The 72,089-nt window shown below is 36.9% G+C and overlaps 5 protein-coding genes across 8 annotated transcripts in view; 4 read left to right on the top strand and 1 right to left on the bottom strand.

Moving 5' to 3' along the window:
* The window catches only part of LOC131945037 (adenosine deaminase AGSA), a 13,669-nt gene extending 5,235 nt beyond the window's left edge, over positions 1–8,434 (top strand). The window contains exons 3-11 of the mRNA XM_059306015.1: positions 1–129; positions 689–755; positions 1,383–1,476; positions 2,204–2,317; positions 2,777–2,904; positions 3,335–3,540; positions 4,598–4,755; positions 6,179–6,381; positions 8,067–8,434. The exon at positions 1–129 is cut by the window's left edge and continues 18 nt beyond it. Coding sequence (XP_059161998.1) covers positions 1–129; positions 689–755; positions 1,383–1,476; positions 2,204–2,317; positions 2,777–2,904; positions 3,335–3,540; positions 4,598–4,755; positions 6,179–6,381; positions 8,067–8,178 — 1,211 coding nt within the window. The 3' untranslated portion in view covers positions 8,179–8,434. The remainder of the gene's footprint in view (positions 130–688; positions 756–1,382; positions 1,477–2,203; positions 2,318–2,776; positions 2,905–3,334; positions 3,541–4,597; positions 4,756–6,178; positions 6,382–8,066) is intronic.
* A 1,553-nt stretch (positions 8,435–9,987) lies between these two features.
* Positions 9,988–20,065, bottom strand: LOC131945035 (uncharacterized). Its single transcript, XM_059306014.1, has 13 exons — positions 19,899–20,065; positions 18,664–18,685; positions 17,490–17,570; positions 16,821–16,951; positions 16,603–16,705; positions 15,816–15,931; positions 14,439–14,511; positions 13,408–13,569; positions 12,644–12,863; positions 11,935–12,068; positions 11,737–11,821; positions 11,066–11,186; positions 9,988–10,724 (listed from the first exon to the last, which is right to left on the bottom strand). The coding sequence occupies exons 1-13, from the start codon at positions 19,958–19,960 to the stop codon at positions 10,418–10,420; spliced, it is 1,617 nt and encodes a 538-aa protein (XP_059161997.1). The 5' UTR covers positions 19,961–20,065; the 3' UTR covers positions 9,988–10,417.
* Positions 20,066–28,767: 8,702 nt separating this feature from the next.
* LOC131945038 (adenosine deaminase AGSA) lies at positions 28,768–46,157 on the top strand. Of its 4 annotated transcripts, none has more exons than XM_059306018.1 (12): positions 28,768–28,797; positions 33,884–34,123; positions 34,498–34,627; positions 35,154–35,300; positions 35,475–35,538; positions 40,675–40,771; positions 41,702–41,815; positions 41,923–42,050; positions 42,264–42,469; positions 42,851–43,008; positions 43,188–43,390; positions 43,958–46,157. In XM_059306018.1, exons 2-12 carry the CDS (start codon positions 33,941–33,943, stop codon positions 44,055–44,057), a joined length of 1,530 nt encoding a protein of 509 aa, XP_059162001.1. In that variant the 5' UTR covers positions 28,768–28,797; positions 33,884–33,940; the 3' UTR covers positions 44,058–46,157. The 4 variants fall into 4 exon arrangements, with proteins under 4 accessions (XP_059162001.1, XP_059162000.1, XP_059161999.1 ...); XM_059306017.1 differs by lacking the exon at positions 28,768–28,797 and adding an exon at positions 28,857–28,910; XM_059306016.1 differs by lacking the exon at positions 28,768–28,797 and adding an exon at positions 28,863–28,941.
* A 1,264-nt stretch (positions 46,158–47,421) lies between these two features.
* On the top strand, positions 47,422–52,741 carry LOC131945015 (adenosine deaminase AGSA-like). The gene is made up of 11 exons (XM_059305959.1): positions 47,422–47,618; positions 48,155–48,284; positions 48,549–48,692; positions 48,917–48,983; positions 49,373–49,469; positions 49,735–49,851; positions 50,276–50,403; positions 50,532–50,737; positions 51,127–51,284; positions 52,049–52,251; positions 52,596–52,741. Exons 1-11 carry the CDS (start codon positions 47,457–47,459, stop codon positions 52,687–52,689), a joined length of 1,506 nt encoding a protein of 501 aa, XP_059161942.1. The 5' UTR covers positions 47,422–47,456; the 3' UTR covers positions 52,690–52,741.
* Positions 52,742–55,056: 2,315 nt separating this feature from the next.
* LOC131945013 (adenosine deaminase AGSA) lies at positions 55,057–64,317 on the top strand. Its single transcript, XM_059305958.1, has 13 exons — positions 55,057–55,182; positions 56,192–56,397; positions 56,872–57,001; positions 57,301–57,444; positions 57,682–57,748; positions 57,869–57,965; positions 58,293–58,406; positions 60,312–60,439; positions 60,657–60,686; positions 61,012–61,217; positions 61,416–61,573; positions 63,573–63,775; positions 64,050–64,317. The coding sequence occupies exons 2-13, from the start codon at positions 56,203–56,205 to the stop codon at positions 64,141–64,143; spliced, it is 1,566 nt and encodes a 521-aa protein (XP_059161941.1). The 5' UTR covers positions 55,057–55,182; positions 56,192–56,202; the 3' UTR covers positions 64,144–64,317.
* The last annotated feature ends 7,772 nt before the right edge of the window (positions 64,318–72,089 follow it).

Below are 72,089 nucleotides of genomic sequence, written 5' to 3'. Positions count from 1 at the left end.
ACGACATATCGTCAGTTGGCGCAGAGTGGTTGATCACAAACGTCACATACAGGGATGACATATACATGTGCGTCACTGAAGCGGGGGACATACGATATCAAGCCTTTTTGGACCCGCCCAGTCAATTAGGTGGGTATGATTTCATAGAGACAAAAACTTATTACATATCAAGTTGCGCCTGAATTTACGTACACTAAAGTTACAGCTTTTAACCCGGATGTCGATGTTGTTTTAACATGAACACATAGCTGTTTGTTTTCATTTTTTTTAATGTAATTTTTTTCCCCGTATTAAATACTTTGTTTAAAAATTTTTGAGTTAGATAAAAAACATAGATAACATTAACCTGCAAATTATTTGCTTATATTTCTATTTTTAAAATTAGAAAATGACGTTGTTATTCTATAATTGTCACACTCTAACGCGTTTATATATTGTTGTGACGTCGTGACTGCTCAAATTTCTAAGTAACGCGTCACAGGTAATGTCAGCAGTTCTATATGGCTTCCATCCTACCATCCTAATGAAATCGATCGTTCACCATCTTAACATCTAATAATATAGGCCATTCACTAAGTCCCCTACCATCCTATCACCCAAAATTAATCGGTCGTTCACTAAGTTCCCTACCATCCTACCATCTTAATTTAATCGGTCGTTCATCAAGTCCCCTACCATCCTAATGTAGACTGCCAGTGGAAATCTGTACAGGCTGAAAGATGGTCATCTCCAGATGTTACACAGTTCGATGAGAAGTAAGTCATTTTATCGTTCTCATAGGTTTTATCAAGGTCACTTTGTTGGAGCAGTAAGATACATCATTCTCATAGGTTTTATCAAGGTCACTTTGTTGGAGCAGTAAGATACATCATTCTCATGGGTTTTAACAAGGTCACTATATATATATTTATAAACAGTTCTCATGTGTTTTATGAGGGTGACTTAGTTGGAGCAGACTAATACTCCAGTTGTAGCGAACACAGTAGTACTAGATGAGCTTTTAAAGCAACTAGTTGAAGGAACTAGTCAACCCATTCATATGTTTGAAGCAACTAGTCAACCCATTCATATAGTTGAAGCAACTAGTCAACCCATTCATATAGTTGAAGGAACTAGTCAACCCATTCATATAGTTTAAACAACTACTCAACCCATTCATATAGTCGAGGAAACTAGACAACCCATTCATATAGTTGAAAGAACTTGTCAACCCATTTATATAGTTGAAGCAACTAGTCAACACATTCACATTATATCGTGTACTACTAATTTTAAAACCAGAACAACCTAACCAGCCATTTAATGTATATTTGAACATATAAATCAGCCGTCTATACCTTTTCAACCAGATCAATTAAGTTAGTCTTTGTTCTTCTGACCAGATTAATCAACAATATTGTGCCGAAACTCAACAACTTCTGCTCAGACAAAACAGACGAGCTTCCCATAGGGTCAATAGCGAGGTATTTGGCTCAGGTAAGTCAACATACCAGAGTTTCTTCCAGGAATCTCTCCAGGGAGGGGGGGGGGGGATCTGCCCTCCCCCTCCCCAACAACGTCTACCGAACCCCGAACGAAATATAATTTATATAGAAAATATATAATTTTACCAGGGTCCATCAAAAGATTGATTTATTACCCGAAAATGTATTAAAACTTACAATATTTTTTTTTACAAAAACTTGTATTCAGTTGAAATTTGTACCATCACAGAAAACAATACATTCATGTCTGATATGTAACTAGCACTCTGCCCGCAGCTTTAGGGGGTCGTCCATAAATGACGTCACACTCGTGGGGGGGAGGGGGGGGTCCGTAATTTGTATGGTGTGTGATGAGGGGGAGGGGGGGGGGGTTCAGATGGTGTGACGTCACACTTTTGCATTATAAAAAAGCAATGTTAGAAAACGAATTTTAGACGTTATTTCGCGTTTTAGAAAACTGTTTTAATAAAGTGTAATAGGAATTGATCAAAATACTCTATTTTTACAGAATACAGACAAGATTTAGAAAAATATCGATGTTTTAAAAAAAAATTCAACTGCATTTTTGAGGGGGGTTGTAGGCTGAGGTGGGGGTCTGGCTTTTTGTGACGACGTGTGACGGAGGGGAAAGGGGGAGGTAAAAATCGTCATAATTAGCGTGACATCATTTATGGATGACGCCTTATGTAATACCATAATACCATGTTGTGTGTCACCAGGCGCTGCCATTGATCACCTACCTGCCGGTGTTTATGGATTACTACAGAAAGACTTTGGAGGATTTAAGATCAGATAATGTCCAATACCTGGAGCTGCGATCTTCAATAAGTCAGGTACGTATTGTATTAAAAAAAAGAACAGACAATTTTTTTAAATAAACTAGCGTATTGTATTAAAGAAAACATCAATTTTTTATACATAAACTAGCGTATTGTATTAAAGAAAACATCAGACAATTTTTTTTAATAAACTAGCGTATTGTATTAACCACTTTTACATTTGCCCCAAAGGTTTACGAATTTTACATTTGCCTCAAAAGTTTACAACTTTTACATTTGCCCCAAAAGTTTACGACTTTTACATTTGCCGCAAAAAGTTTACGACTTTTACATTTGCCGCAAAAAGTTTACGACTTTTACATTTGCCGCAAAAGTTTACGACATTTACATTTGCCCCAAAGGTTTACGACTTTTACATTTGCCCCAAAAGCTTGCAACATTTACATTTGCTCCAAAGGTTTACGACTTTTACATTTGCCCCAAAGGTTTACGACTTTTACATTTGCCCCAAAGGTTTACGACATCGACGGAAAAATCTACGACAAGGAGCAGATTGTCATCATCCTCAAACGGTTGACGGAAGAATTTGTAAACAGATACGATGGCTTTATCGGCGCTAAAATTATTATCACAGGAGACAGGTTTGTTTGTGTTAATATAGAAAGTGTTTGTCTACGTTATAGTTTTCAAGCATGTATTTTGTAATAAAATAAAGCAATTAATTACACCAGACTGTTACTTACAGAAAACACATACAAGCTGTGTGTAGATATGTGGATATGGAAGGGGAAATGGAGTTCCATGAATACACTTAACTTTTATATGCCAACAAGAGTTTAGCACCAATGTGCCAAACTAACTATCAAGAGATAGTTTGGAGTTCACGCTATCAAATAATACTAACAGCTGATCTACGTGTCTTGATCATTACTGTAAACGTGGTTTGAAATGATTAAGCTTAAAAACGTAACAGTTTTCCACGCTTTAGAAAAACATCGCATTTGTTTAATACATATGCCGGTCTAGCTTAATTTAATTCCCCTTTATATAAGCATGTAATATATTCCACAGAACAGCAAGTAAAGAACAAATGTTGGCAGACGTCAAGTCCGCTCTAGATTTACACCAGAGATACCCCGACTTCGTGGCCGGCTTTGACCTCGCCGCGTCCAGCGGTAACTACAACCCTGTGGTGTATTACATGGACGCTCTGCTGTACCCCACCAACCTTGACCCCCCGGCCACCCTCCCGTACTTCCTACACGCTGGAGAGACGAGTAAGTCAAGGCTGGGTCGACTCAACTCATTAGTGCATAATTAATTACTACCAGAACAGCGTTTGTAATACGGGTCTACTCCCCCCCCCCCAAAAAAAAAGTCACTGTTTTATCTGTTTCAACTCTTAAAATAAAACGAAATGATAAAGGAATTTTTTCCTCCGAAAATTAAGCATAGAATTATCTGTAACAAAGACATTTGTCACCTTTCTGAACGATGTTTAAAGTCTATATTGGTAGTTAGCAGCCTACTATTCTTAAGTCTCCTAATGACCAATTGTGGCTTGTTATTTTATTTAAAATTTACCTAGGAAAAAAATCGTTGCAATTACCATACAACATCTGGTTTGGGGTAGTTTTTACATATTAAGTCAAGAGAGGCCAAACTAAATTTCAGTATGTTTTCTTTACATCAAGTGAAAAACGTTGTCAGCCTATGCACGATATTAACAAAGTTAAATTGAATTGTATTTAATTGATGGAGTCAACTTACTGCCATTCCAATATTTTTCCACATTAAAGAATTGCATTGTGTGGTATAAGTTTTGTGTTCTTCTACCAGAATTTTATGGTACGAGCCGACCCGCGGCGTATCATACGCCGCTATTTAGTTGTTTTATTTTCTACTTTTTAGTAATTTATAATTTGTGAATTCAACAGTACCAATGCTGCCATTGAAAATATTTGCTTTAAAACACTAAAACCCTCCTTTCCCCCAACCCCTACCCCCCCACCCCCACCCCCACCCACGCGTGAAAGCAGCCTCCACTTAGTTACTTCCCCTAAGTATAAAATAGTTTTAAACTAAATTATCTGCCCCCAATAGCCGTCACTAAACCCGGCTCTACGATGTAAACATTTAGCGTGAGCGACAGCTCACCAGACCATGTGGGTGTGGTTGCGATATGCCTAGAGAGGAAAAGAGGGGACTGCTCGGCGTGCTTACAGCTTGTTTTCTAACGTCTCCCAGAAGAGAATTATATATATATATATATATATAGATAATTTCTGTTCCCCCTACCAGAATTTTATGGTATAATTTGTGTTCTCCTACCAGAATGGTTTGGTGTAGAACTTGACCAGGATATTCTCGATGTTTTGCTGTTGAACACAACACGTGTAGGACACGGGTTTACCTTGTCAAAACATCCAGAGTACGTCGATATCATTAGAGACAGCAACATTGCTGTAGAGGTTAACCCTATATCCAACCAGGTGAGATGATCCAATAGACGCTGTAGAGGTTAACCCTATATCCAACCAGGTGAGATGAGCCAGTAGATAGACATTGGAGATTTTAAAAAAAATACCATTCAAATTATTTGAATATTGCCATGTCATGCTAGTGGGACGACAATGTCGAGTGTTAGAGCACTAAACTGCTAGCCATCGGGTCTCGAGTTTGAAACATGGTCGGGGATTTGAGACAACCCTGAGTCCACCCGGTTCTGATGGGTACCTAACTCACGTTAGGGAAAGTAAAGGCGGCTGGGCATAATCTTGACCACACCATCCCTACATATGCCAATGTAAAGAAACATCGACTCTACTTTATCTGCCCTATAGTAAGGGAAACTTAATTTTTTTATTATCAAGCCAGAAATAAAATTTCACTTAACTAACTTAACCCTAGTGCAAACGCTAAAGAAAATCATTCGGTCTTTTGTGTTTGAATAATAGAATTTTTAAATTATCAATAGAAAACGGTCAATAGAGAATATTTCTGCATTTGAAAGAAAGCTGTTTTTTGTTCAATATATTTTCATACAGAACTTTAATACTTACGTACCAATTTATACACTGTTAAATAGCTACCCTTGATAGTTGTGTTTTTCATAAGTACTAGACAAAAGTCCTTTTTTACTAAGTTAATAAAGGCGATGATTTATTATAAAATTTACATTGTAATATGAAGTAGCCTAGTCCCAAACGAGAATATTATTCGTTATCGCTTTTTAATAGAAACAGAAAACATTATACTTTTTTAAGGTTGTTAATTGCAATGTGTCTGATCCTTGTCTGATTTTTGTCTGATCTTTGCTAGATTTTGTCTGATTTTTGCCAGATTTTGTCTAATCTTTGTCTGATCTTTGCCAGATTGTGTATAATTTTTAATTTTTGCCATATTTTGTCTAATCTTTGTTTGATCTTTGCCAGGTTGTGTATGATCTTCGTCTGATCTTTGCCAGATTGTGTATAATTTTTAATTTTTGCCATATTTTGTCTAATATTTGCCATATTTTGTCTAATATTTGCCATATTTTGTCTAATCTTTGCCAGATTTTGTCTAATAGTTGCTACATTTTGTCTAATAGTTGCCAGATTTTGTGTAATATTTGCCAGATTTCGTCTAATATTTGCCATATTTTGTCTAATCTTTGCCAGATTTTGTCTAATAGTTGCTACATTTTGTCTAATAGTTGCCAGATTTTGTGTAATATTTGCCAGATTTTGTCTAATATTTGCCATATTTTGTCTAATCTTTGCCAGATTTTGTCTAATAGTTGCTACATTTTGTCTAATAGTTGCCAGATTTTGTGTAATATTTGCCAGATTTTGTCTAATATTTGCCAGATTTTGTCTAATCTTTATCTGATCTATGCCAGATTTTGTCTAACCTTTATCTGATCTACGCCAGATTTTGTGTCTGGTATCTGACCTCCGCAGCCACCCCATGGTCGGGCTGATGGCAGACAACCTCCCTGTCGTCATCAGCTCGGATGACCCTGGCATCTTCCGCACTGACCCCCTGTCACATGACTTCTACATGGCATTCATGGCCATGGCACCAAAATCTGGAGACTTGGCGTTCCTCAAACAGCTGGCCATCAACTCCATACAGTGAGTACTTGTACAAGGCAGAGGTCTGGGTTATTGTTAGAAGTAAGAGCGGGGGGGGGGGGAGGTCGAGGTCAGATTAGTAAAACGAAAGTCGCTCGGACCCCCCCCCCCCCCACCCACCGTGGCAGAATAGGCTCGTTAGCTGGGAACATCAACCCCTCTTGGAGAGAAAACTCTAAAAATTAAACAACTGTTGCCTTGTAGATTGTTCTTGGATGGACAAAGGCTATGGAAAGAAATCCTTAAAAAAATGCGGGATGTAGTCTCAGACAACGAACGTGTTGCGTTACGGCGCGGTAGCATGTTATTAACAAGAAATAACTTGATTATATTGGAGGAAATCCTATTTAATGTTACAATAAAAAATAAAACAAAACATGGCTACTTCAAGTCTCTAAGCTGCACACCACCTTACACACTACTTACTTAATCCCGTGGACATTCAGAGGAATAAAGGGTTGTAGGCCTATAGACCTTGCGTATCCTACTCAGATTCACTTCAGTTTGTAAAAAAAAACTATTGCAGTGAATAGCTTCCTCTTGTACAACTGTGTTTTAAGAAATACCGTCCCCTTAATGAGCGTCAGTGAAACATCTGTTACATGCTCGGCTCGTGATGCTAATTGTGACTGACGCACATGCAGCCAAGGTGTGTTGTTGCTACACAAAAGTAATGTTACAAATGTCTCACTTTGTGTGCAGCTCTTTGTTTCAATAACAACATTCTCACTTTGTGTGCAGCTCTTTGTTACAAACAGCATTCTCACTTTGTGTGCAGCTCTTAGTTACAAACAACATTCTCACTTTGTGTGCAGCTCTTTGTTACAAACAGCAGTCTCACTATGTGTGCAGCTCTTTGTTACAAACAGCAGTCTCACTTTGTGTGCAGCTCTTTGTTACAAACAACATTCTCACTTTGTGTGCAGCTCTTTGTTACAAACAACATTCTCACTTTGTGTGCAGCTCTTTGTTACAAACAGTAGTCTCACTTTATTTGCAGCTCTTTGTTACAAACAGCATTCTCACTTTGTGTGCAGCTCTTTGTTACAAACAGCAGTCTCACTTTATTTGCAGCTCTTTGTTACAAACAACATTCTCACTTTGTGTGCAGCGCTTTGTTACAAACAACATTCTCACTTTATTTGCAGCTCTTTGTTACAAACAGCATTCTCACTTTGTGTGCAGCTCTTTGTTACAAACAGCAGTCTCACTTTATTTGCAGCTCTTTGTTACAAACAACATTCTCACTTTGTGTGCAGCTCTTTGTTACAAACAACATTCTCACTTTGTGTGCAGCTCTTTGTTACAAACAGCAGTCTTACTTTATTGGCAGCTCTTTGTTACAAACAACATTCTCACTTTGTGTGCAGCGCTTTGTTACAAACAACATTCTCACTTTATTTGCAGCTCTTTGTAAAAATGCCAGTCTCACTGTGTGGAGGTCTTTAATGAAACGAATAAGTTTAAACACTTATTTAATGCTTTCAGCTCTACCAACGTTGTCTATTTCTCGATACATTCCTGGTGTGTAGATAAAAAACATTCCCCAAGTCAAAATCAATATAGAATCTTTTTTATTGTTGCAAATATATATATTTGTTTAATCAAAGAAATATAGCATTAACCCATTGCATCATGTATCAGTGACAGGTACATTTTAGAACGTTCATGTTTTTTATGTAAAGGTACAGTGCTATGTCTGCAAGAGAAAAGGAAGCCGCCTTTGTCCAATGGACTTCCAGTTGGGATATATTTATACAGAGTGTTGTCAAGGAAATATCTCAAGCTCCGCAATGAATAATCAAACTTTACCTTCTATCAAACGCTATGCATTTTGTAAATAATTCTTTCTAGAAAACTAGTACTTTTTAATGGTAAGAACTTTCAATAAATAAATAAAATCGGACTGTTTATTTTGTTGCATGTAGTAATTGGAGCATATGTGTTTTATATTACAAAATGTAATCGACAGCGGGGAAATATTGCACTAGGCCCTATCAGTGGCGTAGCGAGGTCGGGTGTCACCCGGTGCGGCACTTAATGGTGTCACCCCTCCCCCCCCCCCCAGAGGCATAGAGACCATTCCCGGGGACAAACTTTCAAATTTTCGATTTGCACCCCTCCCCTCAAACTTTCGATTTGCACCCCCCCCGCTCAAACCTTCGATTTGCATTCCCCTCGAGTTTTTCTCTATATATTTTGCTATTTTTTGCCTTGGTGTCACCCCCCCCCCCCCTAAATGGTGTCACCCGGTGCGGTCCGTACCCCCCTCGCTACGCCCCTGGGCCCTATATGACAATGAGTATTTTGTTACATTCTTGTATAAAAATATATTAATGCTTTGTTGGAATGGTTTCTTTAATATCTGTGATTTTTATTCTTTGGTTAATATTTTAAAAAATGATTTTTGTTTTTACGTATACCTTTCCATAAAGTTTGCTAATTAGGATTTTGGTAATTAGATAAAAACCTGATGACTGATGTTTTATTTTTGGGCTTTAACTTAACTACTATGAATTAAATCATTCATTTAACTGCTTTAATTCCATAAATTATGCTAATTCGGTTATTTGACAAAAAGCTCAAGATTTAATTACTTGGTTGTAATTTAATTGCTCTAAATTTAACAATTTATTTGAATTTTTGTTATGTAAAAAAAAAAAAAAAAAAAAAAAAAAAAAAAACAACCAACAAAACAATCAATGAAACTAACATTGCTTAGACTGTTAGAATAATGCACTGTTTAGCTATTCAAATTTCAATGTTTCATCAATGGTACACATGATTTTGAGTCGTTCATAAATGACTACACGAAAATTTGAGGGTATTTTTCGTTGGAATTATATTTAGTGGGTGGGGGGGGGGGCTTTTTATGACAACTTTGAACACGAACTACACTCCCCCCCCCCCCCCACACACACACATTCCAGCCATATTGAAGTAAATTGTGTTGATGCTTTTAACAAGCTGTCGACATGATAGCATCTGACAGTTAATTGTTCATGTGCCTGCATCTTCCCATTTGTTCTAATTTATTCACGTCACGTGCCTTTTAAAGGAGGATTAAATAGAATACATTTGAAAATATATTTTTGTTGTTCGTTTTTATTTTGTATTTGTAAAAAAACCAACCATAACCAATTTTTCAAACATGGGTAGGTTGCCCAGATAAAGCTCCACATACGCCTTTACTTAAGTCAAACAATTATGTTGTATTTTGCTTTCGTTTTTAAAAATAATGTTATCTTTTTGTTTGATAGCCGTGGAATTAAACTTTTTAAAAGCTATAATATACGCTGCTTATTTACATTTTTTTCGCTAATAAAATTACCTCGTTTCTATTTGCATTTTCAAAATGCGCATACAGCACTCGCACGCTACATTTTATGCTTATTATACTTTTACATTTAACAGCTGGTTCTATCGTGAACGGGCAGTAAACTTAGCTGTAAACGAATTGAAAATATTAGCAAAGGCACTACACATCAAATGTTGCGTGATCCGTGGGAATATCTAATTGCTCAATGACTTCAATACAAAATAATTTACTAAAGACAGATAAAAGTAAACCTCGTAATTAAATCGTTTTTTATAATATATATTTTCATTGAGAGAGTTCTCTAATTAATTAAAATAATGTAATTGATTCGATTGTGAAAGTCTTTCATAACTGATGGACGTCCAATAAAACTGGCTACTTATGGTGCTCGCGTAAATTATAGGTAGATGAAGGTCAAAACTCTAGCATTATAATTTCTTGAAATGGCGTCACAAGGCGGGGTGTGTGGGGTGTACCGCATCAGGTGACACCATAGAAGGGGCGACACCAATACATAACATCTGCTTTGTTCAGTTAATCTACCAACGTTGGTACATCTTGAGACATACAGGATGACACAATCCTGTATTTGGGTGACACCAAATCGTCTAAGGATTTTGTACATTAAGTATTTTGTTGTTGAGTGTGACACCCTGAGTGACCGTACCAGGAGTGGCGCCACGAAATTCTTGTTTAATACCAACACAGTAATTCATTTCACAAGCTATTTTCCTGAGAATCTATACAGTCTTCTTCAAAGATTTCATTGAGTTTGGTTTTCTTCAAACATCGGAAACTAAATTTATTTTTGTCTTTCGCTTTCCCTCCACGTGAAAAAGATTTCCGGGATTTTCCTTTTGGTGTGTAGCGTAGCAGGTAGCCCGGATGTAAGCGATGGACAGGGGACATAGTGGTGTTTTCCATCTGACACATCAGTCGGCCTCGTTCTGAGTTTTCAAATGCTGTGGTGTTAACTATCACGTGATAACCAGATCGTTTGTTGACTTTGCTCCATCCCCGATACCTGTATGTAGACCATCGGACGGATTAAAAGAAAATAGTTAAGATAATTAAAAAGTTTCACAGGACTGTGTTTCCGATAAAAAATTGAAAAAAAAATGATAAAACATCACTCATCGAACACGGCCATCAATATGTAATGCTTATTCCACACAAAAACAGATTTACAGATCAAACTTTAGTCAGAGAAACAAGATATAATATTATGCTTTACTAAAAAACCTTAGCATACCTTCACTATTTAACACATATTTGGCCAAAAAGAAAAACAAACCAAGTACACCAAACACCGTACACCTCCACACATCATGCTCCACCTTACAACAACAACATATAACAACCAACCTGGCATCACATACACTGTCATGGGACTCAGCTATGTGGTTGCTAGGATACGCTAAATGTTTAATAATACCAGAAGTCCAGTGCTGGGGTTTTCGTATAGGCTCCGGTGTCGGAGGTCTAACTGGCAATAAAAATAAAGTTTATCTGGTCACGTCGTTTGATTTTTAAAACATCTTAGGTAAAGCAATGGACCCACATAAACCAAGCTTTAATTTAGTAATAGACATTTTATTAATACTTAATTGTTGAGATTTATTGAGATTTAAAATGCCAAGTCGTAGTGTAAAACTAATTACTAGTGATAATTAAACATGAGAACACCTGTGTAAGAAGTGTTCTGACATCAGGACCCAGCTTGAATCGCTGGGGGACAAGTGATTTCTACACTTGGCCGATTTTTTAGCCTTATTTCGACCAAATTTATCTGGCACAGAGACTTGATACCAGATCGTGTCTCATGCCACATTAGCTGCAGGAACCAGCAGCTGTCCCAGACGAACCTAACATGGATGGCGCTGGTTATTTGCCTTAGAAGTGATCACGTTTAATGCGTAAGAGGCTTGATTTTAGTCATTTACACTCAGAAGTACTTACAGATAACAGGAGTGACGATTCGGTCATTTACACTCAGAAGTACTTACAGTTAACAGGCGTGTGATTTGGTCATTTACCTTCAGCGACAGGTTTAGGTTTGTTCTTGTACCCAGGTAAATAAAAGTCCATCTCTTCCTCAACTTGTAGCGTACACCTGCAGTCCTGTAGGAATCAAACATCAAAATTGTACTCAATCGCCACAGCGGGCACTACAGCTGACCTACTTCCTACCCAACTATCCCCAACGACCAATGGTGCGATATGTCAAAACTTACCAAAGTTGTTATATCAAAGTTGAGCTCTTCTATTTTTGTTTGCAGCTCTTCTATATCTGCAGGGGTGACCACACGGGGTGTGAAGGCCCTTTTATGTCTGACAAAATTTGGGCGATCCGAAAAGTTGTTTTGTTCTATCAAGACAAAATTTTTTAGTCAAACATAATTTAAATTCAAATCGATAGCAGGGATCGCAGAGTTTAAAAGTTATTTTAAAAATAGAAATAAGTATGCCTTATGAATGCGCATGTTACTAGCATTATTTTATATTATAATACCCGAAATATCTGAGATTATTCTAGTAAAAGCTTTGTACACCCTAAACAAGCAGGTATTTAAAACGGCAGGTAACTAATTACCATACCAGAGGCACCATCATATAAGTTACACGTATGTCTAAATAGAATGAAATTCCAGTATCAGAAGCGGACAATTACGCGAGGTCTGTGTATTTGTTTTAATTTACTTCTTCTAAATTAAAACGTGGCTTATTTCATATGAGGATTTATTTGTAACATTTCTAAAAAAAAATTCACAGTTTTGATAACAAAAGTGTAATTGGTTGTATTCAAAGATATTCCGAAATCCTGAAATCCTGACATTGTCTTTCTCAAAGTTGTCAACAAAATATTTCTATAGTTGTTCACACTTTGTCTAAAATCCTGGCTATGGGTGTTTCCATCTTGTCTCAAATTCTAATATTACATACCTCTAGATGGAGCAGAATGAAGACGTTGTTTAACTTTCTCATAAGCACGAAGAGCGACATTGTTCTGGTTTGTGTTCTCACTCTTTGTTTTCAGATTTTCTAGATTGGGCGCGCTGATTGGTCGAGCCCTGACCCCACCGACTGATGCTTGATGCACACGCTTTTCTGATTGGTTGATTTCATTTTTGAGTTGGTGGTAGTTTTGTTTGGATACCACAGACTGGGTAGATTTTAAAAATTAAAATATTATTTCCCTTGGTTGAAAAATTTATCAAATGAAGTATAAGGCTGATTTTTAATCATTTATATATTTTAAGTAAAAAAACAAACAACAAAACAACAATTATCTTTATTAGTATATGAAAAGCTGAAGTCTAAAATGTAGTTTTGTCTGATGGGTTTCGTGTGTGTGGGAGGGGGGGGGGGTTATCCATTTATGACAACCTTAAGAAGAAAAAGGATCAATTTTTATACCATCCATCCAAATTTACACAATGTTTACTTTGAGCAACCCCCCCCCCCCAATACTCCTAATCCTTCATTTGTGTGTATGTCTGAAAAGTAAAGTTTACGTTTATAATTACTTTATCTATATATTGATTTGTGTACCGACATGACCGGCAGCCCCTTAACCCCTCGTAGAGTTGACCCGTGTCCACAAAAGTAGGACCCCCCCCCCCCCGTCATAAATGGATGAGCCCTTAAATCAACAACAAAACACTACTTTGGCATCGAGTGTGACTGTGAAGCTTCCTACAACCAACCTGTTGTTCTCGGATCTCAATCTTCACGATGGGTTCGCTGAACGTCTGCCTGCTGCCCAGCTTCACCTTCCCATAGTCCAGCTCTTCTTGAAAGTATTTTTCGTTCAGCTGATTGGCCAGTCGTTGGTCGTGGTGTGAGAATAGTCGCCGAGGGTCAACTAGCTAATGACACAGGAAAAATAAAGAGTATCCATGGCAATGCATAATCAACAACCATAGCAACAGTTGAAACAGTTCACAAATAGTTGACATAATGTTGTAGCAAATATCATATATAGACAATTTAAAAATAAATGTAAAACTTTTTCATGATAGATAGGGAGTATACATTATATCACAATGATACCATTTCAGTCGATTCATACTTTTTGGTAATATATATCCACATACCTCCTCTATTCATTTAGCTCTGTTTAAAAAAAATAAATACCCGTGCTGCAAGGGATGGATAATTGTGGTTGTGTCCACTCCTTTGTATTAGCACTATACTTGCCGTATAAGAAGAAATGTTAACATGTTTCTGGGATATATTTATCATCTCTGTTTACGATGAGACAACGTTAGATGATAATGGAGTCTGATTAACCAAGGGAAACTACCTAATCTGACAAAACACAGCTTGACAACGGGAAAACAAGGCTTAGTTACGCTCAATTAAAACGGACGAGTTATTAAAAAATCGATCGCTGTGAGTTTAAACTAAATCTTTATTTTTATTGGATAATTCGGCATGACCGTTTTGTTTACTGAGCTGAAATTGCATCTAGTAATCTATTAACTCTTGCTAGTGGTATGGTTGAGATGTATGCAAGAAGAACATATAGTTGTAGCAATATACAACATTTTTTCATTGTCTGATATATGTCAACAAATCATACACACATTTTGTAATAAAAAAAACAACAAACAACATAATGTAAGAAATAGAATAAGAGGATAAATATGGCGAGGGAAAAATAAACAAAAATGTTCATGGTAATAAATTAAAAAAACTAAAAAAAATCAAACAACTAAGTGAATTGTAACCTTACCTTAAACAAATAGTCATCCTTTCCCGAGGCCGTTTCTTGGTCCAGTGGGCAGTAAGCTGTGTACACGTCACACCTGTTTGATAGACCCAAGTTTTATCTGGACATTAAGGCGTTAATTTTACATTTCAATGTGTGAAGCTGTGTACACGTCACACCTGTTTGGTAGACCCAAGTTTTATCTGGACATTAAGGCGTTAATTTTACATTTCAATGTGTGAAGCTGTGTACACGTCACACCTGTTTGATAGACCCAAGTTTTATCTGGACATTAAGGCGTTAATTTTACATTTCAATGTGTGAAGCTGTGTACACGTCACACCTGTTTGGTAGACCCAAGTTTTATCTGGACATTAAGGCGTTAATTTTACATTTCAATGTGTGAAGCTGTGTACACGTCACACCTGTTTGGTAGACCCAAGTTTTATCTGGACATTAAGGCGTTAATTTTACATTTCAATGTGTGAAGCTGTGTACACGTCACACCTGTTTGGTAGACCCAAGTTTTATCTGGACATTAAGGCGTTAATTTTACATTTCAATGTGTGAAGCTGTGTACACGTCACACCTGTTTGGTAGACCCAAGTTTTATCTGGACATTAAGGCGTTAATTTTACATTTCAATGTGTGAAGCTGTGTACACGTCACACCTGTTTGGTAGACCCAAGTTTTATCTGGACATTAAGGCGTTAATTTTACATTTCAATGTGTGAAGCTGTGTACACGTCACACCTGTTTGATAGACCCAAGTTTTATCTGGACATTAAGGCGTTAATTTTACATTTCAATGTTTTGAGAATTTTTGGTCTATGTGATGGCATTCTAGCACAGTTATTTTGGCTGTATATCGGTGTGCTGGGATATGTTATAGATGTAAATGTGTTCAACATAAACTTCATTCACATGGTTAGCGCCTGTGATGTATTTAGCAAGTTAGTAAAATCTTCAGTTTTACACTTCTTACCTAACCTTATCAGTGTGTATAACTCAGAGAAATATTTCGTATTTTATTTTTACAAATGGCCAATCACTAACGTATTAAATGTAACCCAGCCCACCAGCTACGGTTTGATTAGTTTCCTTCTATACCGGAGGTCGGCAACCTTTTGAAGCGGAAGAGCCAAAAGTTACAATTTTCAAAATTTCCCTGGTTTTAAAGAGCCACTAACATTTTTTTATTTCAAATATTTTATTTTTATTAAGATTATTAGTATTTGTGCAAGGAGCTGGAGAGCCGCATCTTGATATCAAAAGAGCCGCATGCGGCTCGCGAGCCGCAGGTTGGCGACCCCTGTTCTATACCCATCTATCCTTGTCATTTGTATGGGACTGACGAGAGTAATAAGGGAAACAATCAAGTGAATCAAATGCTCAAGTTACCACAATAGCAGCCTGAAGAGTTCATATAACTGGATTCTCCCCCTTTCATCGAACTGACTCCTCATATGTTTCATCCTATGTGCAAGTTTCAGCGGTGCTATCGTCCTACCACACATCTGTGGACGTCATATCACATTTTAAAATTAGCGAAATTTACACAACTGTAAATTATGTCAGACTGTATAGCATGCAAGCGTCTTCATGCAACACGATTTGAAATTAGTAAACAGTGTTTATGATTATAAAAAGTTAAGTAAAGATTCATCTTTAGACTTAGCTATTGATTGGGCAGATGAAGTAGAGTTAATATGTTTCTTGCCCTTGGAATATGAAGGGATAATGAGGTCATCACTATGCCCAGCCGTCTTTACTTTCCCTAACGTGAGTTAGGTACCCATCAGCGCTGGGTGAACTCAGGGATGTTCCACTGACTTAAACCCGGATTCGAACTCAAGAGTTTCGGGTTAGCATTCTAGCGCTCTACCACTATGACTATGATCATAGTTTTTCTTTAATGTTGCAAAGAGTTGTTGCAAATTGTAGATTCTATCAGAAAAAGTTTCTGTATTCTGTTAAGGTCTATGGACTAAGCTTTCTTGATAGTTCCCATTCCCTTAACGCAATACAACAGCAGAGTAACTAAAACAACTTTTCTTTTTATAATTTAAAGAGTTATTGCCCGTCATCGCCGTCATCCCCCGTTAATTATGACGGCTATGTCTCGCTCGCTACCCCAGAAAGTCACGAGTTCACTCCGACGTCTCAAGAGGGTGGAGGTAAAAATTACCTTCAGAGTCCTCAGTAGAACGTGTTTGTTAACCAACATGCCCTTCATATCACCGTGCTCGTAAGTAGCGTATGCAATCCTTACTTTATAGAGACCCTCAAAACTGAAAATAAAATAAAATGCACTAAATTATACTAAAGTCGAATAGGCTTAACAAAAGTTTTCATTTTGTTTAGGCCCATATATTGAGGTAATTTTGTGTACGTCACGTGACTTACTCTAAGACTTTGTGCTCAAGCATTTCGATGGCACCAACAAACACACGTGCATTCCACTCGGCTGTGTGCATGTTGTAAGAGCGGTGGAGAGCGGTGTATAAGTAGCACTCGTCAAGTAAGCGTAACATTGTCTGGAACGGATTTTAAATAGCAGTTAGCAATTTTAAAATCTTTTGTTTTTAAATATCTGATCAACTAAGTATTACCCCTTTTAAAAAAATCGTATTCCCTTTATTTGATTGCTAAGTTTCTTTTAAAGATAACATCGATGAGACATCACAATATCGTTGAGATATTTTCCCGCCTTTTTACTATTGGGTTGATGTTAAGGTTATTATTAAGTTAATGATGAGAGCTAAGTTTGTGACTATGGTTAGGGCTCTGGTAAATATTAGAGCGTTAGCATCAGGGTGAAGGTTACGACAGAGTTAGGATTACGGCAGTGCTTTGAAAACATCTTGCCAATATTTGGATTGATAGTCAAAAATATTTATAAGCTTTGTTCAAACAACTCCCAAAATACAATAATTAAAAATTTGCTTTTGTTCACTTCGATAAGATATGTCACAAACAGTTTTTATTCACATCGGTTAGAAATGTCACGAGCAATGTAATATGAGAGAAGCATTTTGAAACTTTTATCAAAAGCACCAATAATCAAAACCCCACCTTTCTTCCGATTCCTCTTTCATCGTATTTAAATTCATAGCTGTCAGCTGGATAATTTGTCTTGAACAAATCAGAGGGGAACTTGAAAAGAGAAATTACACAAAAATCCTTGTTCAAATAGTGGTAGTAGTTTTATATTCAACTTTTTTTGTTTGCTATTATTTAAAATAGTTTATTATTTTTTATACTATCACTTAAGTAGGAAATATGAATAAGGTTCAATGGACACCAGCGAGAAAAGTCTCAAAGGTATTTGAGAGGTCCATAAATTAATTTAAAAATCATGCACAGCGTAGTTACAATTAATATGGTTATAAAATCCTGCCTGTCTGGTTTTTTTCGGGCTTTACTAAAGATTGCATGTATTTGATGTTTTTAATATTTTCGGTAACTAAATAAAAATTAAAAAAAAAGCAAAAACAATTTGGTTTTCACGTGTAATGGCGACATAAACAATGGCATCCTGCTATTGGATAGGCCGCCATAAATTTTATTGTACACATTGTAAGCTAAAAATAGAAAACTAGGTCATGGGGTTTTAAATTTGCATTGTTATTTAAAAACTTGATCTGCAAAGTTTTGTAAACAAATAGTTATCGATCACTAAGTTACTGTACAGCCAATCAATATTTGTCTTACGAAAGTGAAACATCCGGTTATAACTTAGGCTTGATGAAAATAAATAGAAATGTAGCCTTAAACTCAACAAATTATTTTCAACTTCTCTGGATTTGCAACTTTTATAGCATTTATTCTAAAAATATAAATTTTCTAAATTAATTTTAGGCTCAAGTTTTTTTTTTTTTTTTTTTTTTTTTTACGGTCTAAATCTAAAAAGCACGTTTTTATTCCATGTTAACAACATTTTGGAAGGAATCTCGTCAACTCGCTGGTGTCCATTTGACTCAGCAAAGTATGAATAAAATGAAACAAAACTGGTTAATCACAACTTAAACAAGAAATTTTAAATGGTCACTATTTCATACACATAACCTTTTAATCAGAAATAAGAAAATACGTTTATATAATTATTAATAGCCAGTAGTTTTATATTCAACTAGTATTCATTAATTTTCAACACTGTGAATCCACTGGTATTCGGTAATAATGGTTAATAAAACAAAACCTAATCTATACATATACATGTGTGTGTATGTTACTGTGTAATGCTTACCCCTAAAGCTCTACTCAAACATCTGAAATGAAACATAAACACGCATGTTTAAGGTATTTATTATAATTTTAAATAATAATTCTACAAAAACGAAAGCAGAACAGTTGACATAACCAAATCACAAACTAAAGTTTGAAATAATAAAATTAATAAACTGTTGTGAGTTATTTCCCTGCAGTCTTCCAGATTTACAGTATACATTTAGGCTACATTTTCTTCATCCTAATATATAAAAGGCCATGTGCGCTCTTCTCTCTCTCTCTCTGTCCGCAAAATATTTTCGCCGGACATCACGTCAGAATCGGCAGCGATATATGGATACCTTTATACGGACTTTTGTTGAAAATAATATGTTAGATGTTTTAAATGTATAACCACAATTTTATTAAAAGAAGAAAAAAAAATAAAGGCGTATAAGAATGTAGAGAAACAGTATTTTTTATGCAACCGGAAAAGTGTTTAAACTTAGGACAAGAACGGATTTAACAATGACGTCACTTATTGTTTACACTAAAAAAGGAGCACGAAACTGATGACGTCATCTTCCGAGTTTAGAATAAAAAGAAATGAACTATTTCATTCAAAATGATTTAGAGCTATATACGCTATGAAATGTATACAATACGATTTTCTCGGCCTAAATTTAAAAAAAAATATTTTATCTATTTGGATTCTAGATCTACAGATTCTAGATCTAGATATTGAATTAGATCTAGATATTCTAGATCATCTAGATCTAGAGATTCTAGATCATATAGATCTAGAGATTCTAGATCTAGATCTAGATTTATCTATAAAGCTAAGTTGTCGGGTGCCCGATAGGGCACTTCCCGGCGCCGCAGGCGCTTCAAATTTGGCAGGATCTTGCCTTTTGGCGACATAAAACGGGGGTCGGTTGGCCGAAAAGTCTACGATGAGGGGGTCAAAACTGACCTCGACTGACCGGCGCCTTATATGGGCGAATTAATTAAGCATTCAAATTCTCAATGTTTTCGAAAGCCTAAGCGAAGCTGGGCAGCATGCCTAGTTTCCAATAATTCTGTAGGTACACGTTTGCCCTGATTTTTCTCCGAGATTAATTCAACTTATGTCAGATTGATTTTAAGTGTAGGATTTTTCAGAATGTTTGTTTAAGTTAATACGTGAAACTTTTTTTTTAACCAAATAGCCGACCACGCAAGCTAAAACATTGCTACTTGTCATTAAAAAAAAAACTTTCTTAAAAAAAAACTTACCCTAAATCGTCCCAAGTGAGAAAGCCTGTATTAGCGGGGTATTTTATGTGAAACAAACTCATCTCGAATATCTCGCTCTCTCTCTATCTCTGTCAATGATGTTTAGCCTGTCAATGACCAGACAAGTTTAGCCTGTAAATGACCCAGCCACGTTTAGCCTGTCAATGACCCAGACACGTCTATCTGTCAATGACCTGCCACGTTTAGCCTGTCAATGACCCAGCAGTTTTCACCACTTTAATCCCAGCATTGTTGCCTGACGAAAATCTTTTATTTTCTGTTATGAAAAAAGTTATATGCATGAAAAAATAACATTTTAATGGAAACAAAATTAAAATAAAAATTGTTTTAATTTTAAACATATTGTCATGTGTTTTTTTAAATGCTGCACTTTACTAACACTCGCATCAGATTCTCTAACAACTCTACATCCCCTATTGCAGCCTACTTTTCCAAACTAGATTAAACAGGGGCGTCAAAAGAAATTTGTTTTAAAGAAGCAAAATATTTAAAAATCTTTAGACAGTTAACTGCCGAATAGCAGAGTATCCATATCGCTATATAGACCTAAATCCGCTTTCACTCCCGATAAAATGTCCCTAAACACACACCCTACAATCGGAAACCTTTCTAAAAATCTGTTACAAAACTACAGCCCTTAATGTTTTACCTATATGACTTTCCCCGATATAGCACGCACCAACGGGTGATCCCTTATCAATGGCATTATCCTGACGCAGTGAAAGGTAATAGTACTTTGATCGGTTCCCAGACAAAAGGGCAATACTACGGTGATAGTGGAAGGTAAAGAAATCTTTTCGCAAGAAATGTTGCACAAGTTTTAATACCGTACTGTTTCTGTATGTCAGAGAGTGCGCAGCACTACGGGAAAAGTAGCAGGGTGTGTGTTGGGGGGGGGGGGGGGGGCACGATTAGTAGAGCCTTATCGTGTTTGGTGACGATGTAAGCTTTATTTAGCTAGTCGACAGGGAGCAGAGCTTATGAGCTGATAGAGAGAAAGGCTTATAATAAAGCTCTGAGTTGATATACACAGATAAACTGATTATGGTGTACAGTTCATATAAAGATATGCGTATTGGTGTCCCCGTTAATAACAAGATTTGCGTTTTATTTATAGACATTAATAAACAAAACCAATAAAGATACGTTACCAAGGGTTAAACATTAAACTTGTTTCAAACTGTATACAATCAATTATTGTCCCGGAGATTATTCAAGCCCCCCCCCCCCCCCACATGTAGTTTAAAGTGACTGACACAAATAATGGTAGGCCGTACAGTAATACAGATGAGTGTTTTATTGTCACTTCCTACATAAGTATGTTGTACAACAGACTAACAAGGCCTGCCAATGCAAGTTTTTAAACTGGATAAATTCGTTGCTACATAATTGCTGCCTTATTAACTGTGTTTAATATTTTAAAATACTGCTCCTGGTTGCCTATGAAACGCAAAAGTATGGACAAATGTTTGGAGTCACAGAATGTCAAAATCAATCAACAACGAATTATAATTAATTAAGTCGGCAGAAAAGCCAACTTTTTAACGGAGCTCTAAAAATATCAACAACTTGTCTCCAAGCCTAGATCTAGATCTGTCCAAGTGTTATGTAGTCCCATTTACATAGAGGCAGAACTGGTGATGTCCTGGTTTCTCTAAAAATCTTAACTTTTTCCTTTAAAGAAATCAACAAGCGATGAATTGAGTGGTGCGTGCTAGTCATTATATTGTAGTGTAAAATATTAATAGACGAACCATAAACATTCAAATACTTTTGTCATGTGATGCTTTTACTGCATCTGCATGCAGACAAAATAAAGTTAAACAAAGCAGAAAAAAAGTAAAAACAGACCAGACAATCAGATATCAAGCTATGTGCGACAATACATTCCATGTAAAGCTATACAATTATTTGCTCTTAATTAATCGCAGAAGAATTTGTTTTTAAACTTGAAATAGATAAAAAGCAGAACAAAAATACCCTTAAAAGTATTGTGACATACCTGCCAAAGCTTTAATAAAAACACTGCGTTAGCGTTTTTATGTATCAGAATTTAAATCAAAATGACCTGTCCTGTTTAGCACTGGCATTCCAGAATAAAACGAAAGGAATTTTCTCCCTCGTGTTCTTATATCGATCTCTAACCCCCACTTTCCTCGCTGCGGCCAGGTCCTTGTCAACAAACAAAGCCTAAACCTTGTCAACACAAGTGCCACTTGGCAAAGGACACAGACGGACTGGAATGGGGCCCCACTAATCGTTTCTTACCTTTGTATGTGTACACCATGAATGCTTTCCCTTTCTTTTACAAAGTTATCTCCCTTAATAGCAAGTAAACATTAAGCTAATCACACATACACACAACACACATATCTAGAATATATACACAAACACAATGTTATATATATATATATATATATATATATATATATATATATATATATATATATATATATATATATATATATATATATAATGTCTAAAAGTATCTGACGCTTATTTAAAGTAGCCTGAATAGACATTCAAAGCACTTTTACTATCTCCAACGCCTTATCTTATGTATAAAATGTGTAGCTATTGCTCAAGCATTTATAATTTAATGAATGTAAATCGAGTAGTTCAACACTTGAGAAAGTTCCCGTGCATAAAATAATGGGGAGTTAAAACTCAATAACCAGTGGCTGTTAAATGGTTTTATTTTCTTTTCGTTTAGTTTCTCATTTTTACCATCACCCCAGAGCACATTTAAATATGGGTAACACTTCGTGATTTATGCGGTATTTCAATGATATTTTATGTGTTGGCAAATGGCTATAGGTTTAAAGGGCACTGTCTTGTAGGTTCCACTGTCATATAGTGAAAAACTAGTTCACTGCTCCCACCCAATGGGCATGGTGCCACCCAATGGGCACTGCTGCCACCCAATGGGCACTAGTTCACTGCTGCCACCCAATGGGCACTAGTTCACTGCTGCCACCCAATGGGCACTGCTGCCACCCAATGGGCACTGCTGCCACCCAATGGGCACTAGTTCACTGCTGCCACCCAATGGGCACTAGTTCACTGCTGCCACCCAATTGGCACTGCTGTAACCCAATGGGCACTAGTTCATTGCTGCCACCCAATGGGCATTAGTTCACTGCTACCACCCAATGGGCACTGCTGCCACCCAATGGGCACTAGTTCACTGCTGCCACCCAATGGGCATTAGTTCACTGCTACCACCCAATGGGCACTGCTGCCACCCAATGGGCACTAGTTCACTGCTGCCACCCAATGGGCACTAGTTCACTGCTGCCACCCAATGGGCACTAGTTCACTGCTGCCACCCAATGGGCACTAGTTCACTGCTGCCACCCAATGGGCACTAGTTCACTGCTGCCACCCAATGGGCACTAGTTCACTGCTGCCACCCAATGGGCACTAGTTCACTGCTGCCACCCAATGGGCACTGCTGCCACCCAATGGGCACTAGTTCACTGCTGCCACCCAATGGGCACTAGTTCACTGCTGCCACCCAATGGGCACTAGTTCACTGCTGCCACCCAATGGGCACTAGTTCACTGCTGCCACCCAATGGGCACTAGTTCACTGCTGCCACCCAATGGGCACTGCTGCCACCCAATGGGCACTGCTGCCACCCAATGGGCACTGCGGCCACCCAATGGGCACTGCTGCCACCCAATGGGCACTAGTTCACTGCTGCCACCCAATGGGCACTAGTTCACTGCTGCCACCCAATGGGCACTGCTGCCACCCAATGGGCACTAGTTCACTGCTGCCACCCAATGGGCACTAGTTCGCTGCTGCCACCCAATGGGCACTGCTGCCACCCAATGGGCACTAGTTCACTGCTGCCACCCAATGGGCACTGCTGCCACCCAATGGGCACTAGTTCACTGCTGCCACCCAATGGGCACTAGTTCACTGCTGCCACCCAATGGGCACTGCTGCCACCCAATGGGCACTAGTTCGCTGCTACCACCCAATGGGCACTAGTTCACTGCTGCCACCCAATGGGCACTAGTTCACTGCTGCCACCCAATGGGCACTAGTTCGCTGCTACCACCCAATGGGCACTAGTTCACTGCTGCCACCCAATGGGCACTAGTTCACTGCTGCCACCCAATGGGCACTAGTTCGCTGCTACCACCCAATGGGCACTAGTTCACTGCTGCCACCCAATGGGCACTAGTTCACTGCTGCCACCCAATGGGCACTAGTTCACTGCTGCCACCCAATGGGCACTGCTGCCATCCAATGGGCACTGCCGCCACCCAATGGGCACTAGTTCACTGCTGCCACCCAATGGGCACTAGTTCACTGCTGCCACCCAATGGGCACTAGTTCACTGCTGCCACCCAATGGGCACTAGTTCGCTGCTACCACCCAATGGGCACTGCTGCCACCCAATGGGCACTAGTTCACTGCTGCCACCCAATGGGCACTAGTTCACTGCTGCCACCCAATGGGCACTGCTGCCACCCAATGGGCACTGCTGCCACCCAATGGGCACTAGTTCACTGCTGCCACCCAATGGGCACTAGTTCACTGCTGCCACCCAATGGGCACTGCTGCCACCCAATGGGCACTGCTGCCACCCAATGGGCACTGCTGCCACCCAATGGGCACTGCTGCCACCCAATGGGCACTGCTGCCACCCAATGGGCACTAGTTCACTGCTGCCACCCAATGGGCACTAGTTCACTGCTGCCACCCAATGGGCACTAGTTCACTGCTGCCACCCAATGGGCACTAGTTCACTGCTGCCACCCAATTGGCACTGCTGCCACCCAATGGGCACTAGTTCACTGCTGCCACCCAATGGGCACTAGTTCACTGCTGCCACCCAATGGGCACTAGTTCACTGCTGCCACCCAATTGGCACTGCTGCCACCCAATGGGCACTAGTTCACTGCTGCCACCCAATGGGCACTAGTTCACTGCTGCCACCCAATGGGCACTAGTTCACTGCTGCCACTTCAAGTGGTCTATGAAAAAGCTATGATGTAACTATGGGGCTTCTAGCCGAAGCTGTCGAACAGCCTCGACCCAACAGAAACAATAGTCACCAAGAAGCCAGCACAATTGAAAAAAATAGTCTCAATGGAAACAACGCAATGAATAATTCAAAGACACGCAATCTCTGCTTACTTCAGTGCCAGAGAGTTTCATTAACTTTGATATAATCGATATGAAAAAAATCATAACAGCAAGGTCAGGGAAATCAATCTTATCACACGTCAACAGCGCGTACCGATAGTTTAGTTCTACTTGTATCAGTCATGCTGGTAATGTTGCAAGCTCTTTAACTGATACTTACAACTTGTATTAGTCTAATTGTGCTTAGGCATATTCAGCGTACTTAAAGGCCTAAAGATTCTTACTTTAGACAGCTTATATAATAAAATGTACTAAAAAAGTATTACATTTCATTCTATAAAAACAAATTGGTCTGAATGAAAACCAATGAAATAATGAGTCAACAACTAATCTAACCGTACCGACGCCCTCCATTTTTTATACCTCTCTTATCATTTACGGTGTAGAAATTTCATTCAAATGTTGTTGAATCATTTAAATCTGAATGTTTTTCAACATATTTCCAATAAAAATAGTTCTATTCCAATGAAGGCAATGATGAATTACCTATTTCTGCATGCTAATTACCAAACCCGGTCTAAAACAGAGAAAAGTAAATAGAATGCTGTGTTATATCTGACAAGATTAAATTTGGTATGCTAAGATATGCCTTGTGTACAGGGGCGGAACTACAGTGCCGCCAGACCCCGCAATGCGGGGGGGGGGGGGCACGCCGTTTAGGGGGCCCACCGCCGCCCATAAAATATTTTTTTATAGTTAAAATGTAATTGAATTTTCTTGCATTTTTGACCTGATGGTTGTTTTGAAAAAAGAATACCGTAGCTGTGGTTGGAGTATCTTTATTCTATAGACACCATCCCACGCTCTTGTATATTCTTTTTCCTACAAACACACGCTGTTGTCGGCAAAATTCTTTTGAAAAAACATCAATTGCGCGAGAGGCCGCTAGATATTAAGACGGCATTTTGAGACCATCCCAAATTTGGTACCAGTGTTTCTTCCAGACTTTTTTCTCCGGGGGGGGGGGGGGGGGTACTTGAAATTTTCGGGGGTGTGGGGGTGTGGGGGCGGCGGTAGACTTTCTTCGGGGGTGGGGGGGGGTTGTCCCCCCCCCCCCCCCCCCCCCCGAAGAGATTCCTGGAAGAAACTCTGTTTGGTACTGATGGATAAAACCACATCGGTGCTTTGTTGTCCCTTTTAAGTTACTTTCTCAGATATATATATATCTATATATCTATATATCTATATATCTATATATCTATATATCTATATATCTATATCTATATCTATATCTATATCTATATCTATATCTATATCTATATCTATATCTATATCTATCTATCTATCTATCTATCTATCTATCTATCTATCTATCTATCTATCTATCTATCTATCTATCTATCTATCTATCTATCTATCTATCTATCTATCTATCTATCTATCTATCTATCTATCTATCTATCTATCTATCTATCTATCTATCTATCTATCTATATATATATATATATATATATATATATATATATATATATATATATATATATATATGGGGGGGGCCCAAAAATTTTTTTGCGGGGTGGCCCATTTTTTCTAGTTCCGCCACTGCTTGTGTAACTTTAATCCATTGATGATAGGCATTGAAGAAAGAACATTATTGTAGGTCACTAACGTCTAACGGATTTTGAAATATCCTTTAAATACGTTTATGGAAGGCGGCAAGAACATAATGCTAATACAGAGACAGCGGGGAATGGGGGAGGGATTAAAGCATAACATAACCCCATTGTACACTCCCATTCTGTAGAATACCATGCTTGTTAGCTTCGGTGCTTGGCAGATTTCAGTAGCATATAATTACTAGCTGCGGAGTGCGATGTTTACAACATAAATACATGATACTTACTATTGTTTTAATTTTACCCAGTGTTTCTTCCAGACTTTTTTCTCCGGGGGGGGGGGGGGGGGCACTTGAATTTTTTTTTTTGGGGGGGGGGGGCGATTTTCTATATAAATTCCATTTCTCTCGGGGGAGGGGTGTAGACTTTCTTCTGGGAGGCAGAGCCCCCCCCCCTCCCAGAAGAGTTGCCTGGAAGAAACTCTGATCTTACCTCGAGTTGCGAGTGTGAGTTGGGTGGGGGGGGGGGGGGGTCATAAAAAGAAGGAATAGCGTCACTTATCCAGTTTTGAAAAGAATATACATGCAACCTCTTTCAAATTATTTATGGACAAGAATTTGGTTGATGTGTGGAGAGTAAAATGGCATGCTTTGCAATATTGCATGTTTAAAATTATGCTTGTCAGACAATAAATAAATGCTATTCAACGTCCCAGGATATCTTTAGACGGTGTACTAATGTTTATGATTTATATGCATTAAGCTTGAATATCAGAGCTTTTCTACATGTGTTTATTCAATTATTAGTTAATTATTGTTTCGACCACATATGCGGCCTTTATTGCATAATGAGATCGACATTTTAAAAAATATAAAATAAAGTATTGACATGGTAACAACTTGGATAATTTCGTCGGTAAGCGAAAAACGGTTGGGGTGGACATGGTGGCTTATGTAATGATTGGCTTAGCTCGTCATATGTCTGTATGAAACTCAACATAAATATTTAAATAAGCTACTAGATCTAGATCTATGAAAAATAAACGGGTTTTCAATAGAACAATTGAATCAATGTGCTCAGTTGGATGAAATATTTGCTCGGGTTTTCATTCCATATTGTTTCCATGAAACTTTATCATTAGAACTTGACATAGACAACAGGGGAATCTTACAAAACATTCAAAAACAAGTTAATTAAAAAGTCTAGTGACATTTAAGCGCAATTTCCTTTTGTTATCTAAAAATAGCTCTGTCGTAGCGTAAATCAAGAGCAGGGTTAGTAAAACCATTAGTTAGTTATTAAAACGTTTTTTATTTAAAAAATTTTCAGCATTTTACATGTTTTATTTACAATAGAGTTACATGACTAAAAACCATTGCGCGCCTAGCTACCGAACGTGATGTCCTGTCGCAGCCATTGAACGTGATGGCGCAGCTATTGAACGTGATGACGCGTGTGGTGTGGTTGGATAAAAATGCCTACTAATTCGGTCCAAATTTTAATCAATTCAAAAAACTTTTTGTGACCGAACGAAAGGATATTTTTGAAAACTTTCTTCGGCAAAATTGGTCTAAATTATGGCAGGAATCGATTGGTACATGTTTCAAGTCGCTAAGTGGTCTGGTTGCCGAGATATGGGCCAAAAACTGCATTTTTTCGAGGTTTTTTGGCTTTTCCGGGAAGTCCATGAAAGAAACCCGGAATTTTTTTGGCCTATGTTCTTCCTCGTAACTTGCTTAACATAATTGCTTTGGAACTAGTCCTCGATATTGCTTCGTTGAGGAGGAGATACGACTTAAAGCTGCGGACACACATCCATCCATCCATCCATCCATCCATCCATCCATTCATTCATTCATTCATTCATACATCCAGAAATGACGAGTTAATAAACGCAATTCTCCAGAATGGAAATTGCGCTAAAAACAACTTTTTTTTTTTGCCTTTGCTCCGACAGCTAGATCTAGTATAATAATCTTTTTATTTAGGTCCTATTTTTTATTTAAAAGAATACAAGGGAGGGCAGTACAAAGATACTAAATTAAGATGAAAAAGAGAGTGGCCTTCCTTTACTTTGCTTCGTCTGCTTGTTTCCTAAACACTAAACACAGATGTTTGTAGAAGTGACCTAGATTCAAGTTCATGATCTCTTAATTCTAGTTAGTTAGATCTAGGCCTAATAGTTACCCTAGGCTCGATCAGTGGATAGATTTCTAGATCTAGACCTGGTCTCTATTCTAAATTCTAGTAACAAACAGTTGACCGGGATAGTGTGAGTGTCTAAATCTAGTGTGATGGAAGTGGTATTTTTGACATTTGTACTTCACTACTTTCGTACAGTCTTGTCTTGTAGATCTACTTGTTTAATTAATAGAGCTTGGCTTAGCCCTATTTATTTAAAAAAAAATACTTAGATTCTAGATTCTAAATCTAGATCTAGACCTAGACTAGATCTAGATTTGAATCTAGATCTAGATTAGATCTAGACATCTAGATCTAGAATCTAGATTGAGATTCTAATCTAGACGTCTAGATCTCTAGATCTAGATTCTAGATAGATCCAGCTAGGCTGCTAGATTCTAGCTAGACCTAGTGACTATGTGTAGCTAGAGGTCTAGTCTAAGTCTAGATATCTAGATCTACTACTCTTACTAGAATCTAGATCTACTACTAGATTCTAGATCTAGACCTATGTAACGAATCTAGATAATCTAGATTATTCTAGATCTATAATCTAGATAGATAGACAGATTAGAGTTATAGAGTAGGTAGAAGTAGAGTCTAGATTCTAGAAGCTGACCCCCATCCAGAGTTTCTTCCAGGCATCTCTTCGGGGAAAAATTTTTACCCGCCCCCCCCCCCCCCCCCGAACGAAACAAAATTTATATAATTTATATAATTTATATAGAAAATATATACTTTTAACAGTGTCTGCCCCCCCCCCACCCGCGAAGAAAGTCTACCGCCCCCCCCCCCCGAAAATTTCAAGTGCCCCCCCAGAGAAAAAAGTCTGGAAGAAACAATGCCCCCATCCCCTGAAGAAAGTGTACTGCCCCCCCTCCCTCCAAACGAAATGGAATTGATATAGTGAATGTATACTTTTAACAGCGTCTCCCCCCCCCCCCCCCTCCGGAGAAAAAAGTCTGGAAGAAACACTGATCTAGAAGATCTATTCTCTAGTTACTAGATCTACATCTAGATCTATTATAGACATCTTTAGATCTAGAATTCTAGACTTATTATTACTTAGTTAATACTTAAAGATTTATTAAGTTTATATGAAATTAGTGAGTCCAACCAACTCTCTTTGGTACCTAACTTGTTCTGTACTTGACAATACTTGTTCATTAACAGCACCTGCAAAAAAAGGATACATACATATATCTATAGTCTATAGTATAATATTCATATATAATATAAAGTCTTTGTAGACCTAATATCATTTATAGTATTTGATAGGCCTAATGACTAATAATAACTTTACTTAACTCTATTAAAGTAGTATCAACTATGTTAATCTAACACTCTATCTCTTTGTAAGTATGACAGAGCCACTAAAACAGATGATCTCTTCTTCAATTCTCTTGTTAACCATCCATTTCATTTTACATCTCTGTTGAATAAAAACTTAACTGAGACCAAAGACTATTAAATATTGTTAGAAATAAAACAAAAGCTGTTTAATTATGCTTCACTTCTTGTTTCATAATCGCTCGTCTTGAGAAACAAATATCAGGCTACTGACAAATAATTTATTAACTTTTGCCTTACATGTGTTCAGAGAATTAGACTTATTATTCTACCCAAATTCAGCCTCAACCCACTTCCTGGAAAATCTTGCCCAGTGCCTTCTCTTATCCTTTTATCCTTTCTCCCAAAATAATTATTAATGAGATATCACTCTCATTTACACGTTGCATGGTGCATACATAAGTTGATGCCTATTCTTTTCTTGTAGCACTTTGTTTTTACTTTACATAATTTTAAAAATTTAATTTTCTTAATTAGTCGTCTATCATTAACCATATTATAATCATGAATAATCAATTTAAATTTTTTTACTTGAGCTATAGAGAAAATCCATTATGGACAAATAAATAAATAAAATGTTTTTGTTTTGTTCTAAGGTGTGTTTTCATTTTTATATAGTACATTTCTAGGCATACAAATGTGACTACTTCTTGATAGTTGGTCACCTTTATAAACAGTAGAGCTTCATGGTTAGAACACCCAGTAAACTCATTTAGACCTAATTCTAAAATGTAAGGGTAAATGACTAAATGGAGATGGATTTGAAATCACCAACAACTCATGAAGTCATTTGTAATGCTTCATGCTCTGTCAATTTAACTATGATCTTTATATAAATCTCCAACATCCTCATAACTGTCAGTTTGTGTCAAATTATATTCTATTACATCTATTGTGCCACCACCATCCCCTCATTAGCTTAATGTTTAAAATAAATGAGGTTAACACATCAGATAAGTTGTGGTTGTATTGTGGTTTATTGTTCTCACTCTTTTTTTGTTTTTCTTTACATAGAAAACTCACACATCATGATTAAATTGTAAAGAAATATTTAATGTTCGAAATTGATATGTAATAGTGTGCAACAGTTGAAAGTCCATAGACTGTTATAAGCTGGTAATTTTCCCCTGCTCATTTTTTGCCTACACATCAGCTTCAGCTAGCTCGTTTGATAACCAAGTCTATATCACTATGTCACGATTGTCATTGACACATTTTTATTATAAGTGATGGTTGTCTCCCATGTTAACTTGATAAGTATTAAACGTGATCAAGAATTAGAAAGTAATAGGTGTGTACTACAGCTTGCTTTTAGATTATTTGGAATAAATGTAAGAAATTAAAAAAAAAATCGTCATGATTAATTTACGTTAGTTCTATTTTAATACCAAGTATAGATGTATATGTATATATATATATATATATATATATATATATATATATATATATATATATATATATATATATATATATATGCTTTTTTAGAATGCAAAAGTGTGACGTCACACTATTTGAACCTCCCCCTCATCACACTGTCACAAAATTACGGACCCCCCCCCCCTCCTTCGAGTGTGACATCATTTATAGACGACCCCCTTACTGCACATGCGACTGTAATGAACAACCCCCTATCGCAGTCCAGTCGGGTGGATATTTTAGAAAAAAAAAACGTTTTAATTGTGAAAAAGGAATAGAAAAAAAAAACAATTCGCAAGTCATGAATTATTTGACGTTTTTTTTTTTAATTGAAAATTGCCCGCTAGCACGTGGGACATGTAATCAAGCGTGCACCTGTTGCCCTATGCCCTAGATGTTTTATATAATACTTTATCACTTCAATGTCAACGACAGCGTTATCACCTCATGTTATTTCACCGAATTAAGACGTGTCCTGATTTGATGTTGAGATCACACCGCCTTTGTACAAAGCATTTTCTTCTTAAGATTTAAATCAGTTAATTCTATTTTGAGGATTTAATCGCGGCCACCAATAGAGTTGATACAATCAAGATGTTTCTGTAATTGAAAGTAGAAAATGTAATAGTCGGGGTGTTCGCCGATAAACAACACAGACTGATAGAACACAAATACATGACTTGGCCTAATTAAAGTTTCAGGAGCATAAGGTTAGGAACAATGTAGGCTATAAATAGGGACCTATGTTATAAAAAATAGTTTTTCTTTTATAAAACCACCGTCTGTTTAAGAAAAGCAATCGGGGTTTCACAACTTGTCTTTGTCAATCACAGGCAGGTACTTCGATCTACACGTTCATGCAATGATAGGCACGACACGTAAATCTAAGGATAGGCACGACACGTTCATGTAATGATTGGCACGACACGTTCATGTAATGATAGGTACAACACGTTCATGTAATGATTGGTACGACACGTTCATGTAATGATTGGCACGACACTTTCATGTAATGATTGGCACGACACGTTCATGTAATGATTGGCACGACACGTTCAAGTTATGATTGGCACGACACGTTCATGTAATGATTGACACGACACGTTCATGTAATGATTGGCACGACACGTTTATGTAATGATTGGCACGAAACGTTCATGTAATGATTGGCACGACACGTTCATGTAATGATTGGCACGACACGTTCATGTAATGATTGGCACGACACGTTCAAGTAATGATTGGCACGACACGTTCATGTAATGATAGGTACGACACGTTCATGTAATGATTGGTACGACACGTTCATGTAATGATTGGCACGACACGTTCATGTAATGATTGGCACGACACGTTCATGTAATGATTGGCACACGTTCATGTAATGATTGGCACGACACGTTCATGTAATGATTGGCACGACACGTTCAGGTAATGATTGGCACGAAACGTTCATGTAATGATTGGCACGACACGTTCATGTAATGATTGGCACGACACGTTCATGTAATGATTGGCACGAAACGTTCATGTAATGATTGGCACGACACGTTCATGTAATGATTGGCACGACACGTTCATGTAATGATTGGCACGACACGTTCAAGTAATGATTGGCACGACACGTTCATGTAATGATTGGCACGACACGTTCATGTAATGATTGGCACGAAACGTTCATGTAATGAATGGCACGACACGTTCATGTAATGATAGGCACGACACGTTCATGTAATGATTAGCACAACACTTTCATCTAATGAAAGGCACGACACGTTCATGTAATGATTGGCACGACACGTTCATGTAATGATTGGCACGACACCAGAGTTTCTTCCAGGCATCTCTTCGGATACTTTTAACATTGTCCGCCCCCCCCCTCCCCCCCGGAGAAAAAAGTCTGGAAGAAACACTGCACGACACAAGACACGTTCATGTAATGATAGGAACGACACGTTCATGTAAAGATAGGCACGTAAAAACTGCAACTAATGCCGACGTAATTAGTCTAAATATTAAATTGGTGGACCCGTCTTACAGCTATGATATCTGTTAAACCATTAAGCTGTAGACGTTTCTAATCAACATGGCCGTATTTCTTTGACCCATTTTTATCGGGAAATTCGCTGCCTTGTAAGCGACAAGTGATATTGTTACCGATTCCAAGTCCACAGTAAAGTCTATTTTTATCTACAAATCCAAGGAAGTGATTTCTGAAAAAATAAAGGGACGTTTTTTTTGGCTTACCCGAGTGTTAGCAATTACTGATAATGTTAACTGTGTTTTGCTTGCTTGCAGCTGACTTGAGATTTGAGCTTTAATTTACTGCCGACACACTGAAGTCTAAACAGCAAAATGAGGAACCTGTTCTATGTTTCTGCCATTGTCTTCATTATATCAAGTGTTAAGCCGAGCAGTGTTGATCCAGATTATATGAGCAAGAGGGATGATTTAATTCATGATGAGGATTCCTTAAAAATTGGTGGACTTTTAGTACTTAGTGATGCAGAAAAGGTGATCAATGACACTATAATGAAGGTAAACTTGTAACTTTTTTTAAATATTCATTTTTATTGAACTGAAGTAATACTGTAAAAGCCCTTTAAGCTTTATTTGTGTACCCATATTGTTTGTTTAGTTTGTATTTATTAGGTTTACATTTGAACATGTTAGAAGTAAAGGTTGACAATTATGTGATTAATGTTGACCAACAGTAACATTGAAGAAATAAAGAAAACGCAGTGTGATTGATATTGCTAGTCCTAGCTTCAACTACAGTTATTATCTTAAATATATTTAAATCAACATAAATATGTTCATAAAATCAGTATTTTTATACAAACACAATTTTTTAAAGGTTATTTACTATACTATGTAGCCCACGTCATAAGTTTATAAATGTTTTTTTCCAGGAGAAAATAAAGATGATTAATGACAGTCTTACAAATAGAGCTAGTTACATACCATCTTTAAGTTTCTTCAAAGTGAAGCCATTAATTGCAAATACTACTATATTTAAATGGATACAGAAAATGCCAAAAGGTAATATAATATTAATGCTGGATGACAAAAAAATAATTTACTAAACCGCCATGGTAGATGGAGAGGTAGAGCACTAGACTACTAACCTGAAAGTCTCAAGTCAAAACCGGGGTTCAAGTCAATAGAATAACCTTGAGTGCACCCACTCTGATGGTCACCAAACACATGTTAGGGAAAGTAAAGATGGCTGGGCATAGTGTTGACCACACTATCCTTTCACATGCTAAAGTCACAGAAACAGGTGAACTCTACTTCACTTGCCCCATGGTGTCTGGTTTGAAAATGGAACTTAACTGTACTGTAAACCATCATAGTGGCTATCCCTCCCTGTCACCCTGAAAATTTGGAAGTGTAAGTTAACAAATCTTTTACAACAAATATTTAGCATATTTGTAATTTTGAAGGCTATATTCTCTCATGTCAACCAATTATAATTCCTTTGAGTTCATATTTTTACGAATGTAAATCAAATTCTGTCTTATTTTTTCCTGCTCGCTACCAATTGTTTATGATATAAATAAACTAGGTGGAGCCCTGCATGTTCATGATCTTGCTGGGGCAAGCTTGGACTGGCTGATAAAAAATGCCACGTACAGGGACAATATCTACATGTGCTTTGACAAAAATCAGTATTTGTTATTTCATGCTTTTCAAAACCCTCCAGTAAATCCAGGTAAATAGGTCTATAGTAATTACAAACTACAATTAAAAAAAAAAAATTCTTGATTTTCTGTAATCAGATTAATAACAAATACTAGAATATCTGTAGTTTTCAGTAAGTTATTTACTAATATTACAAACAAATGTTCATTCCTTTATTTTTTAATTTTATTTTGCTTTATCCCAGATTGTAAATGGATATTAGTAAAGGATGCTAGGGGCTCACAAGATCCTGATGCCTTTGATGCTATGTGAGTTTAAATCAACCCGGACTATGTGTAAAATTTTGTAAAATGTGCGTTGCTTGGGATCAAATGCTATTTTTTAGGCGAGCCGCATACCCGTGCTTCCCTACAATCTGAAACTCTGAAATGAACTTTTTGGAGGATAGAAAATATATATAAACATATAACATGGGACGGCATTGCCTAGCGGTAGAGAGCTAGACTACTAACCCGAGAGTCTCAAGTTCAAATCCGGGTTCAAATCAGTGGAACATCTCTGAGTCTGCCCAACTTTGATGGGTACCTAACTTATGTAAGGGAAACAAAGGCGACTGGGCATAGTGTTGACCACACTCTGAAGCAGATGAACTCTACTTCATTTGCCCCATGTGTCTTGGGCACAAACGGGAAATGATGATCATGATGAAACATAAAACAAAAAAGAATTTTGAAATTCTCGTGAAGTAAATATTAATTTTACAAAATTGGATATTGAAAAGAATTAAAGAAAGATGATAACAGAAGGGAAAAAAAACAACATTCCAACCTGCACGTCACCATGAACCACAACCACAGCCCACACCACCTGTCCCACACCCCAACCCCCATCCTCTTACCCTACAACACACCACACCACACAGCATAACCCAGCTCACCTCACTAACCCCATGATTCACACCCAATTGCTTATCCCACACCATACACACGATTCACCAAACAAAACGCACCCACACTAAACAAAACGCTCAGAGTGGATCAAAACCCACACTACCTTACTCAACACCTTAATGCACACCATTTCACAAAGCAAGAGACAATAAACAACACTAAAGCAAACCCCAGTCCACTAGTCATTACTCATCCGAATGCCACCTAACAACCTGAACCACATCGCACACCACACCCAAAGCAAAAAAAAACACCACACTCTACATTGAACTAAAACCCACGAACCAAATCCCACAACCTCACCACAAGCCACACCTCACCCCACTAATCACATGATCCACACCATTCCCTATACACCACAGCCTACACACATACACCTCACTCCACTAATCTCATGATCCACACCATTCCCTATACACCACAGCCTACACAACTACACACATACACCTCACAAGACACGGAGTAGATCAAACCCGATCCCACCCGCCCCAAACCGCACCACTCCATACCCAACCTTCACGACACATGAGCAGCAACCTAAACAAAACCCAACACTAATTTAACCATCCTTTAAAATCTGCAGGATTTTAAAAAAGCATACGATTGATCTTTAAATTAATATAACCCTAACAATTAATAGATTAATATTTACTGAACCGAACCTTTCATATGGTGAAATTTTTTTTAAAAACAATCGACCATGTCTCTACTATCCACTAACAACAGCGGCACAGTCACCATCCACTAACAGAGGCGAAGCTTCTAGAGTATGGACTTTCCACAACTCGAGGCGAAGCTTATTGTTAGTGGACCTTTGTCGTCGCCGTAGATGTCGCTTTAGGACCTACTTTCATACTATCCACTAACAGAGGCGAAGCTTCCACAACTCGAGGCGAAGCTAATGTTAATGGATATCTGTCGTGTCGTCGCCGTAGTCACTTTAGGTCCTACTTTCATACTATCCGATAACAGAGGCGAAGCTTCCTGAGCATGGACCTTCCACAACTCGAGGCGAAGCTTATTGTTATGGGATCTATGTCGTGTCCTAACTGTCGCTGTTGTTGAATCACCCCAGCAGAAAATAAATGTTAGTATTGAAAGCACCGACGCCCAGGGAAACAGATTATTCCTGTTTAAATATTTGCGGACGTTGGCGGAAGCAAGTCGTTATTTTAACAGTGACAAATTTTAGCGGCGGACGTGCATGGAAGCATAGATCCACAAGCAAAGACATTTTGATAATTTTAACATTTGACAGTGAATATCTATATATATAATTCTCTTTTTGGAGACCACAGAAAACACCAAGCTGTAAGCGCGCTTCCTACCACCCCCACCCCTACATGGTCTAGTGAACTTGCGGTTCACGCTAAATGTTTACAATCGTAGAGCCGGGTTTAGTGATGGCTATTAGGGGCAGATAATGTAGTTTGAAACGATTTTAAACTTAGGGGAGGTAACTAAGAGGAGTTTGCTTTCACGGGGGGGGGGGGGGGGAAGGGGGGGGTTATCGTCTTCAACGAGCTACTGATAGTGTTTTAAAGCAAATATTTTCAGTGGCAGCATTGGTACTGTCGAATTCACAAATTATGAATTACTGAAAAGTAGAAAATAAAACAACTAAATAGCGGCGTATGATACGCCGCGGGTCGGCTCGTAATGTATAAATGAATATCGAAGTGTTTTCTTTTGTTCTGTTCAATAGTTGGTACATTTTAAAAATATTCACCGTGGCGGAGCACGGGTATGCAGCTAGTAATGTATAAATGAATACCATAGTGTTCATTTCGGAAGTGCTTTTATCCGCCAACGATAGAGAAAATATGCAACGTGCTTATAGCCTATCCCCTCACATCTTGTCGATATAATTTTATATTTAACTTCTATTTATAGACATACACATTTTTTGAAATTTTGAACGAAAGTGTATATTTTTAAATATATTTTTATTTTTTTAATTCTTGAGAGCTTTTTTAGCGCAATTTCCATTCTGGAGAATTGCGTTTATTAACTCGTCTTTTCTGGGAATAGATGTGTTAGCAGCTTTAAGTCGTATCTCCTCCTCAACGAAGCAATATCGAGGACTAGTTCCAAAAGCAATTATGTTAAGCAAGTTACGAGGATGATAGTGGGCCAAAAAAAATTCCGGAATTCCTTAATAGATTTCCCGGAAAACCCAAAAAACCTCAAACAAATGCAGTTTTTGCTACATATCTCGGCAACCAGACCACTTAGCGACTTGAAACATTTACCAATCGATTCCTGCCATAATTTAAACCAATATTGCCGAAGAAAGTTTTCAAAAATATCCTTTCGTTCGGTCACAAATTTTAAAATTACATAAACACCTACAAACCGATCGTTCTCCTAGCTTGAACGCACCCCAGCATTATACGTCAGCTATTTTTAGATAACATAAGGAAATTGCGCATAAATGTCACTAGACTTTTTAATTAACTTGTTTAATTCTTGAGAGCTTTTTACTTTCTCGTATATACGTAGTATAGAGAAAGTATTGTAATCGTGCAAAAAAAAAAATCGAGATTTTTACAAATCTCGACGTTTTACACCTCACTGATACGGAAAAACATAATTTTGCAATCTTGTCCGTATGTCTGTGTGTGTGTCTGTGTGTCCGTGTGTAAACACGATAACTTGAGTACCGTTACAGCTAGGCTAGTGAAATTTCATATATAAGTATTTTATCAAAATCGTAGATCCGTATCAACTTTTGAGCGAATTCCGATAACCGGAAGTGGTACTTTTTCTACTTTGAATTTTTCAAAAGCCTATAACTTGAGTACTATTTCAGATAGATAAATGAAATTTGATATGTAAGTAAAAGAGCTAATTCTCTACCTTCTGTCAAATTTTGAGTAATTTCCGTTGACGGAAGTACTTATTTAGGCTATTTCCGATTTCTCAAAAAACGCATGTAAATTTATAAAGTACTTATAATATTGCGCACTATTATGCGCTTTTTTATTTAGCGTTCACTTGGTGTGCATTTCTTTTTTCTACGAGATTATATTCTATTTTAAGAAATGTGAGTATTTAAAATGGATTAAAAATCATGTCTAGAAGTCTATATCCCGAGTTGCCATCCCCTGTAGTGTTATATTAGAATATTCGAGAAAGTTTAGGGGAGATCACTCCCGGTTTATTTTTTTTTAGTATTAATTAACATATGCGTCCTGCGCGTTGCTGCATGCTGGCGTAATTTTTTAGAGGATTTCATCAATGCGTTACCAATAGTGTATTGTTAGATGCGACCACCTCGGCGACCACCCATGTATCAGGGGCGTTTTGTGACGCTCTCGGGGGCCACCGGTTAAACTACCGAGGGTCGCCGTGTGCCTCCCCTAGTTCGGTTTAGTCAAGGGATCCCGGGTGCTCCGGGTCACCTGACCGCCAGTGCGCCGGTAGATGCGTCAGGTTCTATTAAGCTAACAATAATAGTTGCCCACCATATCCATGGCTGTCTTAAAAACGAACGTAGGTGCTGAAGTGCTCACACGGCGCCAAACCGCACCCCGCTGGGGTACCGGAAGTCGCGTTCGATTCATTTTAGCGAACGATTACAGTAGCCCTTTGTATCCATAGTGCATAGCTTTTTTTTTTAACGCATGTAGGCGCCATTGTGCTCAGGGGCGTAGCGAGGGGGGGGGTGCGGACCGCACCGGGTGACACCCATTTAGGGGGTGACACCAAGGCAAAAAATAGCTAAATATATAGAGAAAAACATGAGGGGGGGGGGTGCAAATCGAAAGTTTGAAGGGGGGGGGGGTGCAAATAGAAAACTTGAGGGGGGGTTCAAATCGAAAATTTGAGGGGGGGGGGGGTCGCTACGCCTCGGGGGGGGGGGGGGGGGGGGGGGGTTGACACAATTAAGTGCCGCACCGGGTGACACCCGACCTCGCTACGCCACTGATTGTGCTAACTGGGGAGCCCAGTGCGCCCTGGGTCACTCAACCACTGGGGCGCCAGGCGAATGCACCTGGTGTAATTTTACAGTTGTATCAAGTATTACCCCTGGCCTCCTATGCAGGACGTCAAATCAATGGATACCAAGTGCTAAGATAGCTGCTCTGGAACTCTGGTTGTCAAACCGCATTCGACTGTTATTTTCAAATACCATACATCAAGAAAAACCTCACACTTCCGCAGAGGCGTAGCGACCCTTCCCGCCGCCCGGGGACAAACTTTTCGATTTGCACCCCCCCTCCCCTCAAACTTTCAATTTGCACCCCCCTCAACCTTTCAATTTATTTTTCCAACTCATTTTGGTGCCCCCTAAGCTCGGCGCCCGGGGACATATTTCCCCCCCCCCCCCCCTCGCTACGCTACTGCCCTTCCGTCCCTCTGAAATTTTTGTCTAGTATTCTCAACAATTATGCAAAATATCATTTTAATCAGAAGGATGGTGTAGTAATGCATAAAGCACAGACATTTATTTATGTATATGTTTAATTCTACTGTGTCTTATCCTTTCAGGTTAAAAAGCAATCTAAGTATGATGGTAACAGATCCAGTTGAAACTTATGCTGACAATGATAAAGCTTGGCAAAGATTTCAAGAGTATTTTATTCAGGTTAAAATTGATATTCATGTTTGCTAAGGTTAGGTTTTAATTGAAAGAGTTGAATTTTTAGCGCAATTTCCATTCTGGAGAATTGCGTTTATTAACTCGTCATTTCTGGATGGATGGATGGATGGATGAATGTATGGATGAATGTGTGTCCGGGCTTTAAGTCGTATCTCCTCCTCAACGAAGCAATATCGATGACTAGTTACAAAAACAATTATGTTAAGCAAGTTACGAGAATGAGCATAGGCCATAAAAATTCCGGGTTTCTTTCATGTATTTCCCGGAAAATCCAAAAAACCTGGAAAAAATGCAGTTTTTTCCCCATATCTCGGCAACCAGACCACTTAGCGACTTGAAACATGTACCAATCGATTCCTGCCATAATTTAGAACAATACTGCCGAAGAAAGTTTTCAAAAATATCCTTTCGTTTGGTCACAAAATTTTTTTTGAATTAATTAAAATTTGGACCGAATTAGTAGGCATTTTATGCAACCACACCACACGCGTCATCACGTTCAATAGCTGCGCCATCACGTTCGGTAGCTAGGCGCGCAATGGTTTTTAGTCATGTTACTCTATTGTAAATAAAACATGTAAAATACTGAAAAAAATAAAAATAAAAAACGTTTTAATAACTAACCAATGGTTTTACTAACCCTGCTCTTGATTTACGCTACGACAGAGCTATTTTTAGATAACATAAGGAAATTGCGCTAAAATTGTCACTAGACTTTTTTTAATTACTTGTTTTAAAAAGTATTGTAATTTGACCTAGCTATTGGACTACATTTATACATGTAATTAATGTCAAAAAATAGACAACCTCCCTAGATGGAGTATAATATTCATCAGTGATTCAGAAAGTCGCTTATTTATTGTTTACCAACCATTGTAGCAAATTGTACTGAATATTTTTCTTCCAATCCTGCAGGTGTACAGTCTGATCTACTATGCTCCAGTATTTAGGGATTACTACTGGAGAATATTGGATGAATTCAGGGCAGATAATGTTCAATATTTAGAACTTAGAGGCCAGCTATGGGGTGTAAGTATTTTTTTTTCATTTTTAGTTTTTAATTGCTTTATTTATTTATAGCATTATTAAAATTCAGAATTTTGATTAGAAATAATAGTTTCTAATGTATTTTTCAGCTCTATGATTTAAATGGCACACAGTATGATGAAGAATATGGATTACAAATGATTATGGATGTGACAGAGCAATTTATGAAACAATATCCGAATTTTATTGGTGTCAAAGTTATCATGTGCGGTAATAGGTATGTACACCTATAAATAACATGTAAATATCCTTGTTGGAGTTTCAACAATTAATCCTTCCGAGTTTGCTAAACTCTTGCACTGAGAGTTCAAGCCATGGACTAAACAATTTATAGTTAAAATTTTACTACCACTAATAATAGCCGGCAAAAAAAGAATACTAAATTTCTATACTTTACATAACCTAAATATCTATACTGTCTTTATAACAGGAATAGTAATGAAAGTTTCATTCTAGAAAAGATCAAGACTGCCATCCAGCTACATCAAAAGTATCCAGACTTTATGGCAGGGTTTGACCTGGTGTCTGATGAGCAGTGGTACAAGCCTCTGATCTACTATGTTGATGCACTTCTTTATCCATCTAAACAGAACCCTCCATACCATCTGCCTTACTTCTTTCATGCTGGGGAAACTGGTTAGTTCCTATCATAACAAAAAATCTCTGTTTCATTAATTGTTATAAAATTGGACTCAGAACCAGCAAATAGTCAGTAGATTTATTCTTTTTATATTGAAAAAAGGTGGTGTGAAAAAAAGAATTTGGGGATATTTTACCTGAGATTTGCTCAGCCTTATTAAATTAGCTGTTAGAGGTAGGGAAACTCATAGAATTTGATTTATTCCTGGTGCCAAATAGATTTTGTGTTTACATAGTTTAACCAACAAGCTCATTAAAATTAATCATCTTTGATGCTCTATTTTAAACAAGTTGTTACTTAATTACCACTTTAAAAATATGTTAATTTCCATGGATCAAAAAGATTAATACAGCTATAAATTATACAATTGTTTGTAGACTGGCTGTCAACAGAAGTTGATCAAAACCTGTATGATGCATTATTGCTGAACACCACACGAATTGGGCATGGGTATGCTCTCTCTAAACATCCTAAACTGGTTAAAATGGTTAAAGCTAAGCATATTGGTGTCGAGGTGAATCCTATTTCTAATCAGGTAAGGAAGTCAATAATTTTAGATTTAAAAAACTCTACTCCTATATAAATTGTTACTACTCGATAATTATTTATGGATTTATTAAATTTTTGTTACATTATGCTGAATTTTTTTCCAAACATATTTTCCCAATATACATAAATTTGTGAGTGTTCTCAACAACTAAAATATTTCAATAGATTCTACGACTTGTAACAGATTTACGTAACCACCCCATGTCAGGCCTCATGAGAGACAACTTCCCTCTTGTCGTAAGCTCTGATGACCCTTCAGTGTGGGAGGCCACGCCCCTGTCACATGACTTCTACATGGCTTTCATGGCCATGTCTGGTGAAGATGGAGACCTGACATTCCTTAAACAACTGGCCAATAACTCCATTACGTAAGAGAAGTATATTATATTTCAACCATTTTTTTTTAATCATAAGAGATAATTATATACCAAATACATTTTTACTTTTAACTTCACTTTCTGTTGTTATTTAAGTGCTTGAAAAATAAATAATCTACAGACTGAATTTTTACTTTTAAAGTTGAAAGTATAGTATTAATTTAAAAGCTAATGTGGGTCTACAGTGCAGGGGTCTCCAAACTTTTCAGTCCGAGGGCCGCATTAACTATCAAATTTCAGTTCGGGGGCCAGTTTCTTCCAGGCATGTCTTTGATTTTTCTGGACAAAGTTTCTCAGCCATCACCAACAAACAATTTTTCCTTGGACAAAAAGATCTCAGCGGGCCGGATGAGAGGACTTCGCGGGCCGCATCCGGCCCGCGGGCCGTAGTTTGGAGACCCCTGGTCTACAGTATGGTTGAACGTTTTTTTTAATCTTGACTTTTAATCAATCACCTGTGATTGTGTTCTAAATCAATTTAACATTTAGCTAGTAGGCCTACCATTTAATATTATTCCACTTTCCACTTGTCGAAACAAATGTCATATTTCATTTCAGGTATAGTGCAATGACAAAAGGTGAGAAAAGAATAGCTTTTAAAAAGTGGCAAGCAAGTTGGGATGAATTCATCAAGGAAACAGTAAAAAGCTTGTGGTGATTTATTTTAAAGCACTTACTAACCATCTGAATATTTCCCATATTTAGTTCATGCATACAATACTATGAACTTGTCATTTGTTGTGTTAAATGTAAGAGAATATAGTTAATTATATTCCAATATTTTTTATAGTTTGTTTGTGACACCATTTTTCAGGTAGACAGTTTATGTGTATGATAAAAATTTGATTCAATAAGCACAAAGTATGAAGTCCAGAGTTTTAAAAAAATGTGTTATGGCAATCAAAGAAGGCAGTAAAAATTAGTTATTTTCCCTGTTCTTCTGAAATGTTTGTTGTAGAAAGTACTTAACTTTGATTGTTATTGTTAAGGTTTTCTTTTGTTCCTTTTGGAAATCTTTGCTATTATGCACTACAAATACTGAATTGTTTTAAAAAGATTCTACAAGACAGTATTTATCCAGCTAAATAATATGGATGAACATTTATAAATGAAATTTATCTGTTTTATTACTTTCAATGTATTATCTAAAAGTTCAATTTCAATGACTAAATACTTTTATTGGTAGGTTGTATCTTGTATTTATTTGAGTATTATAATTTAAAGTGCCATCAGTTACCCATTTTTTTAATTTTAATATATTTTAACCACTATTTAAATTTAACTATTTCTTTATTTGATGTGATTTTCCTTACAAAGTATTTTTCTTCTGTTTTATTTTTTTTCATAAGAACACTTTTTGTTTACAACATTGTAAATATTTTTAAATGAACAGATTTATCAGGCATAAAGGTCAGGTACTTGAGTTTTATATAACAATAGGAAATTTGACCTGGCTTTAAACTAAAGACTAATTATTATTGAACCAATGCTCTACAACTTGAAAAAAATCTGTTACCTCCCTTGAATACTTATTCTGGTTTGTTTTTAAAACTTTTTATTTTACCCTGAGTTGATATTTTTTCCCCACACCTTGTTCACAAGCTGTTTTAGAATCATGTTAACAATGATACTGCAGTCAGTGAATTAGAGGTAGTTGGACAGAGCTATCTTACTTGTAAACATGTATATGTAGAGGAAAGGGGTCAGTGAAATTTCTAAACAGTTTTAGCACAAAACTTGTGATGCATTATTTTAATTTTAATTTTTTATTAATATCTATCTTTGATACATATAACCTTATTTTGTGGTATAACTTGTTGAATGCAGCAAGCTAAATAAGTTATATTTTTATATGCATACTGATGACATAATAGTACATTTAATCCAGTTTCATGTGATTTCTTCTGACTTTTCTGAATTCTCAATATAGGCTTACATTTCTTATAGTAAACATTTTTTTTAACCTTCTTAGGAAATTTTAGTTATGTAGCCCGTGGTTTAGATTTTGATGCCCTCTGTGTACTTACAGTTAGAACCAAAACTGCAACCTACAGCAGGTACACTGTATCCCCTCCCAGGCTACACCTCTGCCTGTAGCTCGTACTGCCCCAATGCACAGATATCATGTGGGGCCTTTATGCAGGTTTCCCAGCTACTGTATATCTGTTGTTTGTTCAGGCATTCTTATCTTGGTTGCCACAGTGTAAATGTTGGGTTGATAGGTCATTGAATCTTGGCTATTTATTCAGCTTTGATTTTAAAAATATACCATGATTTTCAAATTAAAAAAAATATAGATGACTTCTTATTATTTTGCTAGAGCTATTTCTAGTCAATCTTTGTGTTAAAACTAAATTACTTAATTATAACACGTTCTAATTAAAATAATCCAGACATTGTGTTTTAACATTCTTGTATAGTCAGCATTTGTACAGGACAATTTATGACCAGAAGAGTTGCTTTTCATTGCCTTGTAATGTGCCTATCTACCCCTAATGGTCTATCTATAAAAATGTGCTGACATATCCCAGTTGGCCTACAGTAGGCCATAATGTAGCTTTGTATGCTAAAAATTGTATATACATTACCACAATTATCTATATATTTTGTGTTTTAATTTGACATACATTTTAATGAAATAAAACTAAGAAAAAATAAATATTGTGCATGTCAATATATTTTTAAGTTTCAATATGCTTCCATTATTTTTCTTTTAGTCTTTTTAAATTGTGACATTTTAAATAAACAAGTTCTCGAATATTCCAGTGTTTCCTCTTACCAAATTATTTTATTACTACTGATAATTAATCATAAAATATGTCTTTAGATAAGCTATGTAGGCTACCAAAGGATAATGGCACAGACACAAAAGACATAGCTATAGCTATGAAGAAAGTCTGTGTTATCAGTCTAAAGCAAACATTTTATCCTATATTATAACACTGCTTAAAACTGTACATACTGAAATAATCGGTAGAATTATACATTGCTATCTAGAGGCCGAGAACTTTGCTCTGCGAAAAAGAGTTGGGAGTTTCAACATCTAGAACTAGAGGCTACATTCAGACTGTCTTTTCTTAAGCTTATAGTATTTTTTTTATAGAAAGCTAAAGCAGTTGAATTTGTACTATGCCCACCTTTGAACGTTAATACTGTATTAATACTAGTGTTGATTCCCCCCCCCCCCCTCACGTTCTCTTACCCTGAAGAAGCAGAACATCCTGGTTTGGTTCCTCTTCGCTCTTCAAAAACAAAATCACACATTCCTCAAAAAATAAAAGCCAAAAAAGTCACGAATATGTTAGAACTTTATAGCAAGAAAACTAAAATATACAAAAAAGATTGATGTATATATCTTTTTCGGTTCTATTACTAAACCCAAGGACATAGGTAACGAACGCTGTTTGGTGCTTTTATATCAGCTATTTTAGTTAGTAATATTTACTATTTATGTGCACGTTATCAAACTGCGTCTAAAAGAAGCTTAGGCCATGATAAAAAGCATTAAAAGGAGGAAATAACCCGAACCCACACAACAGATACACCTTTGAGACAAACCTAGATAGGGAATACAAAAAAATGCAACGAATGCTTATATTTTGAAGCCCCAGATTGTAAGACTTGCAATACGTTTATTTCTTTGTTAAGGATCGTATACAGGTAAGATTAAGGTCGAAACACATATAGGGAGAATCTGAGCAAATGGATAAATCAATAACCTCTTCTTCTAAGTTCTAAATTGTGATGTTGGAATGGATTTCCAACTTAGTATGCGCCATATTTATAGTCCGTCGACTCTGATTCCAACCTGCTTTTCTTTATGGATTCTATTTGATTTGGAGTTTTCTCAGCTATCGAGCTTTATCTGCCATTGGTTTGAATTCGGGACGTTACGGTTTAGAAACTATGAGCTTTACCAACCCGACCACGCCGATCCGTTTCTAATTACGAACGTTTTATTTTGATGCAGATTTATGTTTTATTTCAACCTCACGTAAAAAAAAATTTTCCCCATCAGAAAATGTCCCCAATCACCAAATGCGTAACATCGCTTTTGATGTTGGTGGTTGTGACAGTACTGGTGACACCCAGCCCGATTCCAACAGATGAGTACATGAACATGAGGAACTCTCTCATCTCTGAAGACGAAAACACGAGGATTGGCTCTCAGCTGAATCTAACGGAGGAGGAAAAGTTGGCTAACGCTGTGTTCATGAAGGTGGGTGGAAGCACCTAGTTTAAGTCGGACAGTTAGGCTTTAGGTAGAACTGATTGCTGGTTTTAACGATATAATCTGTTTGGGACCGTTGTTACTTTATTTATTTTATTCAATGTACGAATAAATCTCACCACCTCTTATTATGAAGTATTTTGGCCAAGGAGTACAGCGCAAACATTGGTTGTATCCTACGAATTATTTCTAGATTATAAGACTACAGGCAATATTTGTGTTCTGACATAAACCTTGATTCACGAGCTGTAGTGAACTGACCACACATAGTATTTCAAGAAACGGTAAAGATAAAGTGAGACACATCTGCACAGAGAGACAGGAACCAAGATACCATATTGGCCTCGATAAGTCTTTTGCTCTAACTGAGGAACATGTAAAACAAAACAAAATCTTATAATTTCTAAAAAAATATATAAGAATAAGTTTAATGTTTTTCTGGTAATTCAATTTTTTTTTTCAGATTTGATCCTTGAAAACTAGCGTTTACTCAAATAACAGTTAGTTCTTCAAAATTTTTCTAGGAAAAACGCACCATGATAGACGAGAGTAGAGACACCCCAAGTTTATTTCTCCCAACAGCAAGCTTCTACCGCTCCAAGCAGTACATTCAACAGACCAAACTCTACAAACTCATTCAAAAGATGCCCAAAGGTTGGCTGACCAAAAATTTAGATTAATAAACATAAGTCGGGTTAAAATTAACTAATCTGAAATAGCAAATAAAAAGTATTTAGAACTTTAAAAAGTCCATAAGTATATAAATGCAATATTGTCATTCAATTCCATAACATAACTGACTAAACTATAATGGACTTGTATCGCTTGTTGGTGAATGAATGCGATTTAGGTATTTCCATTGAGGTTTGAATTGATATAAATGGGACTACTAGAATCTGTTTTGATCTATGGCTACAGGCGCTGTACTGCATATCCACGACCTATCAATGGTCTGTGTTGATTGGGTTGTAAACAACGCCACCTACCGGGATAATGTGTACATGTGTGAAGCTAACCAATCGCTCAATTTTCGGATTTTCAACGAATCAGCCATTGCTTCAGGTAATAAATAAGTTAACATCATCATCATCGTCATAGTGATCTTCATCATCACCACCGCTATCATCATCATTATCATCATCTTCATCATTAACATCTTCATCATGAGGAACATATGACCAAAGACAACTCACTCCATAGATAATTTTGAGATAGCTCAATTTGCTTACTTTTTAAAGTAGTTCATTACAAACCATTAAAATACGAGTTGTTTATTTAACTTACAGATTGTGAATGGAAGTTATTGAGGACACTGAGAGCCTCAGAAAGTGACATAAAATCATTTGATGCTAAGTGTGATATTCTTTTTCTATTGATGCTAATAACTTAATTTTATAATAATTTAAGTGCAATAAGTTTAAGACTAAATTATTCTATACAGCAGGGGTGGGCTGGCCTGCCAGTATATCGGGGTAAATCCTGGTAAGAAATCCCCGTGGGGTCCAAGAAACGTGCTTGATTAAAAAAAATATTGGGTCGCGTTAAATGTATTCAAGAATAGTATGATCATCACGCTCTGATGGGTTGAAATGTACATTGAAAATTTTATTTTGGGGTTGTTTTCCCTTTAAAAATTTCCCTCATTTCTTGGGCGCAGCCAGCCCACCACGTCTATAAAATGTTACTGGTTCTCCTATGTTGTATACATGCATTACAACACAGTTGGGATCTGTTTACTACAGAATATGTCAGAACCTGACCTTGTTATCCAGCGATCCCTTCACGACTTTCGAAGACAACCAAGCGGCTTGGGTCCCGTTTCGCGCATACTTTCACCAAGTAAGAACAACTGCCATATGCTCTTTAACTTGAGCTAAGTTTATTAGTGATATTACTATTAGTTTTAACTTTTTTGGTAGGAGTTGAATTATAAATGACATTTTTTTTTAAATAAAAAAATGTATGCAATTAATACATATTTTTGCGTTGAATCAATGGACATTATAATTATTAACAATAACATAGTTGTCATTTTAAAATTGTATCTATTTAAACAAAATGGACGTTAAAACGTCATTTTTTGTACACTATTTATCTGATGTAGAAGATCCTCGGGCTGTTAACGTACACCCCTGTGTACATAGACATGGTTGTACAAACACTGGAAGAATTCTATCAAGACAATGTGCAGTATTTGGAGATCCGTGGAGGCCCAAGCACGGTTAGTTTGGTTAGAATGAAACAGTTGATTGATTGATTGGTTGATCGGTTGATTGGTTTTAGATCTAATTAAAACAGCAATACCTTGTCCCTAAGACTAAGTGTGACTAAGATTCATTAGGGATGTGCAACACCAATAGTGTCGAAAAATTGTTATCGTAATAACATGTTTCTCGTTGTCGTTTATTAAACACTAAAAAGTAAACATTCCTCTTTAGAATTAGTGATCCATGGGCAGATGAAGTAGAGTTCATATGTTTCTTGACCTAGGCGTATGAAAAAAAATTTCAGAGAGGCGAAAAAAAAATAGATTTCACATGTTTAATATTTTGACAATTCATATAATTGAAAAGTAGAATGTATGCATATTAGTTGTGTTAACATACACATAATTAAAAAAAAACAAAAAACTGAACCAACAACAGTTGTTTGAACTGAACGGCACAGTTCACGATCTCGAGACCAGCGTGAACCTAATCAAAGCTGCAGTTAATGAGTTCAAGGACACACATCCAGGTTTCACTGGCGTCAAGTGGATCCTCGACGGTTCAAGGTCAGTCACTTATTCTAGGGTTATGTAAATTAATGTGACTAATTAACGAAGCCAAACGTTTTCTGCAAGCATTGACGCATTACCCCCCCCCCCCCCCCCCGACCCTCCCCCCACCCTCACCTTTCTAGAAGCGACCCTGTGGACGAGATCCTGGAGCAGGTCAAGTCTACCATGTCCCTACACCGGAAGTACCCAGAGTTTATCATCGGCTACGACATGGCCGGCAACGAAGCTTTCTTCAACCCGATAGTCCACTACATCGAGGCGTTGCTCTACCCGTCCAGACAAAGCCCGCCCAACAGTTTACCTTATTTCTTTCATGCAGGGGAGACTAGTATGGATATTTTTTTTTTAACTTACACACAGTGGCGTAGCCAGGAATTGGTCATGGGAGGGGTTCAAATATTTTCCATATGTATTAAGTCATTATATATATATATATATATATATATATATATATATATATATATATATATATATATATATATATATATATGGGTGTGAGTCCATGGGAGGGGTTATATCCCCTCTACCCCCCCCCCCCCCCTTGCCTACGCCACTGTTTACACACATCTATGACCCTTAATCGAGTCATTATTTGAGTAGTCAAATTAAAAAAAATATTAAGTAAGACCCAATAAATATGACATTTATAAATATGTATTAAAAGCACTCTATAGCGTGTAGTTATAATTTTAAAATCTGTATAAATATATCTGTTAGACTGGCAGGGTACTAAAACTGACAGAAATATAGTGGACGCCATTTTGTTGAACACAACACGAATCGGGCACGGATACGCCATAGGAAAACACCCCAGGCTGATGGAGATAGTGAAAGAAAGGGATATAGCTATAGAGGTCCAGCCTATATCTAATCAGGTACAAACATATAAGTGGGAGTTTGTCTCGTTTTCTTTTGTTATAACTATAGCATGCATTCACCCCCTCGCTATAAACGCATGATGGGTAGTTAAATTATTGTTAGGAATATTATTTAATATTTTATTCTATATTTCCTTTAAGAACGTAGAAGAAAAAAAATAAAACAGGCACAAATGTTTGGATGTATCTCTTTTGTTCAAGACTTACAAAAGCGATTCGAAAAATGATATATTAGTGATGTCCTTTAAAAAGCTCCTAAATTTTACAGGGAGGAGGTTCAATGCGTTCAACACACCACATCTCTCTGACTTTACCATCCTGTAAATACCCCGGTAATTTCCCCGCCTAAAAAATAATTGCAGATGGAGATTAGTAATTGACCCTACAACTAAAAATAATTAGGCTAAGAATGTTGATTGATAGGGATAGTGGTTAGTGTAGTATGTAATCTCCTTGGGGAGGGGGTAATTGACAAGAGGGATAATTGATACAGGTGGGGGTTATTTCCTGGATAAGGTCCAAGACCCCCCCCCCTGCCGTCATTCTTAAACTGTAGCATCACAACTGGTCAGCTTCACTTGTCTCGATCAAGGCTCACCCCCAAGTTATATAATGGCATCAGCCATCTTTATCCAAATACATAGAACTACATAGTAAAACAATAAAGCGATATATTTTCCTTCTAAACACAGAAGTTTCAGTCTTTGTTGTCATGTGTGTACTGTAGTTTTATTCACAAACTTCTGTCTTGTGATGGTCAGGTGCTGAGGCTGGTCAGTGATTTCAGAAACCATCCAATGGCGGCCCTCATTGCCAACAACATGCCCATCGTCATCAGCTCCGATGACATCACATCGCTGGACTCTGGTCCCCTGTCGTTTGATTTCTTCATCACCTTTATGACCATGTCCAGTGAGGATGCTGACCTAACACTGCTCAAACAACTGGCCATCAACTCTATCAAGTTAGTTTATTTTTTCTACCTTAAAGATAGATAACCTTGTTAAGTAAACAACACTTTCATACCATTTAGAGTGTGCTTGGCCGATGAAGGAGCACCGTGCACAGCCGTCTTAACTTTCTTTTAAGCTGGTTGAACTCAATTCTCAATTCATCTTTAATGTTATGTTATTTTTTCTTCTAACATACAATTTTATTTTCAAACATCTTGTTCTCAAGTGATTCGTGTTTAATTAGGTTTCGCCTAACTTAGGCTTTTCCCCCTCGGTTCTCACATCTTTAGCTAGGTGATAGATCGCTGCACTTCACAAAACACGACAATGAGCAGTTTTCTGATTCTACTTGCAGGTACAGCAGACTTAACTACGTCGAAAAACTTGAAGCCATGGGGGTCTGGGAGTCGAACTGGGCCAAGTTCATCAAGGACGTCATAGCTGTTTAGCTGACAGACACTTGACGTCATAGCTGTTTAACTGTCAGACATGTGACGTCATAACTGTTTAACTGACAGACACGTTAAACTGTTTAACTGACAGACACGTGACGTCATAACTGTTTAACTGACAGACACGTCATAACTGTTTAACTGACAGACACGTCATAACTGTTTAACTGACAGACACGTCATAACTGTTTAACTGACAGACACGTCATAACTGTTTAACTGACAGACACGTCATAACTGTTTAACTGACAGACACGTCATAACTGTTTAACTGACAGACACGTCATAGCTGTTTAACTGACAGACACGTCATAACTATTTAACTGACAGACACGTCATAACTGTTTAACTGACAGACACGTCATAACTGTTTAACTGACAGACACGTCATAGCTGTTTAACTGGCAGACACGTCATAACTGTTTAACTGACAGACACGTCATAACTGTTTAACTGACAGACACGTCATAACTGTTTAACTGACAGATGTTCGAGTGAATTTTGTACAAACAGAAACGAAGTATCTAACTTAACTTGTAAAATATATTCTTTAAACAGTGATAGTTTCAAAGCAGCACATGTTTGAATTAAATACCCAAGATTTATAGACCATGTACAGTAACATAAGATAACATAAGGGATAAATATTTATAATTATTACATTAATTATTAAATAACCGATACACGTTTTTGTCTTGTTTCCTTTATTTCAAATATATTTTCTGGTAAATCTTACATGTCATCTAATAAAAAGCCGACCTGTGTAAACTCTTTAAGAATTTAGAAAGGGAGTGACAGCCTACATTGGCAACTCTTTGTAGCATGGTCAAAGGAGCACATCAGTCTACATTCAACCGTTGTCTTAGTAAATCTTTGTGGAGCCGTAGCAAGGTCACTCGAATTTAGCAAGGTCACCCGAATTTAGCAAGGTCACCCGAATGTAGCAAGGTCACCGAATCATATCAAGTCTGCATTCAACGCTTGTCTAAGCAATACAATTAGCAAACTACGGAAGTTGCTTTCAGTGACCAACCAACAGCTGAAACCTAGACGGCAGTGGTTCAAGTTTACAGCACAGCCCAATGTTTCCTGTTTGCTATACTCACGTGTCCTGTTTGAAATCACGTGACCGAGTGTTTACAATAATTAAGACTAACAATTTTTAGCAACTAAGGAAAAAAACAATTAAAAAGAACGCAGGAAACAGTTATCCCTGTTTCATAAATTAATGTGTTGATGTAGCGTTGTTGGCCATTTCATTAATCACTGCCTTGCTTTTTAGAAAGTTTCTTTTAACGTAGGATTTTCAAAACAAAGGTTTAAATTAATAGCATGGTTATAAAAATATTGCATTTACATTTGGATTGACTTATTCCTTCTTAGGTACAAAAATGTCTCACAATTGGCGAGAAACAAAATACGTGTAGACTTCTGACGTGTGTCAATTATAAGCGACCATGATAAGAAATAAAACTTTCTTAACTGTAATTGCTTCCCTTCTGTAATTTCTTTGTTATAATTATTTCAAGCCATTGGAAATTCTAACTTATAATTAATATTTTGCTCAATTTTGTATAAATATAAACGACCATGCGAAGAATGACATTTAGAAATTTAAAAAAAGTTTTCTGATGCCTTAATAAAGAATCTCTAACATAAGGCAAAATGGGATCTCTGTTCATTTATAGATCTATGTAGAGTGGTAAAACTAAAATAACAACATCTTGATTATGATCCCACTTGCTGTCATACATCGGTCGGGGCTTTTTCACGTGTTGTACTGGGTCACATGCCCCCCCCCCATTACTCATTACTGCTCCTAATTTATTATTACTTCAAAACCAAAAGTTTACCCTGCCAATGACTAAGTTCGCGCGGCAGTAGAATATACCTATCATTATTAACCTTATCCAGCCAATGACTTGGTTCTGGGAGTAGAATATACCTATCATTATAAAACTTAGCCAGTAGAATATACCAATCATTATAAAACTTATCCAGCCAATGACTCAGTTCCCGTGGGAGTAGAATACATTATATTAATTTTATTACATATTTTACTTTAAAAATATTCACTGTAGATAAGCTGCTCCGGCCCTCATGTCGGTTGAATAGTATAATTTTTGCTGATTATTATCAGTCACGACGGTATACATTTACCACTCTACAGTTGAAGTCCAGAAGAGGGAACAGATGCGATCTTAAAAATTACAAATTGTAGATAAATATTCTTTTGTGTTACAAAGAATTCAACCTGTGAATTTAGCCCTACTCAACATGTGTTAGTAATGCATGATGCCTCACACGGCATACGTCAATAAAATTTGAAAGAGAGCGCAATACGAACTATAAATAACACCGAGAAACCCAGATGTACCATGGACTACACTAGAGATTAATGTTTACATGAAGACGGATACAACAGGATACTAAACCAGTGAAGCGACAGAGCTAGATTGACTTCCCGGACTGCGACATACCTCCCTACAGGTAAAGATTCATACCACACACACACATACACACATACATACACACATTTTACAGGTGTAAGTGACGTTTATAAAATGTGTTTTTGTGTTACGTTTACTTGTCTTTTAAATATTTCATTCAAGTTTTAAGAAAACGTTTTTTGTTTTCTGTGCTAACGTTAACTGTTTAGTTCTAGTAAAGTGTCTCGATATTCTAACAAATACGTTTTTTATTACACAATATAAAATTGGTTCGGGTGAATTCTTGATTCGGATAATTTTAAGGTTTGTTTAGTTTACATGTTTTAAAATACAGAAAGATAATCTTGCGATAACAAAAAATGTATGTATTTTATTTTAACGTTCTTTATATTTAAAACAAAATTGAATGGTACGTACACAAATACACACGACTCTTAATAAACTTACTAATTACGTTATTGCGTTATATGCATACATTATATACAATCGATAACGTCTTATTTCATAACAAAAATATATTCTTTCTTAAACGTGTCCATAAGTGGGTGTATTTCACAGGCCCATATAATGTTAGCCCTTGGAAAGTTCTAAATGTCCGGATATTTCCGGAAAACTTCCCCGTTGTGCAAGCTTCTAATTGCTACTGCGCAGTTATTTATTTCCTAATAACCTTATGTGTTGGTGCACACGTAACTTGTAAGTAATCAGGCCTACATCAGCAGATGATTAATTGTTAACGTATGTCTTTAAAAAACTTAAATGAACAACGAACAATAATATGGTTAAATACAAGTGCGTATTTATAGGCATAGAGCCTATATATATATATATATATATATATATATATATATATATATATATATATATATATATAGGCTATATATATAGGCTATATGTATATATAGGCTATAAATATATATACATATATATATATATATATATATATATATATATATATATATATATATATATATATATATATATATATATATATATATATATAGCCTATATATACGATGAAGATATTAAACTATCTTTTTGCTGAGTAGACAGGTAGACAATGGCAACGAGCCCTTGGATCATCACTACAGTGTTAGTGGCTGTGTACGTGCCACTGGTTAGGCCAGGTCCTATCCCAACAGAAGTCTACATGAAGATGAGGAACGACCTGATCTACAAAGATGAAAATACTAGAATCGGTGCTCACCTAAGTCTGTCGCTAGATGAGAAGTTGGCCAATGAGATTTTCATGAAGGTCAGTGGCTATGGAGCAGTGACATAAGCTTATGTGGTCTGAGTTTGGGTTTTCTATTTTGTTTGGTATGGGAGTCGTAGACTGTCCCTCAAATATTTTGTATGAGAGTCGTAGACTGTCCCTCAAATATATTGTATGAGAGTCGTAGACTGTCCCTCAAATATTTTGTTGGGTATGAGAGTCGTAGACTGTTCCTCAAATATTTTGTATGAGAGTCGTAGATTGTCCCTCAAATATTTGGATTAGTATATGGGAGTCGTAGACTGTCCCTCAAATATTTTGTTTAGTATGGGGCGGGGTACTTAAATTCCGGAAAATGTGTAGGTTTATGCTCTTATGGAGATCAATAGTACTGTTGGCTTAGAAGACAAATACACAGTAAACAATTTTGTAAAGACATAACAGTACAGCTAGTAAGGATTCAAGATTAGTCCTAAATCATGTTCAAGTTATTTCATCAAAATTCTCCCTCAGGAAAAACGCGCCATGATAGACGAGAGTAGAGACACCCCAAGTTTATTTCTCCCAACAGCAAGCTTCTACCGCTCCAAGCAGTACATTCAACAGACCAAACTCTACAAGCTCATTCAAAAGATGCCCAAAGGTTGGCTGGCTATGTCAATGATTTTCTAGGCTCTAACTGTAACAAATTGTTAGTTTCCGTACCATTAAATAACAACAGGTTATGATCGTAGCTTTGATGGAAGACAGGGAAAACCCGATTGAGGCTTTAAAATAACTTGATGCATATCTATGCTAAAGGTAGGGGGCTGGTGATGGGTGCCAACACCCGCCCCGCCCTTACTGTTAGGTAAAGCTGTTTGGTAAAACAAAAGATCACCTCATTATAAACTGTGTTACTCTGTCGCTGAAGTATATTAAATAACACGTTTTTAATCCTAGGCGCAGCACTGCACATCCACGACCAATCCATGGTCAGCCTGGATTGGATTGTGAAAAACGCCACCTACCGGGACAATGTGTACATGTGTGTGGCCAACCAATCTCTGTTTTTTAGAGTTTTCAACGCCACATCCATTAATTCAGGTACTATTAATAGATGGCGATATTTAACGTTATTCGATTTAACACAATTATAATGTACCTTATAATAATGGCTAACGTTACAAAATAAAAAAAAATGAAATTTCATATTTTTAAAAAAATCCTAAATTTTTAAATGCATCGTGTCCGTATATGATGAAAGGGACTGAATTTAACTCGATGTATAAAATGAAAAACGATTTTTAGTACTAAGGTGTAATATGAAACTGTATTTTTCAGCCTGTGAATGGAAATCCGTGAAATCACAGCGAGCAGCTTCACAAGACGTGGCTGAATTTGATGCGAGGTAAACCTGATAAAAACATGAATGTGTTGCTTAATAAAATTATTTGTAAACTTTTAAAATTATTTTTGGTAAATTGAGAATTTTAAAAAAAGCGCATACGTGTATTTTTAATATCTCCAGTATCCGCAAAAACCTATCCATGATATCCAGCGATCCATTCCAGGCGTTTGAAGATAACCAAGAGGCCTGGGTGCGGTTTATTGGATTTTTTCGACAAGTGAGTTTTAAACACAGTCTTTTAATCTAATTTTAATTACAAGGATAGGGTCAGTCCTTAGAATCGAGGGAGGTCTTTCTTTGGGAAAAGCTTTTTATTCTGGAAAATAATGGAATATGGACGCGAAACTTTTTTTAGCTAAGGTATTTTTAGTATCTATTTGATGGAAGTCTTTCTTTGAGTTAAGGGTTGTTTATTCAGGAAAAAAATGAAATATCTCTACCACGAATGTTTTAGTTTAAAAATATTAATCAATTTTATATGTATGGGCAATTTTTGGGAATTGATAATATAAACATTGTAAAAGTTATTTCCCTTTTTGTCAAGGTCTTTGGGCTGCTGACTTACGCCCCTTTGTACAGAGACATGATACTACAAACACTGGAAGAATTCTATCAAGAGAATGTGCAGTATTTGGAGATAAGAGGTGACCCTAGTGGTGTAAGTCTGGCCAATGTCGACTGATAACATACGTAGAGCTGTAATGGAATTAAATATGTTACAAATATAGACACATCAGCCCCAAAAGTGTTTAGTTCCCAACTTCTTGAGGTCACTTTTAAATGTAGCATACGAACAAATATAGCTACCGTGTACTTAACCAGGATAGGATTTAAGTAGGGTGTGTGAAACTAGACCCAATCCACTGGTGGATGTTTTCCATATCCATCACGAGAGCGTGTCCATATCCTAGTTCGGTCCAGGATGTTAAATGTTTTGTTGGGGTGCAGGAGGTTTAATGTAAGCTAAGTGGAGTCCGTGTTTACTGTTTTATTATAAGTTAATTAACCTCCTAAACTAAAAATAACTGGACTTGCGTTTTGACGTCTTTTTAAAACGTCTGTAGTATTTTTACAATCACTATGTAAATTATCGAAAAACAATAACTAACCCGTTGAAAACTATGAACTGTATAACAAGTCAAAGCTATTTCTCTTTTCCTACCTCTAACTTCTCTGTTGGGTTCTTATTCTTAGCTTACTGTTTAACCCTCTGTACTGCTCTACACTTACACACAATAGACGCATGACAAGACAGAAGTTGTCCCCGACACTTTGACACTTCCACACAAAACACACTTAACAACAACCAGTTGTCTCGTACACCCTGACACTCCCAAACAGAACACACGTGACAACATACTAGTTGTCCAAGAAACACTGACACTTACACACAGTAGACGCATGACAAGACAGAAGTTCTATCCGACACTTTGACACTTCCACATAGAACACACTTGACAACACACCAGCTGACACTTACACACAGAACGCACATGAAGATACAACAGTCTCAGACACCAGGTTAACACTATGTTAGCAGCGCCGTTACATCTTAGTGTGTGAATACACAACACACGCATGCTTATAAATAGACCCATATGTGTGCATATATGTGTGTGTTGCATGAAACGACCGTATTAAAACAGCCTTGCAGTTTAAAGTCTACGATATACCAGATTTATAAATGAGGTCCCCATTTTAATGTAATTTAGTTCAACACATAGCAAGAGACCAGCGTACATGACGCTAATGAGATACCCCATGGACCTTTAAATAGTTCACTGTGGCTAGTTGTTTTGTTTCAGGAAGTAGATTCAAGATTTTCATTGATCTCAGCTGTTAGTTCTTTCCTGGGATTAATTTTGGCATAGGTCCAAACACAATCGATTAGCTTATCAAATCATTGAACCTACCTTCTACGTTGTGTAGTGTGTAGGATATGACCTAAGAACTGATAGCCAATTTACTGCTGCATTTCATTTGAATTTTAAAAACTACTAAGCCACAACAAAGATTGCTGTACATTTATGTATTATTTCATTGGGTCCATACTAGAATTTTGTTACGAAAAATAACAAACAAGTTTATAAAGTGTAGGTTTGCATTAAAAAAGATTGATTCTTACATTATTAAAAAAAAGTTCTAATAACATATTATAATAATGTTAAAAGTTATTTTTAGAAGGAAGGATCACCATAATGACCGAGCCTGTTAAGTACTTAAATAGCATTGTGTGCTACAGAAGTCGCTGAATGGTACTCTCTCATTATCTTATATTTTCCCTTCAGTACCCAAGACACATGGGATAGATGAAGTAGAGTTTATTTACTGACTCTGGCATATTTTACAGGGATGATTTGATTAGTACTCTTACATTTCCAAAACTTGAGTCAGGTACCCATCAGAACTGTATAGACTCAATGAAGTCCTACGGACACGAGTCCAGGATCCGAACTTGAGACATTCGGGTTAGCATTGGTGAGCTCTACCATCAGACCATGCCATCCCTTTGCACTAATTCGATGTTGTTTAACCCCCAATGTATTTGTACCATCTATACCAGTTGTATGAACTAGACGGGACAGTCCACAATGCCGAGTACGGTGTAAATCTAATTAAAGCGGCAGTGACTGAGTTCAAGAACAAACATCCAGACTTCAATGGCGTCAAATGGATCATCTCTGGGATAAGGTTAGTGTTAGGATCTCAAAGGGAATGTAGACAATGCCTTCCTTTAAACCAGTGGCGTCAAGTGGATCATCTCTGGAATAAGGTTAGTGTTAGGATATCTAGGGGGAATGTAGACAATGTCTTCCTTTAAACCAGTGGCGTCAAGTGGATCATCTCTGGGATAAGGTTAGTGTTAGGATCTCAAAGGGAATGTAGACAATGCCTTCCTTTAAACCAGTGGCGTCAAGTGGATCATCTCTGGGATAAGGTTAGTGTTAGGATCTCAAAGGGAATGTAGACAATGCCTTCCTTTAAACCAGTGGCGTCACTTGGTGTTACCACAGCGGGTGTCACCCCATACGCCAACAACAACACCTAAGATGTACTAAAACTATCGGCAATTGATGCGGTATACAACTTTAATTAGCTGTTAAACTAGCTTAAACTATCTCATTAAAATGAAGTAAACTTTATTTTGGTGCCACCCCCTAGGATAGTGTCACCCAGTTTAGTCCGCACCCCCCGTCCCAGCCTTGAGGCGGTACTACTTTAAACACCTTGAATCTAAAGTCTGGATGTTTCACGTCTTACAGGAACAAGCCAGTTGATGTCATCCTGGAGCAAATAAAAACGACCATGTATTTACACCAGAAGTACCCAGAGTTCGTCATCGGATACGATCTGGCCGGCAATGAAGGTTTCTTTCATCCATTTGTTTACTACATCGAAGCGCTACTGTACCCGTCCAGACAAAACCCACCCTACAAGCTGCCGTATTTCTTTCATGCAGGGGAGACAAGTTAGTTATAACAATTATTCTACAACATTATTTCCCCTTAATAAAACTAGACTTAAATATTTTAACCTTAGCTCTACGTATATTTTAAGAAATAAAATTTAAAAAAAAATGTGTTCAAATTTTAGTTTATTCGCAATCATATTAATTAACTTACTAACACTTTGTTGATAATAAAAAAAAATGATTTTGTTATAAAAGACTGGCAGGGAACGTTGACAGACAGGAATCTGATTGATGCCATTTTGTTGAACACAACACGAATCGGGCACGGATACGCCATAGGAAAACACCCCAGGCTGATGGAGATAGTGAAAGAAAGGGATATAGCTATAGAGGTCCAGCCCATATCTAATCAGGTACTGGTTCCTCTATAGATTTGTTTTCCCATCACCTGATGTACGCAAGCAGTTATTTTCGTTATTATATATTCAAAGACAATTCTAAGATAAAATAAGATTTTAAAAAGCGCGATAGCTGTTACTTTGAAAAAAAATTAATTTAGTAAATTGAATTAAATTATTAAATTAAATACAAAAGTGGTTCAACTAAAATAACATCCAGGACTTGAGGAAACTTTAAGTTTAAAGTTGAAAAAGCGTAGTGGAGCACTGCGTTCTTGGTTAACAAATGAAGCCTCCATCACCCCCCCCCCCCCTTTCCCGTTTAAGGGCTTATTAGAAGGTGAAGTGTGGTACAATGTATCTTGTCAGGTAAAGTGTGGTACAATGTATCTTGTCAGGTAAAGTGTGGTACAATGTATCTTGTCAGGTAAAGTGTGGTACAATGTATCTTGTCAGGTAAAGTGTGGTACAATGTATCTTGTCAGGTAAAGTGTGGTACAATGTATCATGATTGTCAGGTAAAGTGTGGTACAATGTATCTTGATTGTCAGGTAAAGTGTGGTACAATGTATCTTGATTGTCAGGTAAAGTGTGGTACAATGTATCTTGGTTGTCAGGTAAAGTGTGGTACAATGTATCTTGATTGTCAGGTAAAGTGTGGTACAATGTATCTTGATTGTCAGGTAAAGTGTGGTACAATGTATCTTGGTTGTCAGGTAAAGTGTGGTACAATGTATCTTGATTGTCAGGTAAAGTGTGGTACAATGTATCTTGATTGTCAGGTAAAGTGTGGTACAATGTATCTTGATTGTCAGGTAAAGTGTGGTACAATGTATCTTGATTGTCAGGTAAAGTGTGGTACAATGTATCTTGATTGTCAGGTAAAGTGTGGTACAATGTATCTTGATTGTCAGGTAAAGTGTGGTACAATGTATCTTGATTGTCAGGTAAAGTGTGGTACAATGTATCTTGATTGTCAGGTAAAGTGTGGTACAATGTATCTTGTCAGGTAAAGTGTGGTACAATGTATCTTGATTGTCAGGTAAAGTGTGGTACAATGTATCTTGATTGTCAGGTAAAGTGTGGTACAATGTATCTTGATTGTCAGGTAAAGTGTGGTACAATGTATCTTGATTGTCAGGTAAAGTGTGGTACAATGTATCTTGGTTGTCAGGTAAAGTGTGGTAAATGTATCTTGATTGTCAGGTAAAGTGTGGTACAATGTATCTTGATTGTCAGGTAAAGTGTGGTACAATGTATCTTGATTGTCAGGTAAAGTGTGGTACAATGTATCTTGATTGTCAGGTAAAGTGTGGTACAATGTATCTTGATTGTCAGGTAAAGTGTGGTACAATGTATCTTGATTGTCAGGTAAAGTGTGGTACAATGTATCTTGATTGTCAGGTAAAGTGTGGTACAATGTATCTTGATTGTCAGGTAAAGTGTGGTACAATGTATCTTGATTGTCAGGTAAAGTGTGGTACAATGTATCTTGATTGTCAGGTAAAGTGTGGTACAATGTATCTTGTCAGGTAAAGTGTGGTAAATGTATCTTGATTGTCAGGTAAAGTGTGGTACAATGTATCTTGATTGTCAGGTAAAGAGTGGTACAATGTATCTTGATTGTCAGGTAAAGTGTGGTACAATGTATCTTGTCAGGTAAAGTGTGGTACAATGTATCTTGATTGTCAGGTAAAGTGTGGTACAATGTATCTTGATTGTCAGGTAAAGTGTGGTACAATGTATCTTGTCAGGTAAAGTGTGGTACAATGTATCTTGATTGTCAGGTAAAGTGTGGTACAATGTATCTTGATTGTCAGGTAAAGTGTGGTACAATGTATCTTGATTGTCAGGTAAAGTGTGGTACAATGTATCTTGGTTGTCAGGTAAAGTGTGGTACAATGTATCTTGATTGTCAGGTAAAGTGTGGTACAATGTATCTTGGTTGTCAGGTAAAGTGTGGTACAATGTATCTTGTCAGGTAAAGTGTGGTACAATGTATCTTGATTGTCAGGTACTGAGGCTGGTCAGTGATTTCAGAAACCATCCAATGGCGGCCCTCATTGCCAACAACATGCCCATCGTCATCAGCTCCGATGACGTCACGACGCTGGACTCTGGTCCCCTCTCATTTGATTTCTTCATCACCTTTATGACCATGTCCAGCGAGGACGCTAACCTAACACTGCTCAAACAACTGGCCATCAACTCTATCACGTGAGTTCAGATTTTTCTACAGTAAAAATATAACGTGCTTAAGTACACTTTCAGACCTTATGGGGGCCATTATGCCAAGCCACTTTATTAACTCAGACCAGGTACCCATTAGAGCTGGATGAACTCTGTCTAATTTTTCTGTTCATGAAAACGTATGTTTAATTTAGAGGTACCATATTTTGCTCAAACATATATGACTTCATTTAAAAAATCATAATAACAAACTGATAATATAATATCCTATCTAAAATATTACTCATTTAATATTTGTTAGGTACAGCCAGATGAACTACGTGGAAAAATTGGAAGCCATAGGTTTTTGGGAGTCAAACTGGGCCAAGTTCATTAAAGAAGTTATCAGTGCTTAACCAGTTGTGTTTTGTGATAATATGTAGTGCACATTATAAGCAAAAAGAATGTATATTAGTTATATAGCCAATGCTGAATAAAAATATAATTTATATCGCTCCTGCTTTCGAGCAACCAACATATAAATAAAAGTCGATACTTAATATACAGGTAACAAACATTACAAAGGCTCGGGACCAAAAAAAAAATTGAAAATTGAAAAAAAATTTAAAATATAAAAATATTATAGTTGAAAGAATAGTAGGAATAAACTCAACACATTATATTACGTTGATGCATTTATTAACTACTTTCCTGCTAGGATTTTCATGCTTTATAAAGTTATTTTTTTTTACAAAAAAAAGAGAAAAAACAAAAAAAGAAAAACAAAAAAAAAAACCAACGTATTGATGTAATAATTTAACATTTTAATAACCCGTACTTTAAGCCATAATATGTTAAATTATATGTAATTTATATATGCTGCTTTTACAAAACTCATAAAGGCTTACTTCCCTTGGTCTTTGATTTACTGTGATGAAATACAAACTACACTTCTTTCATTGTCTGTGCAAATAAAAATTGAAATAAATGTGTTTTGTTGTTGATGTTGTCTTTGAATAGGTATGAAAATATGTAATCAAAGTAAATGTTTGAAAACATCTTTTTAAAAAAAATATAGTTACATTTGAAAAAATTAAAGCAGTTTGGGAACCATCGATTACACTAATTTTTTTATATTTTTATATCGAATATAATCGGCTGAAAAGCAGTTTAGAATTATTTTATCAACCTAAATATTTGCAAAAAATACCCACAACCTCTCATTGAAGTCAATCGGAATGGTCGGGGAGAGTTAAACAATAAAAGTTAAAATAACGATTTCCTTGGTAAAAAAGCATAACAGTGAACTATGGTGTCTAGTGTAGTGTTGCATTTATATTAAGGGTCGTCCATAAATGATGTCTCGCTTTTTTTGAAATTCGTTTTCTAGCATTGCTTTTTTTATAATGCAAAAGTGTGACGTCATACCATCTGGACCCTCCCTTCCCCCTACGGGTGTGACGTCATTTATTGACGCCCCCTTAAATAATATAACATCCACAATCACCACAACACCGCATAGCGTTTTGAGTCCACCCAGTGGCGTAGCGAGGTCGGGTGTCACCGGTGCGGCACTTAATGGTGTCACCCCCCCCCAGGGGCGTAGCGACCCTTCCCGGGGACAAACTTTCAATTTTCGATTTACACCCCCCTCCCAAACTTTCGATTTGCACCCCCCCCCCTCAAACTTTCGATTTGCACACCCCCCCCCTCTCAAACTTTCGATTTGGACCTTTTAAAAGACCATTTAACACTCGAATTAATCACTTAATTAACTGGAATTATCATTTTTCTCTATATATTTTGCTATTCTTTGCCTTGGTGTCACCCCGCTAAATGGTGTCACCCGGTGCGGTCCGCACCCCCCCCCTCGCTACGCCTCTGACTCCACCCAGCTCTATTGGGTACCTGACTCACGTTAGGGAAAGGTAAAGGCGGCTGGGCGTAGTGCTGACCACAGTATCCCTTCATAAGCCGAGGTCGAAGAAATTGGATAACTCTACTTCACTTGCCATATGGACTGTCAGGTTCGAATGGTAACTTTACTTTTTTCAACAGGAAAAATGTTAAACAGCTTGAAATCTCACCTTGTATTTTATATTGGCCAGTCGTGTCAAAACGTGGGATCATCACTTATTACAAATAGCTTGTATCGGCACTGTCACAGCCTTTTTTCTCCTACCTATTTCATGGCACACACTCAAAACAAAAAATCAACCCTTGTTCTGTTAATTTCCATAATTTTATTGGTTCATAAGAACATTGCCTTCATTCCCAAATATCGCCATGTTGTTCCCGCGCTCTCTACCTCTCGCTTCCTTTCCTTAGCGCATGCGCACACCCACCTTTCATTTTAGATCCATATCGCCTTTTTTAAGATACACACTTGAAATATACATTCATCTACATTTAACTGTTACAGGCACATTAAGTACCCCTACTGTTAGTCACATAGGCCGTGTGTCTAGAGTTGAAGATTGTAGTGTAGAACATTACCGAAAACAGTGTCACTATAACGTTATTAATTTCATTGATTACTCCACCAATCACGTTTCGTGGTTAAAGAAAAATTGCAATGGTTGCAGCAATCTAGTGTTGTAGTTGATTAAATAAAATAAGAAGAACCTAGGTAAATGGAAAACAAGGATTAGGATACATATACATCATATATGCAACAAGCATATAGATAACTTTATAACCACGCAGATTGGCAGGATACAACTGTGGACCGTAATCTGCTGGACGATATTCTCCTGAACACGAAGAGAATAGGACATGGGTTCGCACTGGGCAAGATTACACAACAAATGAAGGGAGCATGTGGTCAGCATTATAATTAGTCGCCTTTACTTTACCTAAAGAGAGTTAGGTACCCATCAGAGTTTGGTGGACTTAGGAAAATTCCACTGACTTGCACCCGGATTCGAACTCGAAGCATTCAAGTTATCATTTTTTGCGCTCTACCGCTAGGCCATACAGTCCCATGGTATGTGACGTCGTGGCCTTGTAAAGAATTTATCATCCATCCCGTAAATTGCGGGTTCGGACCCCACCCCCACCCCACTTCACCAAGACCCCTTAGCTGGTCCAAGGTGAAATGAACCACCACACACACACACACACACACACACACACTGCTGTCTCCATGGTGTAACCATTTTTAAAAATTAAAGTACTTGCGGTAAATTTAAGTTCATTTTGAAAGGGTGATTTAAAGACCCTGACTCTCATACAATATCACCCAGACAATGTAAATTGACTTTAAAATTTGCCAAAAAAAAAAAAAAACTATTATACATACACACATTAATTTTTTAACAAAATAGTTATTATCAAGGAGCTATAAAACAGCGCATAAATGATAGTCAATGTATGATGCAAACATTTAAAAAAAATAATTTTACCCAAAAATATTTAATAAGAAATATTGGGCTGAGTGTTCCACTACTTAGGCCCTTCCTGCTGAAATACTCAAGTTGATGCATAGTATGGTAGCCTACCGTTGGAACTAGAAGATAAAAAGTGTGACTAATTTTGTACTTTATTATAATTTTTCGAAGTAAGACCCACCCGGAAGGACTTTTAAAGTTTTTTTTTTAAATACTTTTATTTGCCATAAAACAAACGACAACGTATTTACCGTAACATAATTTTCATTTCATTAAAAATAAATAAGCAGTTAGATTAATCATATACAAATAAACCGGGAGTGATCTCCCCTAAACTTTCTCGAATATTCTTATATAAAATAACAGGGGATGGGAACTCGGGCTATAGACATGATTTTTAATCCATTTTAAATTCTTAAAGTTTTAAAAATAGAATAAAATCTCGTAGACAAATTAATTACACACCAAGTAAACGCCAAATAAAAAAGCGCATAATAGTGCGCAATATTATTAGTACTTTAAAAATTTACATTAGTTTTTTGAGAAATCGGAAGTAGCGTAAATTACTACTTCCGGTCAACTGAAATTACTCAAAATTTAACAGAAGGTAGAGAATTAGATCTTTTACTTACATGTGAAATTTCATTTATCTATCTGAAATAGTACTCAAGTTATAGGCTTTTGAAAAATTCAAAGTAGGAAAAGTACCACTTCCGGTTATCGGAAATCGCTCAAAAGTTGATACGGATCTACGATTTTGATAAAATACTTATATATGAAATTTCATCAACCTAGCTGTAACGGTTCTCAAGTAATCGTGTTTACACACGGACAGACAGACAGACACACACACACACAGACACACAGACATACGGACAAGATTGCAAAATTATGTTTTTCCGTATCAGTGAGGTGTAAAACGTAGAGATTTGTAAAAATCTCGATTTTTTTTTTGCACGATTACAATACTTTCTCTATACTTCGTATATACGAGAAAGTAAAAATTAACAACAATTTGCACAAGCCTTTTTCCTTAGTAATGTACATCTTAAGTACTTGCATTTTTGTAAAGATATATATATATATATATATATATATATATATATATATATATATATATCACTGATGTATACAGTACAGTGTTTCTTAACATAACATAGAGTGGGTACAAAGCGGGGTGTGGTCCTAAGGAGTTGGGGTCGGGGGATCATCATTAAATGTTGTAGATCATTGCGCCGTACTTAAGCTTAGAGATTGAATAATATACAAAACTTTACAACAATAAGAATCTTGATGGTAAGGGAAGAATACTGGCGGCAAGGATGGGTGTCCAGTGGGGTAAAAAAAACAGGTTGACAGGGGGTGGGTGCGTTGGACCAGACATCAGAAGCGATGTTGCGTGACTTTTCGTGTCAGCGATTGAGCTGGGGCGGGAAGGATTGGTGTGTTCAAATCGTGTGTGGGTATTTGGCTATCCTGGGGTGTGGGGTTATGGTGATCATACTTTTAAGGATCATTTCTAAAGTAAATCTTGCCGGGACTTTGACTTTCGGAGTTTTCTAAAAAAAATCCTTGCGTGATAATACTAAGATTAATCATAATGTTTTAAAGTAATGAAACTATATATCAAATTTTAAGTACTTTATTTTATGGTTTCAAAACATTGTTTAAAAAAAAATAAAAAAATGTAATAAAATAATTAAAACATTTTGAAAAAAATAGTTGCCATCAATATATTCCATAAATTATATGCTGGATTATAGCTGAAGACACGCTACTACCACTGTAATAATTTGACATGTGCATGTCTATATTTTTTTAAAATGATAATTTTTATTTCTCTCCCTTAGTCTGGGTGATGCTGCCCCCTTAAGTAGTTGTAAGATAAAACATGCAGTAGTATCAAACCCTCTGTTACCCACCTCTCTTTCAGTTGCTTCGCGTATGCTATCTCCTGCGACGTCATCAGAGTTTCTTCCGCGCATCACTTCGGGGGTGGGTGGGGGGGGGGGGTGGGCTTCCCCCCTCCCCCCTTCCCCGGAAGAAAGTCTACGGCCCCCCGAACTAAATGGATTTTATACAGAAAACATATACTTTTACTAGTGTCCGCCTCCCCCCCCCCCCCCGGTAAGTGTTGTCCCCCCCCCCCCCGAAAATATCAAGTGCCCCCCCCCCCCCGGAGAAAAAGGTCTGGAATAAACACTGGACGTCATGAGCTTATCTGACATGACCAGAGCCTCCAAATTCCCCAGATCGTAGGACATGGACAGAGCCAAGCCCACCAGAGTGTGACGGTTGGTCTCTTCCAGTTTGTCTTGTAGTGGATTCTTTTCACCGCTAGCCATTGGTTTATATTACATCACTGAACTCGATGGGAATGATCGTTTCTTTACAAGTACTGTATGGTGGGTGTAGCACAGTGGCAAGTAGAATGTGTAGTGAGATTGTGTGTTTGATGGATGTAGCACAGTGGCAAGTAGAATGTGTAGTGAGATTGTGTGACGTGTGTGTTTGATGGGTGTAGCACAGTGGCAAGTAGAATGTGTAGTGAGATTGTGTGGCGTGTGTGTTTGATGGGTGTAGCACAGTGGCAAGTAGAATGTGTAGTGAGATTGTGTGACATGTGTGTTTGATGGGTGTAGCACAGTGGCAAGTAGAATGTGTAGTGAGATTGTGTGACGTGTGTGTATGGTGGGTGTAGCACAGTGGCAAGTACAATGTGTAGTGAGATTGTGTGGCGTGTGTGTTTGATGGGTGTAGCAGTGGCAAATAGAATGTGTAGTGAGATTGTGTGACGTGTGTGTTTGATGGGTGTAGCACAGTGGCAAGTAGAATGTGTAGTGAGATTGTATGACATGTGTGTTGGATGGGTGTAGCAAGTAGAATGTCATCCAGTACCCGTGTTTGTTTTGACAAGTGCCTGGGGCTGTAAGAGTTTATTGCATGACAGGATATTGTGAGATGACATGCGCAGTGGAGGCCATCTGTTAGTGTAGAATCTAGTCATGTGTTTTGGGAACAGGCGCGTATAATTTGGACTGAGACCTCCATCTTGAATTTAGAAATTCCAATAAAATATTTCATGTGTTTGGATAACTTATCTTTCTCATGGCCATGAAACAACGTCGACCTACATAACAGCATCACATTAACGACGAGGGTTGAGGTAAGTTTTGTATACTATTATGTTACAGAATATTTAAAATTTATAAGGGCTAACCTTTTTTAAGTTTTTACTTTTACTTTTTACTTTCTATACTAAGTATATAGAGTAGTTAGTAGCATGATAGATCTATATTTATTTTGCATATCCTCATACCTACGGTAAACTACTAGCCATCGTTACCCGTCATTATAGCCCTATATATTTTTGTTATTTTGTTTGAGAAAAATAATTTATAAAATAGTTATTGGCCAAAACGCAATGTTCTTTACTACACTTTGAACGATATTATTATTATTAGTGATGAAATTAAGAAATAACTAAATAGATAAAAATCCGACACCTTTAAAATAACCTAGGCTACCAATACCTTTTAGAAAAACCAAATTATATACATTATTAGTCAACGCAAAACCATATTAAATGCACACACTGATTAACAGACTTAAAAATAATTTCATTACAAACCCGGCTGTACAATGGTGTCGTGTTGTTTTTTAAAGTAGTTTTTTGGTCGAGAAAATTGTATAGGTCTACATTTATAGCGTAAGTTTTGATAAGTAGATCTATAGATTTAAATCAAATTTGAATGAACTAGTTCCTGTCTTCATATTCTATTATTGGAAAATGTGGAACGCAAATCTTATTGAAGATGACTTCATTAGTATTGTGTTTCATTTTCGACATTCTAATTTTACCCATAAAGACTTTTCCAGTTGCATAATTAAAAATGTTTCTATCTACTTTTGAATATTCTTCTATTTTTATTTTCCTTCTTTAAATACAATGTACATTTAACATACATTTAATAATCCAACATATTGTTTGCAACAAAAGCCCGTTTCATTTTTTTTTTTGCCTCAGACATGTTATTTATAGCGTCAGTTGTGTGTTCGCTTTAGTATTACTGTTTTCACCATCGGCTTGTGAGGACTGATACAGATTTACAATAGTAATATTTCTTTCTTACTTGTAGCCTACTTTCATTCATTTAAGATGGTTTACTTATACATAGATCTAATACAAAACGTCTAAATATAAAAAAAATAAAAAATAAATAAAAACAACCTGAAAATGCAAATGTGTAATTAAATGATGATTCAAGGGATTTTTTTCCCTCGGCGTGGTGGGTTAGGGGGCGGGGGAGGGGGGGGGTTAGAATTTGGGTTTTTAAGTAGAGCTGAAATAAATTTGTGATTACAGAGAATTAAAACGATACAAATTTTAAGCAATTGGAAAAGTTATGTTATTACAACGAGACACATCAAAGCAAACATTCTTCCCTTTCAAACATCTATATCTATACAGTCCTCAAACAATTGCTTTTTTTTTAATCAATTGTTTTAAACATTTAAATCAGTAATAATAATTTGTTTGATAGTTTTACACAGCATCAAAGATATGAACATTAATTGCATATATAATAATCAAAGGGAGAAAATAGAATGGCATAAGATGAGACTAAAATAAGGTGTGCAAACTCGGTTTCTCTTCACTGCTTAGTTTACTGTGCTCAGTCCTTAGCCGTGGAGTCAAAAGTTCACATTGTAGACACCCATGGACAGAAATAGAAACCAAGTTCTCCATTTATCGCTGACTGACCGGACAGAGAGAGAAGTGCGCACATGGGTTTTTATATTAATAGGATAATTTAGTTATATTATGGGTTTTAGTACCTTTCGCCAGGAAAGTTGTCTCTTCACCCGCCCACCCCTTCTTTTAAAAAACTATTTTTTTTTCAGGACCATTTCTTAAATGATTCGCACATAGACACAAAACACATAATACAATATATTTAGAATATAAAATT

Source organism: Physella acuta, unplaced genomic scaffold (genome assembly GCF_028476545.2).
Source record: "Physella acuta isolate Inbredline_101_S28 unplaced genomic scaffold, ASM2847654v3 ptg000519l, whole genome shotgun sequence".
Taxonomy (NCBI): domain Eukaryota; kingdom Metazoa; phylum Mollusca; class Gastropoda; family Physidae; genus Physella; species Physella acuta.
Note: the sequence above shows the minus strand (reverse complement) of the source record. Positions and strands in the feature narration are given on the sequence as shown.

Bases quoted from the DNA above. Each gene is read 5' to 3' on its own strand.
- LOC131945035 (XM_059306014.1), bottom strand. From the start codon at position 19,960: ATGAGTTTGTTTCACATAAAATACCCCGCTAATACAGGCTTTCTCACT. The intron at 18,686-19,898 runs GTAAGTTTTTTT...GTTTCATTTCAG, and splicing joins CTCACTTGGGACGATTTAGG to ATGTTTGAGTAGAGCTTTAG. The intron at 11,187-11,736 runs GTAAATGACCAA...TTTTATTGCCAG, and splicing joins ACCTAAACCTGTCGCTGAAG to TTAGACCTCCGACACCGGAG.
- LOC131945038 (XM_059306018.1), top strand. From the start codon at position 33,941: ATGAGGAACCTGTTCTATGTTTCTGCCATTGTCTTCATTATATCAAGT. The intron at 35,301-35,474 runs GTAAATAGGTCT...GCTTTATCCCAG, and splicing joins AAACCCTCCAGTAAATCCAG to ATTGTAAATGGATATTAGTA. The intron at 43,009-43,187 runs GTAAGGAAGTCA...ATATTTCAATAG, and splicing joins TGAATCCTATTTCTAATCAG to ATTCTACGACTTGTAACAGA.
- LOC131945013 (XM_059305958.1), top strand. From the start codon at position 56,203: ATGGCAACGAGCCCTTGGATCATCACTACAGTGTTAGTGGCTGTGTAC. The intron at 60,440-60,656 runs GTTAGTGTTAGG...CCTTTAAACCAG, and splicing joins TGGATCATCTCTGGGATAAG to TGGCGTCAAGTGGATCATCT. The intron at 61,218-61,415 runs GTTAGTTATAAC...TTGTTATAAAAG, and splicing joins CTTTCATGCAGGGGAGACAA to ACTGGCAGGGAACGTTGACA.
- LOC131945015 (XM_059305959.1), top strand. From the start codon at position 47,457: ATGTTGGTGGTTGTGACAGTACTGGTGACACCCAGCCCGATTCCAACA. The intron at 47,619-48,154 runs GTGGGTGGAAGC...AAATTTTTCTAG, and splicing joins CTAACGCTGTGTTCATGAAG to GAAAAACGCACCATGATAGA. The intron at 51,285-52,048 runs GTACAAACATAT...TGTGATGGTCAG, and splicing joins TCCAGCCTATATCTAATCAG to GTGCTGAGGCTGGTCAGTGA.